The sequence below is a fragment of the Adiantum capillus-veneris genome, chromosome 5, assembly GCF_014529385.1.
Source record: "Adiantum capillus-veneris isolate H3 chromosome 5, ASM1452938v2, whole genome shotgun sequence".
Lineage (NCBI taxonomy): Eukaryota > Viridiplantae > Streptophyta > Polypodiopsida > Polypodiales > Pteridaceae > Adiantum > Adiantum capillus-veneris.
Window position 1 is genome coordinate 104,729,215 of NC_140935.1, and position 72,089 is coordinate 104,801,303.

Here is a 72,089-nt window from a genome sequence, read left to right on the forward strand (position 1 = left end):
ATAAACTTTGTTGAAATGCCATGCAACTAAATAAGTATTGCAGAGGATACATCCAATGAAACATAGGAAAAAACATCCCAAGTCCCAAGTACACCATTGATAGGAGCAATAGAGGATGAAGCAATCTTTGCTTTAAACTCTATGGAAAATCAGGTTCAAGAAGAGTACCTTAATGGAAATAACATTGGAACAACCACAACTAAACAAAACAAATGCCTAGAGCAATCAATTCATGGACTTGTTGCAAGGTGGAGGATATGATACAAAGGCTAGTATGCTTGATGAAGGTTCTTCGATGGATGGAAACATAGCCACGAATCAACAACATGGTCTACAACATGACCTGAATACAATAGCAGTATGCTGCATGATGAAGGTCTCCAATGGATGGTAACATAGACACTAATCAACAAGATTCTCGGCCAACAACCAAAACTCTTTTACAAAATGTCTACCTCACAAAGTATTCAAATGGTAAGAAATATAGGATGGATTTAATCAAACATTGTCCTAATTTTGGGAGTCATATTTTTATTTATTCCTTTACCCTAATTTAAGCCTCCCCTCCCTCCCTCATGTACACATTAAGAAAAATTGAAAAATGTTTGTCTTTTTTTTTTTGGCAAAACTCACAATCGTGAGTGGATTACATTAACAACACAAAAGAATTACAATTACTAGTCATGCTCGTGTCGAGCCATGACATCTTCCAACAATCATGAATACATCGACTAACAGGGGGGACCACCCCACGGAAATTTCCAAGAATGAGTACCATTTACATGCAAAATTATATCCCAAATGAGAAAGAGATTCAAATCAATGGAATTCAAGAATGCTTGCTTTGTTACATGCATGACCTTTTTGTTTTGGGGGGGGGGGGGGGGGGGATGGGTTTGTAATTAGAAGGTGGTGCAACGAGCAGGGAGGCCTGTGGATGGGTCAACGAGAACAAGCTCATTGAGCTTGCAAGGGAGCACATCTTGTTGTAGTTTAGCACCAGCCTCCTTCAACCCTTTGAGGGAAGCATGTTGATTGAAAAGGTTGATGACGGGCAGCTTGAATGTCAGTGGTAGCTTGCCTTGTGGAAGTAGACTCCAATAGTCTTGCTTCATCAATGGTACCACAAAGTCCTCCACCTTATGCTTTACCACATTGTCTGTCGCACTTATGTGTGCTCCGGGCTCCATATGATTGGTTGAAAAGCTCTGCTGATTTGGAAAATTTGGATACAATGCCACATACCCCCTCAAATACATCATGTCTATCAAGAACTTCTTCCATGATGCTTGCCATCCGTTTGTCCTCGACCTTGGTATTTGCACATCGTTTGCCTTTGCATCTACCGTGTATCGCATTGCCATGTATGCATAGAATTCCCTCCAGTGCTTTGGGAAGAAGAGAGCACCCCAACTACAAGGCAGTTGGTGCAAGTATGGTGTGTTTGGGTGTATGTCCTTGAAGAAATCAGTTGCGTTCCATCTTGGCCGTTCTTTGACTACCTCGACAAGCCTAGGTGAGTATAAAGCAATGGCACTAAGCTCAGGGAGAGACCCGAATGGACTGTAGTGATAATTCAATAGAGAAGACTTGAGCCAAATATAGTAATAAGGGGAGACCTCTATATCATCTTCTAGGAGAAGTCCGTAGTCATGATCATCTTTTGGGTACCAACTTTCACTCACAGCTCTAATTAAACCTCCTTGTACGATCCTTCTTCGTAGCATTTTTGGCCCATGTGGCCAATTGTAGCTCTCTACCAAGTTTAGAGTCTCCTTGTCCACCTTGGTATCCATATTGAAGGAGAGGGGAATCTCATCTCCCAAATAGTAAGCCTCACTTAAAGCGTTTAAAAGTCTCTTTAATGAGTAAGCTCTGTTTTGAGTAATTATGTTAACTGATATCCTCATGGTTCTCCAATCTGCAAAAAGAAGAAAAAGTGCTTCAATTGAAAGCATCTCTTGCTCCACAAGCAAATCAAAATTGCTCAAAATTCAATGGAAAGTGTAGCTACCCTGTGAAAATTATGTTACAAGCAGAAAGTAGAATATGTTTCCTATGTTGAGAAAAAGCATGATAAGATTTCTCTTGTTGCTATCAAAAGAAGCATGATAAGATTTCTTGTAATATTTGCTTCTTTAAAAAAAAGATTTTTTGTAATGCTTGTTCATTTTCTTTTAGATCAACAAAATGACTAAGAGTGAGTTGGCTATATGTGAATAATTTATTTCGTAAAAAGAAGCCATTAGAAGCTTGTAATATAATTTCTTTCGAAGCTTATATTTTAATTTCTTTTGGATAAAAACTTTTAGTTCTTTGCTTTTGCTCTCTGTGTGTGTTTGGTGTGTGTGTGTGTGTGTGTTTTTTGGGATGAGACAAAGCAAAAGAGGAGAGATTTTTTAAAATCTTTTGATATAAACTATAATTTTTCATAGCTTTTGTTCTAATTTTCTTTTTCTCTCTAAATGTAAAGGGTAGGCCATTTTGAGGTCTAATACTTGCTATTTCAAATGTGTCAGGTGGTAGTTACAAACAAGGGCCATCCATAGTATGGTAGGATAGCTCGATCACGCCCACTCACCCACATCGTCATGTCCCAAGGGAAGCGAAGCCAAGCTTCGAATGGCTTTATAAAAAAAAGGATAGCTCGATCAAACTATGAGGCCACACTTTGCACTCGTTCAAGGGGGAAGGAGCATGTTTTTAGGATTTGACTCACCTCCCAACTCTTTCACCTTCCTACTAGCAACAATGAAAATTAGCTCATGATGAAAACTTTCCAAATGGTAAAACATATTTGATCAATAGGTACATCGAACATCAACATGCAAGAGCGTCGATATGTATAGAGACCAATCCTAAATAGAGACGCACAAGAGGACGCACACCCGAGGCATTTCACACAAGGAATGTGAGAAGGGACATATGTATCGCAAAGTCTACATGGAGTGGACCAAAATGGCATGAAAGAAATAGAAATAATATTATGGATTGCCAACAAGATTATGTCTATTGTCACTTGTTCTTCTTGTAGCTGACATATGCAAAGAAGTAAGTCTTCTAATCACAAGGTCCTACCAAAGGGTCTACTCTTATGTGTTAAGTATGGAGCCTGATTTACCCTTGTAATTTTCTGTGGTAAAAGCGCACATTTGTAAGGCCCCCATTATGAGGAGAAGCCATTGTGCGTGAAGGAAAATCACTCACCGGAAACAAAAATTTTTACGGACAAGAATCAGGGGCAACTTTAGAGGCCTCGGGGGCGGAGGCCCCCCAGACTTTTTTTCGTCGGAATATTATGGCCGGAAGGTAGCCGGAAAGTGGTCGGAAAACAACCGGTCGGTTGGCCGGTGGACGGTAGTCAATGGCCGATGGCCGGTGGTCGGAAGTCAATGGCCGGTGGACGGTAGTCAATGGCCGATGGCCGGTGGTCGGAAGTCAATGGTCGGTGGCCTGTGGTCGGAAGTCAATGGCCGGTGGCTGGTGGCCAAATTCAAAAGCGGACTTGTCTTCTCAAGGGTGGCCACACATGGGCGGATTAAAGGGTCCGATTTGGACTTATTCGCACAAGGGCGGCTACACACGGCTACACATGGCTATCTCTCATTAGAGAGGGCAGCCCTTTTGGCCTATAAAAGGAGTCCATTTCTACACACATTTCATAGTGTGAAGTTGATGCAACAAGGTGAGTGTGAGGTGGTGAGAGTGAAGCAAGGCGGGAGCTCTATCAAGGGTTTAATCCCTTTGTAAACTACTTCTTCTTTTGAAGTGCTAAAGCCATTGAGTGGCTGCTTTCCCGTGGACGTAGCCCACATTGGGTGAACCACGTATATCGTGTGTACTCTCTCTCTCTCTACTCTATAATCTCTTGTGTGTGAAATCTATCTCTCTCCATTAAGTAATCTACTAAATAATCTATTTGGCTAAGTCTTATTTTCTAACAACTGGTATCAGAGCAAGGTTTGCTCGTAGCTAAATTATCTCAAGGAAAGGATTCCTTGAATTGAGTGGGAGTTATGGCGGAGGAAGGGAAGCTCAAGATTGAGAAGTTCAACGGCAAAAACTACCAACGTTGGAAGATGCAGATTGAAGACTATCTCTACCAGAAGGACCTCTATTTGCCACTAGGCGGTCTTGCGAAGAAGCCCGCAACAATGGCAGATGAAGCATGGATTGTCCTTGATCGAAAGGCACTGGGAACAATCCGGTTAAGCTTGGCGTCAACGGTGGCCTTCAATGTTTCGGAGATGAAGACCATGGAGGACTTGATGAAGTCACTTGACGACTTCTACGAGAAACCATCGGCATCCAATAAGGTATTTCTTATGAAGCGCTTGTTTAATCTAAAGATGGCAGAGAATGGTTCAGTTGCAGAACACCTAAATGACTTTAACACAAACATAAGTCAACTTCGATCAGTGAAAATCAATTTCGATGACGAAGTGCGAGCTCTCCTTATACTATCATCTCTACCGGATAGTTGGGACAGCCTTGTGATGGCTGTAAGTAATTCTATCTCTGGCACAAATACTCTTAAGTTTGATGATGTTGTGGGTATTCTCCTAAGCGAGGAAATGCGAAGGAGAAGCACAGGAGAATCATCAAGTGCTGCACTATCAGTGGAAACAAGAGGAAGGCCTAAGGAGAGGTTCAAAAACCAAAAGGGTCGTGATCGCTCAAGGCGGAGCAAGTCACGCACAAAGTCAGTTCTTGAATGTTGGAACTGCGGCAAAAAGGGCCACGTCAAGAAGGATTGCTGGTCCAAGAAGAAGAAGGAGACACAGTCTCAAGACAACAAGACAACATCGGAGGCCAATGTGGCAGGTAAAGTAGAGCAAGATGCTCTAATTCTCTCATTAGACAATGTGTCTAATTCCTGGATAGTAGATTCCGGGGCTTCATTCCATGCGACACCACACAAGCAACATTTCCAAGACTACACCAAAGGTAATTTTGGGTATGTATACTTGGGAGATGATGAAGCTTGTGAGATTGTCGGCAAAGGTACAGGTTCTGTCAAAACTGCTAACGGAAATGAATGGAAGCTTAAAGATGTTAGGCATGTTCCTTCTCTTCGCAAAAATTTGATCTCTACAGGACAATTGGACGATGAAGGTCATAACATTGCATTCGGAAACAAACGGTGGAAGATCTCAAAGGGATCTTTGGTGGTTGCCGAGGGAGAAAAAGTCGGTACACTTTACTTGTGTACTGTTAGGACGCAACCTTCAGCTTGTGCAGCAACTACAGAAGTTGACAGTGCGGTGTGGCACTACCGACTTGGGCATATGAGTGCCAAAGGAATGCAAATCCTTCAAACAAAGAAGCTTCTACCAGGTTTGAAAGAAGTGGACTTAGAGTTCTGTGAAGATTGTGTTTATGGTAAACAAAAGAGGGTAAAATTTCAAAAATCAGGAAATGAAAGAAAAAATAAAAAACTTGAGTTGGTTCATTCTAATGTTTGGGGTCCTACAAGTACACCATCACTTGGTGGCTCATTGTACTATGTAACATTCATAGACGATGCGAGTAGAAAAACATGGGTTTATGTCATGAAGAATAAATCCGATGTATTTTCCATATTTCAAAGGTGGAAAGCCTTTGTGGAAAATAAAACAGGTACCAAGGTTAAATGCCTCAGATCCCACAATGGAGGCGAATATTGCAGCCAAGCTTTTGAAAGATTTTGTGCTAGCAATGGCATTCGGAGGCAAAGGACAACCCTAAGGACACCTCAAGAAAATGGGATTTCGGAAAGGATGAACAGGACAATCATGGAACGAGCACGAAGCATGCGGCTACATGCAGGCCTACCGCTTGAGCTTTGGGCGGAATCTGTAAGTACGTCTGTGTACTTAATCAATCGGTCACCCTCAACGGCATTGGATGGGGGAGTTCCAGAAGAGGCATGGACAGGTAAACCGGTGAATTATGCATTTCTCAAAGTGTTTGGGTGTGAGGCTTTCATGCACATAGATAGAAGCCTAAGATCAAATCTAGATGCAAAGTCCAAAAAGTGTTGCTTCATTGGCTATGGAGAAGGAGACTTTGGGTATCGCCTATGGAATCTTGAAGATGGTAAAATCTTAAGGAGTAGGGATGTAATTTTTAACGAAAAAAATATGTACAAAGATTACTTGGAAAGAAAACAAACAAAAGAAACAGGTGATGAGTACATGGAGCTTGAGGACGGTGAAGACTCAAGGACTGCAAACGGTGACAATGTGCAACAACGTCAACCAAATGAGGAGCCTCAACCTATTCCCCGAAGATCTACAAGAGCAAGTAGACCTCCAGAAAGGTTTTTTCCTTCCTTCCACCATCTCTTGATCTCAGATTCTGGAGAGCCGGAATCATACGAAGAAGCTATGCAACATGAATCCAAAGAACAATGGACGAAGAGCATGCAAGTGGAGATGGACTCACTACATTGCAACCAAACATGGTAGTTGGTTGAGTTGCCTAAAGGTAAGCGGGCACTTCAAAACAAATGGGTGTACAAGCTGAAGGAAGAAGAAGGTGGGAAGAAAAGGTACAAGTCTAGGCTTGTGGTAAAAGTTTTTTCTCAAAAGAAAGGTATTGACTTCAATGAAATATTTTCTCCTGTTGTAAAAATGAACTCAATTAGGCTTGTCTTAAGCCTTGTGGCTGCTCATGATCTAAATCTCGAGCAAATGGATCTAAATACGGCATTCTCTCACGGTGACTTAGAGGAGGAAATCTACATGCTTCAACCAAAGGGGTATGAAGTAAAAGGTAAGGAGAAAATGGTTTGCAGATTAAAGAAGATCTTGTATGGTTTAAAGCAAGCATCAAGACAATGGTACTTGAAGTTTGATCGATGGATGTTGGATCATGGATTCACAAGATGCAACTCGGATCACTACGTCTACACGAAGAATTTGGGAGATGGGAAATTCATCATCCTAATGTTGTATGTTGATGACATGTTGATTGCAAGTGCTAACATGCAGGACATCAAAGACCTAAAAGAGGAGCTGTCCAAATCTTTTGCAACGAAAGATTTAGGTGCTGCAAAGAGGATACTTGGTATGAAAATATCAAGGGACAGGACGAAGAAGACAATAAAGCTATCTCAAGAAGATTACATCAAGAAGGTACTAGAAAGGTTTGCAATGCAAAATGCAAAACCAGTTTCTACACCTTTGGCTGGTCATTTTAAACTAACGAAGGATATGTGTCCGAAGACACAAGAGAAGATAGCCTATATGTCTAAAGTTCCATATGCTGCAGCGGTAGGTTCTCTAATGTATGCTATGGTCTGGACAAGGCCAGACATTGCACATGCAGTGGGAGTTGTGAGTAGGTTCATGGACAACCCAAGTAAAGAGCATTGGCAAGCTGTGAAGTGGATACTTAGGTATTTAAAAGGGACAACAACAAATGCTTTGTATTTTGGAGGAACTGATATTTTTCTAGAAGGGTATGCTGATGCAGATATGGCAGGTAACAAAGATACTCGAAGGAGCACTACTGGCTATGTGTTCACGGTTGGAGGCACAGCAGTAAGCTGGGCTTCAAAGCTGCAGAAAGTGGTTTCACTTTCTACCACGCAAGCAGAGTATGTAGCAATGACGGAGGCAAGTAAAGAAATTCTGTGGCTTCACAGATTCTTAGAAGAGCTTGGATTCAAACAAGACAATTGTGTCTTGTACAGTGATAGCCAAAGCGCTATCCATCTTGCGAAGAACTTAGCCTTTCATTCAAGGACAAAGCACATTGAGGTGAGATATCACTTCATACGCACTCTTTTGGAAGAGGGACAGCTAAAGCTAGCAAAGGTGCATACAAGTGAAAATCCTGCAGACATGTTTACAAAGGTGGTCAACAAGGAGAAGTTGAGCTTTTGCTCATCTTCAATCGGCATTCAAGGATAAAAAGCCAGAATGGAAAGCAGTCACAGGTTTGGTTTGGAGATCAGTCTCCAAGTGGGAGATTGTTAAGTATGGAGCCTGATTTACCCTTGTAATTTTCTATGGTAAAAGCGCACATTTGTAAGGCCCCCATTATGAGGAGAAGCCATCGTGCGTGAAGGAAAATCACTCACTGGAAACCAAAATTTTCACGGACAAGAATCAGGGGCAACTTTAGAGGCCTCGGGGACGGAGGCCCCCGAGACTTTTTTTCGCCGGGATATTATGGCCGGACGGCGGCCGGAAAGTGGTCGGAAAACAACCGGTCGGTTGGCCGGTGGCCGGTAGTCAATGGCCGATGGCCGGTGGTCGGAATTCAATGGCTGATGGCCTGTAGTCGGAAGTCAATGGCCGGTGGCTGGTGGCCGAATTCAATGGCCGGTGGCCGAATTCAAAAGCGGACTTGTCTTCTCAAGGGCGGCCACACATGGGCGGATTGGAGGGTCCGATTTGGACTTATTCGCACAAGGGCGGCTACACATGGCTGTCTCTCACTAGAGAGGGCAGCCCTTTTGGCCTATAAAAGGAGGCCATTTCTACACACATTTCATAGTGTGAAGTTGATGCAACAAGGTGAGTATGAGGTGGTGAGAGTGAAGCAAGGCGGGAGCTCTATCAAGGGTTTAATCCCTTTGTAAACTACTTCTTCTTTTGAAGTGCTAAAGCCATTGAGTGGCTGCTTTCCCGTGGACGTAGCCCACATTGGGTGAACCACGTATATCGTGTGTACTCTCTCTCTCTCTCTCTCTACTCTATAATCTCTTGTGTGTGAAATCTATCTCTCTCCATTAAGTAATCTACTCAAAAATCTATTTAGCTAAGTCTTATTTTCTAACATTATGATCTTCCAATCCATATATAGGATGAACTTTTGGCCCATTGTCATAACACTCCATTTTGTAATCAGCCAACTATGTATCCCACTCTAATATTTTTTCCTAGGCTTATCATGCTAAGCTCAAAAATTTAAGAAGAGAATATGTAAAAAATACAAAGGGTCCAATATCCATCTTAGAGACGCCCATAGTATATTATTAGAATCCCCTCTTATGCCTCCTTCCACCTGCACCACTAGATGAGAAATTTGAAAGCAAATTAACTCATATTCATGCTTTACAATCTGTTTATAAAAAATCTTAAGAACACGATGAGGCCAACGCCATATTAGGGTGACGCCAAACCACCATCCACGCATTTACATGCCTGCTTCTCAAAGGTAATGCCCTTGGAAATGGCCAACACTCACTGCAGTGTGTAATCTGTCTTATGGAGTGGTCATGCAAAGCACAATTCTCAGTTAGTTTTGTGGATAACTATGTTTCATGCATAGTCACATGGTGAATTAGTTATTTGGCATTTTGATTGCCAATTTTGGCATAGTTACACTTCTAATTGTATAAGAGAGAAGTATGCATTGTGTGACTACATCCTTCTTACACCAACATTGATCCTCTTTACGGAATAGTTGTGGTGGGCCTCTTCATCGATCTGTGGGTCGCCCTCGCTACAAAGGCTTAAGAGGACTCTCCCATAGGCCCTTTAAAGGCGCATGTAAGGGGCCCTCCAAAACTTTGAAAAGTGCCCCGTACTCCCTCTTTTTGTTGAAGGGTCCCCATCCTACAATTTTGTGGTGAGCACGGAGTGCTAACTTTTAGAGCTAGGGGTGCCTAAGGGCTAGGTCCACTGGGCATTGCTCTCCTGTGATCCAGCTAGAGTAGGCGGTTGCTGCTAGGTAAAGTCAATGGCAACTCGCCTCATGAATAGGCTCAAATCGCTAGTCAAGAGCTCAAAAAATTGGTGGACTAGAGGCGACAGCTTGAAAAGCCGGGCGGCAACTCTACGGAGGTAGAAGACGACAAAGGGATGCACAGCTTTTCATGCTGATTTGATAAGAAGAGAGAGAAGAGTCGGGTTGCAAGATAGCGGGTGTATGTGACCTAGATCTAAACCAACCCCCACAAAAATAAAACACCTTTTCAACCTACAATTTTAGGTATCCAAGTTGCCGACCTTTATTAAAATAGAAACTTTAGATCTTGATGAATAACTGGATGATGGATGGATTAAGGGGATGATGGATGGATTAAGGGGCAGTGACTAGCCTAAGCATTTGGGGGGCCCTCAAATGGAGAAAAGGCCCTTCAACGAAAAGCTCTTTTAAAGGGGTTATGGGAGCTCTAAGGTAAAGGGGTCGATATAAGGCCACTTAAAACATGGGGCCAATAGAAGGACATTCAATTTGAATGATTTGAAATATTTGCGAGGATCGACAATTTTCAATGAAATTGATACCAAAAGATAGGTCATATCAAGCTTTTGCCATTCTCAATGCCATCCCAATCATAATTCCCATATATTTTGATAATATTTTCCATTTACTTCTAAGGTGGCCTTGTTATGGACAGGTCCCTTATTGGCCTAAGCTACCCCATGTATCAGAATCACATGCAACCTTTTAGGCTTTTGGTGAGACGGCACATTGGCACTTGTTGAGGATGGCAAAGGCTCTATGATAGTAATTGTATAGCCGTTCGCCTCCCTCAAGATGATCAAGGACACATACACACAGAGATCTTTTCTTATGAATCGAAGGTTCAAACTTCACCCATTTCAAGACAAATTGTTACTCTTAAGGAAGAAGAGAGACATACCGCGCAGAGTGTCGAGCTTGAGATCTGCGATCCACAGGGCGTGAGGGATGGATTTTCGGGGCAGAAGCGCCAGCGAGGTATGCTTGCCTGTGTGGCGGGAAGTGGCGAGCGCCAGCGCCTCCGCCACGCTCTTTGGAGTATCCGCCAATGCGATCACAAGCGCCGGATTGTGAATAGCCAACAGCCCCTTCATGCTTGAGTAAATTTCCTGCAGCAGAGACACCTCCCCTTGATTCCCTTCCGCGGACACCGATCCCACCTCCAGGTCAAACACTCGAAACCGCCGCTCTTTGCAAGCGGCCACAGGCCACCCCACCTTCTTCACTGCCTCCTCACATGGACAGTGTACCCCTCCTGATACCACAAGAAACGCCTTTGTCGCTGGCGTCGAATAATACCTGGAGATTAGTGGTGCCAAGTCTGCTGCCTCCGCAACCGAGTGCGCATACATGAGTACATCACATTCTTGTGGGTGCATTGCTGCCCATTGTGTTATGTACCCCTTGCTTAATGCCCTCCACCATTGGTTATCCCTCACCTCCACCACATCCTTGAATATCACTGTAGTTTCGGCAATTTGCGCCAGCCGGTGCTCACCATCTCCCCACGAATCCTTGTCGATGGGATTAATCGGCATGACAAAAGATGAGGCCTCTCTGTACTTTTGTAGCTGGTAGCTGGACATTTACAAATTGCACATGCCAAAAGTCAATACAGAAGTAAGCTCCAACCACATAGAGAGAGAGAGAGAGAGAGAGAGAGAGAGACCTCAAATGGAGATCTTCGCCAGTCGCAAATGTGAACGGGGTCTCGATGAAGAGGGCCTTCACATGCTCAGCAGAAAGAAACCAAGAGCTGGAAAGAAAATCGACTTGCACAATACGGTGGACCATAATGTCATACGCAGGGTCCGGCATGTAAAGCCCAGCCTCTTTGACCCCATACTTTCTATAGCTAGGAAAGCTGAAGTCTTTCTGCCTGAAGGGAAGTACCCTGCCTATGCTCCCCAGCACTGCATTGCCATATTTCTTTGTGCCCGCCGTGTGTGTAAGTATCTTCAACATCTTCCTCCCGGGTATCATATCGTCATCCAATATATACACATAGTCTGCTCCCTCTGCTTGCAAAGCCACTTGGAACCGCCCATAGTACTTAAAATCATACGATGAGCTCATAAAGCTTATTCTAGAATCATTGTATTGCTCCACTATTGCCCTCAGTTTGGCCTCATTCGGACTTTTGAACGCTAGTATCCACACGCTGTGGAATGGTAGCGTCTGTTTACGCAAAGCTTCTAGTTGTGCACATAATGTTTTCCTTTTGAAATGGTTCAAAATGACAGTAACCTTCGGGGGCGGGCCTTTATCCCACTTGGAAGGCATGGCCATGAGCTCCTTGAGAGTCTCACATCCCCTGGTTCTGCTTTGAAAGGCCAATATTTCCTTGAAGAGCTCTTGCTTCAAGGTGAACATTTTGGTGTCAGAAGACTTCTTCTGATCAAAGCTGATGGTCTCAAATTCACATGCACTCTCACCGGCCTCTAGAACTTCAAGGTATCCATGTCTAGAGGAGTCTGAGCTGACTAAAGCAGTCCACTGCTTCACCACTTTAGAAGCCCAAGAGAAGTGAGGCTGTATTTTGGAGTCCATAGTTGGGCTCATGAAAAGGAAAAGCAAGATAGTTGCATAGATGGCAAAGCCGAATTGCAAGCAAGTCAAGCTTATTACTATTTTCTTGTCTGAGGCCGGTCGAGATCTGGTAGGTTTCCCCTTGGTGGTGCTTGCAGGAAGATGGGTATTATTATTAAGCAGTCTTTTGATGGCTTGCTCTGCACCCATGGCTTATAATGTCTACTAGCAAGAATCCCTCTAGGCGAGTAATGTCACTAGCAAGGATGCAAGCACAAGGATCATAATTGTTCAATTAATTGAGGAAGTAAAAGTAAGAATTTAAATATGAATGCAGCACTAAATTGAGTACTTTAGGGCAAATGTGGCAGAGAATATTATGGAATAATATAATTTATTGCAAAAAATGAAATCCAAGACTTAGTGAAGGTCAAGGAGATGCTGATGAGAAGTAGCATTACTGAATGGATGTATGTATGTGTAGAGAACTATTGGAGAGAGACTCATACAGAGCTCCAGAGAGCTTTGTCTCGAGCTCTCCCTTCCTGCTTGCCTGCATATATATGGCTTACACAGCCACATATATGATAGCATAAATTTTTGCGTCATGTGCATGCCAATCTATTGAAACCGCTTTGTCAGTAGCTTGCAAGCTTTTTTCTCCTGAACGTCCTTCCTGGCCGAGGCTGCAGCTGGTTCGTCGAGCACTATACTATATATATATTACTGCCAATGTATTGCACATGTGACACGCCACGATGCCCTTACGACCATGAAAGCTTGGATTGTATTTGCTCGCGCTAATTGTACACGACATAGGCATGCCGCATACGTTGTCCAAATTGGAGGGACTGCACTACTGAGTACTAGAGGGATGGAAAAAAGTGAGAGAGAAGCATCAAACAGAATCTCTCTCTCTCTCTCTCTCTCTCTCTCTCCCCCTTTTTTTTCAGTGTCCTCGCAGACTCACATGATCACAAATTACTGTATGGCTAGGTAAAGGAAGGTCTCAACAGGGTTGAGGGGTCCAAATGAGGAAATTCGGGGGCCTTAGGGTGTTGATCAGCAAGATGGTCAGATGCTCCTCTACATGTGAGGGTGGATTAATGGCTATCTAGTGAGAGTAGGTGGGTAAAATTATGCCTTGTAAAAAAACAGAGGGTTGAATGAAGAGATGCCCAATCCTCCATGACGTGTACAAACTACACCTTTTGTGGGTGTCATACAGGACCATTGGTGGGATGGGCACTTACTTCTAATGTTCCCCTAGGTGATGTGGCAAGTTCCACTCAATTTCTAATAGGCGTCGGATGCTATCCACTCTATTTGCCTCTTCATCTCGTATAAAATTGGTCACTAGGCCTATAATTTCATCTTCAGTTGGCAAGCTGGATTAGGGGAGACACCTATGTCAGGCATAGAGGCATAGGCTAGGCATGCCAAAGGTTGTTATCCTCCTCGGAGGGACCTAGGTTCAACGCTTGGGGCAATGACTACTTCTACCATCATGCAGGCTACTTCCAAATCTTGCATGAGAGGAGGCTTCACAATGCTGAGTGGTTCTCTGTAGGCTCCGCCGGGGGGGGGGGGTTCACTATATATAAAACCTATATATCACGCTATTTATAAAGCCCCTTAGTTGTGAATTTTTTTTCAAGATCATTTTTTCAACACCCTTTTGTATGTAAATCTGTGAGAACTTACAGAATAAAATAATCCCTACTACTGAACCCATGTGATAGGCATTGTTTAATCATAGTGACCCCCCCAAGTTTGCAGGCTCCTCTCTTCTTGCTTGGGGCATCAACATGCTCGGTGGCACGACATCACCACACCCATAGTGGTGACCCGAGTTGCCCATCGACTTTCTTGCGCTGGCCCCGACTGCTCTTGGTGCTCTTCATGCTTTTAGAGCCAGATAGTGGTGCTCAAGCCTTCTGGAAAGGAGATGCCTCTTTTCGAGAGTCGGTAGGTGGTGTTGAGGTTGCCTCAACAATGGTACAATTTACAAATTAGCATGAAAAGAGAGATGTTGTAAGAAATGTGAAAAACAATTTACCTATTGAGTAGGAGAAACAATATCCCTGAAGGAGTGGTAAATTACTAGCTATACCATATCAAAGTGAAAGATTACAAAATTTCAAAAGTTTCTCAAAACTTATGCATAGTTCACGGGTGGTCAATAGCCAAATTTGCTTGCAAAAATAAGTTGAAGCTGATGTATTTGTAGAGCATGGTGGAGTAAACTAGATTATTGAGAGATGGGCTATATGTTGTATAATGAGGGTCTTTTAACTGCAAGGTTAATCAAAATGTGTTATGTAATGAGGGGAAGCTTCTAACTGTGAGGTTAATCAAAATGTTTAAGTAGCTAGTGTGGTGGTTGGGACAAAAGTTGTTGCCGTTTTCTAGATTGTCCAATCTTTTCCAATCGATGCTTTTGCGCAAAAGCATGGTATGGTTGGTCCACATGCAATGCTAGTAGAAGCAAATCTTGGGTAGAGCCACCTTCCCATAAGATTGATCGTAATTGTTGCTCAAAATGTTGTTGTTGAACCTCCCAAGTTTGTCTTGAAATTCGTGCTTGTTGTGCCTTTGTTCGCCTTTGTCGAGCAGCATCCCTATCTGCTTGTGTTTGCTACCTTTTCTTCTCTTTTTCCAACCTTTTGTCTTCCTTTGCTTTAGCAATTTCCTCCTCCTTCATTGTTTTTCCTTCATGCTTCCAATATATTGGTGTGAAATGAGAATCAAACTATTAGTGTAGTCAACAAATGCCTCGCAATGTACCTGCCTAATGCAAACCTTTGTTGGAGGGACTTGAAGAAGATTTATAATGCGATCATGATCTTCGGTGGTTTTGTTTTGAGTTGAATAAGAGGGTGGGATGTTTTCATCAGCAAACAGTTGATTTTGAGCTTCAACGGCTGGTGAAGTTGAGGCATTTTGATGATGAAGACATTTGCTTTGCTGGTTAGCTACATGTGAAGTTGTAAAATGCCTTCTTGGTGGTTCTTCAAATTCTATGATGTCTTCTTGCTCTAGAAGTTGAGTGAAACTTAGCTCATGTCTGACATGCTCTTGTGCTGCAAACATGCTTACTTCGAATTGTGTTTCCATGTCGTTCAAAGCCATGATGGCCTCATCCTCTATCTCATCTTGCAGTGGTGTAGTTGGCACTTTAGAAACATTCTTTTCAATGGCATGCTCTAGAATGTCTCTTCAGTTGATGTAATAACATGGCATACCTTTGAAGTCTAGTGCAGATGGATTAAAGGGCTAGATGTTGGTCGCCTTGAACCCTACCTTGATGTTTGATTCAATGAAAGAGGTCTTGATAGTCTTTGTCACAATACTTGCCAATTTCACTTTTGAAGCTTGTCATGAGGTTGTTCTTTGTTGCCATATGTCTCTCTCTTTGCAAAACTCAACCTTCAATTACTTGAAGATAGAAACATCCAAGGGATGTAATTTGTGTGAGGTGTGTGCTGGTAATGTCACTATGTCAATCTCTACTGCTTGTGCTTGTTGAACAACCTCTAGTGATACATGGTTGCCATGGCCATCAAGTATCAATAGTTGTCTGCTACTCTTTACAATGCTTTTGGTGATTGCATTATCAAAATATTGAAGCCATGCTTTGAAAAGTTCTCCTGTCAACCAAGCCTTTGTTTGCATTGACATTGCCACTCCTTCTTCACAATCTTGAATGTGATTTCTTGTTATGTGGATGCCTTTGAAAATGTAGTACGACGGAATGGATTGTCTAGCAGAATTCACGTAGCACAATATGGTCATCCATTCTCTGGAATCACATGTGATTGGGTAAACAAATTTTAAACCTTTCTTCACCAAAACCTTCATCCCCTTGTCTCTAGAGCCTTGAAATCATGTTTTGTCCGCATTGCATATGTTGGTCAATGGGTAGCTGTGGTCACTGTAGAGCTTTTGTAGTTTTTCATGAAGAGACTTCACTATGTCAAGGAAAAATCGTGTGGCTCTTGATTGTTCCAGTCCCTCCGCGACTGTATAATCTAGTGAAGGGTGTCACTTTCAAAAGCTATCCCACCAACTTTTTCCTAGAATACCATTTAAAAATAAAGTGCGCCTTTGAGTCTCACATCCATAATTGATACGCCATGTCCTGATTCTCCCTTCATGTAGATCCATTGAACTAGATCTTTCTCTTCTTCTTTTGATAGTTGCATCGGTGGAGCTCGCTTTTAGTTTAAGCTCTTCCTTCCTCCCAATTTGAAATGCCAGTTCTGCTAATGCCAGATTCTAATGAGAAGTTGTGTAAGGACATGACATTCTCTCTTGCTCCAAGTGCTCTCGCCATGTCTTCTTCGGTCCATTCGAATTGTGTGAACTTTTTACTCCTTGGCGGCAAGTTCAGAGACTCTTGGATACCTTGACAAGCTAGATGAGTAGATTTTTAGAGAGGCACTTCTTGTTGTGGTGAATTCTTTGGCTTAGGGAACGTGGGCCTAGACATGAGATCAAGAGGAGGTGTTTTTGTTGGTTTGCGCTTTTGTGAAGAGGCTTTAGTTGATGGCTCGGTGACTCTTCTCGGCATTACTGTTAAGTTCTTTTAAAGAGGTTGTATTGTGCGATGCACATTTTAAATGCTTGATAGATGTATTTGTGCGTGTTGACCATGGCGGTATGGTTTGCTTTCCCTTTGCCATACTGCTCCTGCACATTGAAGTTTGAAATGGAATCAATACATGATTATGAATTAAAGGACTAGAGTGATTTGAATGAATTTATGAACCAGAAAACTTAAACTTGCGGTTAATTGGAGGTTGTGCTACTCGAGAGTGTCTTGGAGAAGGTGAACATACTCCTTTAATGAAAACTTGTGCTTGGGAGCTAGTTGGCAAAGGGCTTATTGATGGATTGGTCAGTGTTGGAGTAGGAGTCGGAGGTGGTGCTTGAGTTGGAGTGGATGAAGTTGTAGCCTTGCGGCAAATGAACAGAGCGTTCTTGCACAGCAGCTTGCAAAGGAAAACAGGCATTACATGCACTTGCCCACAACAGCAAACACGAGCTCCATTCTTACGAAGCAAGAGTGATGTACAAATAAAGCCTTCAAGTGTTGGATGTCGCTCAATTTAGACATGCCTTGCATTTGAAAGGTGAAGAGGTTGCCATGAATAGTTCTCTGGCATTGTCTATCGCAAAGCCACTTTGTAAGATTATTATGGATAGGTGGATTGATGCTCTATTTGGTTCACTGGTATGAGAAGTACGAGCTAGCTGGTGCTAGTGATCGGGGTTTTTTGTTTTCAGCTTGTGCTCGTTGTTCATGTAGTTAGGTCATTATGGATGGTTGCAGGTTTAGGATCATGGAGGGATAGACTGTTGTGAAGGTGGTAGTAAAGAGGACTGCTCAAGGAAGAACTGGGGTCTTATAAAGAGGGAAGATGGTTCTTCTGGTTATAGACAAGGAAAGTATTCTAATCAGTTGGCTTGTCTCATCAGAACGAGTGTAGTCCATGCGTGTGCTTGTTTGTGAGATGTGTTGCTTTCTATAGATAATCGAAGTTTTTAATTTTAATTGGAGTGGCCCATTTGCATTGTGATTGTTGAGAATATGCTTATTGCAGGTTGTGGCTTATGAGCGCGCACTGCTCGATATGATGAAGGTGGTCGCAATGTTGGATTTGGCATGGATCCTCATGAGTCTTGGGGCATTATGGAAGCGTTTGATGCGTGGCAGATCGTGAAACTAGTTTGGATTGTGAAATTTTCAGATGCAATCGATGCATGTAATTAAAACAAAGAGGCACGTTGTAAAGTCATACTTCTTTTGGGTCTTATTAATTTGTTTTTTCCCTATTGTACCCAATATCTGTCCCACTACTGGTACCCGAACACTTATTGGCCCCTTTACCCTACGATAGAAGGCCAGAAAAGTAATTAATAACACCCAAAAGTAGTACGCTTTTACAACGTGCCTCTTATTTTAATTACATGCATCGACTGAATCTGAAAACTTCACAATCCAAACTAGTTTCATATTCAACCGTCACGCATCAAAAACTTCCATAATGCCCCAAGACACATGAGGATCCATGCCAAATCCAACATTGCACCCACCTTTAGCATATCCAACATTGTGCATTCATAAGCCACAATCCGCAATAAGCACATTCTTAGCAATCACAATGCAAATGGGCCACTCGAATTAAAATAAAAGAACTTCGATTATCTACAGAGAGCAACACATCTCAGAAACAAGCACACGCATAGACTACACTTGGTTTCTTCAATACCACCTTCACAACAATGTATCCCTCCATCATCCCAAACTTGCAACCATCCACAATAACCTCTTGCATCCCACACTTGCAACCACATGAACAACTTGCACAAGCTGAAAATAGTAGAAACCCTAATTACATGCACTAGCTAGCCCATACTTCTCATACCAGTGAACCAAATAGAGCATCAATCGGCCACCTATGCACAATAATCTTACAAAGTGGCTTTGCAACAGACAATGCCACAGAAACATTCATGGAAACCTCCGAACCTTGCGAATGCAAGGCATGTCTAATTGAGCAACATCGAGCACTGGAAGGCTTGCTTTGTACATCACTCCTGCTTCAAAGAATGGAGCTCGTGTTTGCTGTTCTAGGAAAGTGCATGTAATGTCCGTTTTCCGTTGCAAGATGCCGTGCAAGACAGCTCCATTCATTTGTCCCAAGGCTACAACTTCATCCACTCCAACTCCAACTCCATCACCACCTCCAACTCCAACTCCAACACTGACCAATCCAACAATAAGCCCTTCTAAACTAGCTCCCAAGTGCAAGTTTTCATCAAAGGAGTATGCTCACCTTCTCCAAGACACTCCCAAGTAGCACAACCTCCAATTAACCTCAAGTGTAAGTATTTTGGTTCATAAATCCATTCAAATCACTCTAGTCCTTTAATTCATAATCATGTATTAATTTTGTTAAACTTCAATGTGCAGGAGCAGTATGGCAAAGGGAAATCAAACCATACCACCACGGTCAACGCGCACAAACACATCTAGCAAGCATTTAAAATCTGCATTGCACAACACAACCTCTTTAAAAGAACTTAACAGTAATTCCGAGAAGAGAGTGGTTGAACCATCAACTAAAGCCTCTTCACGAAAGCGCAAATTAGCAAAAACACCTCCTCTTGCTCTCATGGCCAGGCCAACATTCCCCAAGCCAAAGCATTCACCACAACCAAAAGTGTCTCTCAAAAAATCTAGTCATCTAGCTTCTCAAGGTAACCAACAGTCTTTGAACACGCCGCCAAGGAGTAAAAAGCGCACACAATTTCAATGGACTGAAGAAGACATGGCGAGAGCACTTGGAGCAAGAGAGAATTTCATGTCCTTACACAAATGCTCATTGCAATTTGGCAAGAAGAGAAAGCTCCAGTTCAATGAATCTACATGCAAGGAGAATCCGGACATGGCGTATACTTTATGGATATGAGACTCAAAGTGGAAGAAATTTTTCAAGCAAAACAAACTTTGGTTTCAAATAAGTTGGTGGGATAGCTTTCGAAAGCGACACCCTTCACTAGTTTTTAGAGTCGTGGAGGGATTGGACCAATCAAGAGCCACATGATTTTGACCTGACATAGTGAAGTCTCTTCATGACAGTCTACAAAATCTCTACAATGACCATAAGTACCCACCGACCAACATATGGAATGCAAAAGAAATAGGATTTCAAGGCTCTGGAGACAATGGGATGAAGGTTCCAACGTAGAAAGGTGTAAAATATGTCTACGCAATCACATGTGACTCCAGAGAATGAATGACTATATTGTGCTCCGTGAATGCTACTGGACAATCCATTTCATCGTACTACATTTTCAAAGGCAGCTGCATAACAAGCAATCACATTTAAGATTCTGAAGAAGGAGCGGCAATGGAAATGCAAAAGAAGGCTTGGATGACATGAGAACTTTTCAAAGCATGGCTTCAACATTTTGATAATGCAGTCACCAAAAGCATTGGAAAGAGTAGCAAACATCAAGATAATTGATGGCCATGGTAGCCATGTATCACTAGAGTTTATTCGACAAGCACAAGTAGCAAGGATTGACATAGTGACATTACCAGCACACACCTCACACAAATTATATCCTCAGACGTTTCCGTCTTCAAGTCATTGAAAGTTGTGTTTCACAAAGAGAGAGACATATGGCAACAAAGAACAACCTCATGAAAAGCTTCAAAAGCGGAATTGGCAAGTATTGTGGCAAAGACTGTCAAGACCTCTTTCACTGAATCAAACATCAAGATAGGCTTCGAGGCAACCGGCATCTGGCCCTTTAATCCATCTGCACTAGACTTCAAAGGTATGCCATGTTATTACATCAACTTAAGAGACAACCTAGAGCATGCCTTTCAAGAGAATGTTTCTCAGTGCCGACTACACCATTGCAAGATCAGATAGAGGATGAGGCAATCATGGCTTTGAACAACATGGCAACACAATTCGAAGTAAGCATGTTTGCAGCACAGGAGCATGTCAGACATGAGGTAAGTTTCACTCAACTTCTAGAGCAAGAAGAAATCACAGAATTCATCATCAAAGTGCCTTAGCTTTACCACCCATTGAAGCTCAAAATCAACCATTTGCTAATGAAAACATCCCACCCTCTTCTTCAACTCAAAACAAAACTACCAAAGATCATGATTGAATTATATATCTTCTTCAAGTCCCTCCAACAGAGGTTTGCATTAGGCAGGTACATCGCGAGGCATTTGTTGACTAGACTAATAGTTTGATTCTCACTTCGGACCAATATATTGGAAACATGAATGCAAAAACAACGAAGGAGGAGGAAATTGCTAAAGCAAAGGAAGACAAAAGGTTGGAAAAAGAGAAGAAAAGACAGCAACACAAGCAAATAGGGATGATGCTCGACAAAGGCGAAGAGAGGCACAACAAGCATGACTTTTAAGAAAGACTTGGGAGGTTCAACAACAACATTTTGAGCAACAATTACGATCAATCTTATGGGAAGGTGACTCTACCCAAGGTCTGCTTCTACGAGCATTGCATGTGTACCAACCATACCATACTTTTGGGTGAAAACATTGATTGGAAAAGATTTGACAATCTAGACAATGGCAACAACTTTTGTCCCAACCACCGCATTAGCTACAAGTTGGCCCAATCTACTTACACATTTTGATTAACCTCTCAGTTAGAAGCTTCCCCTCATTACATAGATTAACCACGAAGTTGAAAGCCCCTCATGAAACAACATCTAGTCCATCTCTCAATAATCTAGTTTACTCCACCATGCTCTACAAATACATCAACTTCAACCTATTTTTGCAACCGAATTTTGGCTATTGACCGCCCGCGAACTATGCATAAGTTTTGCGAAACTTTTGAAATTTTGTAATCTTTTACTTTGATATGGTATAGCTAGTAATTTACCACTCCTTCAGGGATATTGTTTCTCCTACTCAATAGGTGAATTGTTTTTCACATTTCTTTCAAGAATCTCTCTTTTCATGCTAATTGTAAATTGTACCATTGTTGAGGCAACCTGAACACCACCTACAGACTCTCAAAATGAGGCATCTCCTTTCCAGAAGGCTTGAGCACCACTATCTGGCTCTGAAAGCATGAAGAGAACCAAGAACTGTCAGGGCCAATGCAAGAAAGTCAATGGGAAACTCGGGCAGCCACTGTTGGGTGTGGTATGCCGTGCCAACCAACAGGTTGATGCCCCAAGCAAGAAAAGAGGAGCTTGCAGAGAACCACCCTACATTGTGAAGCCTCCTCTTATGCAGGATTTGAAAGTAGCCTGCATGATGGCAGGAGTAGTCACAAAGTAGTCAGTGCCCCAAGGGCTGAACCGAGGTCCCTTCGAGGAGGAAAACAAGCCCTGGCATGTGTAGCGTGCGCCCCTACATCTGATTGATGCGTCTTGCCTAATGCAGCTCACCAATTGAAGATAAAATTATAGGCCTAGTGACCAATTTTATACAAGATGAGGAGGAAAATAGAGTGGATAGCATGTGACACCTTATTAAAACTTGAGTGGAACTTGCCACATCGCATCCCACCACTGGTCCTTTATGCCACCCACAAAAGGTGTAGTTTGTACACGTCATGGGGGATTTGTAATCTCTCCATTCAACCCTCTCTTAGGCCCCTTTACCCTACATATATTGCCTTCAAAGAAAATTAATGTTGTTACTTGTTAGAATAATCAAGTGTTTGGGAAAAATGTGTCTCAGCTTATTATCGTGCCGTTTTTAATTTCAAAAATGCCGGTTGAGGGCAAGTGGGAAAGGAGAAATTTCGCCCCAAAATAGAGAAAAATAGTGTAAAAACTCGAAAATTAAACCTAAGTTTCTAAAATTTCCTCTTGGCTAATTTGAGGAAAGGAATTCTCTCTCTCTCTCTCTCTCTCTCTCTTTGGCCATAAAGGGCGAGAGAAAGTAGAGAACAGAATTACATTGCACCAATGTGCCTTCTGATGGTAACTCCGAGCTAATCAGACTTTTACAAAATCTTTCATAAAATTACACTGGCTATTGTCGAGGACAAGGCTACATACAACTTAAGGCTATGGTCACGCGAGGCTTAGTTTTCAGTAGGCTGAGCCGGCAACCACTGACGCAAATCAGCTTTTTGCAGGAGTGAACCGGCTTCGTAGGCTAACTATGCCTTTTTCAGCATAGTTGGAAAACTAAGCCCATCTCTTGCCGGTCAGCCCTTTGTTTCTCTCTCCTCACTGCATCCTCACACTCTCTCTCACTACACGCATTTGCCCGTCGCCTTCTGACCTGCCGTGCCTGCCATCGTCAGGGCTGTCGAGGCTTACAGATAACTAAGCCTCGCGTGACCATGCCCTAAGAGACAACTTAGAGCACCTCTCTCTTTCTCTTTCTTTGTCAATATAATAATATATTGCACCTACAGTATTTATACTGACAGTCCTGAATACTGCATTCAATTCTACTCCAGAAACTTCCTCGAAAGTGGCCGTGAGCCCAAATCTCTTTGCGCAAAAAGAGAAAAGCCTTGTGCTTGCCACAGCTACGAAGAAGCACAAGAAAACGAAGAAGGACGGTTGCGATAAAGGAGGTGCTGCTCAGAGTGTGGAGAGCATGGGATGATGGGTGAGTTCGAACTTCGGCGAAACGTTCCATGACCCTGAACGTGCTAACATGAGCGTTCGCCTTCAGCCTGAGCTGGCAGTGGCAGCTTTTGTATGGGGGCCACTTGATATTCTTCATCTTGAAGGGGGCACTAGCGCTCTAACAAAATAAGATGCCACCCTCTTTGGGCACCACAAAAGAGAGTGAGTGCTTGAGCCTTGCATTGTCGCACAATGCTTATGTAAGCGAAAGAAGAGAGAGACTTGGAGAGAGAGAGAGACACGAGTTGTTTTCGACGGTCCTTTCTTGTATAACATTATTGTTGCCGGTAGGTTGGGGGGGCTCAGTGCTCGAAAAAAACTTGTTTCCAAAAACTTGGCAAACCTACATATGTGAAACAACAGAGGTAAATTGACAAAATTTGAAGGTTTTTACACCAAATTACACTAATTTTTTCAAAATTTTGTAAGTTTTCTCACCTACAAATATAAAATTTAGAGGTAAATTTCAAAATTTGTAGGTGGGATTACACTAAACCTAGGTTTTTTTCGAGCACTGGGGGGGCTGTTGTAGACATTCTTAAATTAGAAGGCTTAAGGGTTTTAACTTTTACCCTTCCAGAACGGGCTAGGAAAATGGTATCCTTCATTAGTATGTCGGACCCACAACAGAAAAAAAAAAGTTTATTTTAAAGTAGATTCTCTCTGAAAAGGTCTTTAAGAAGGAGAGAGTGAGTGAGCGAGTTTAATGCCCAATACGGTAGCTGTTCCATCGCCATCATCCCTACACACTCTCCTCCGTGCTCATTTATCTTTGGTCTAACTGGGTGTCCTCTTCTCCTTCCCATTAGGGAAAGGGAGGGAGATTGAGCTGTGCAGGAAGCCTTGAGAAATGGCCTCATCTCAACATTCACCCATGAGAAGCCTAACCCTTTTGTCAGGACTCTATTGGCATCAACCCCTTTGCCTATGGTTCAAATCCCACTATGTAAAGTCGCCCCGGCATCATACTGTTTCAATAGCTTTTGTCACAGCTACCTTTCCTACTAACATACATTCAACATTAAAGGATAGTCTCAACAGACTCCTGAACAACCTCCTTATGCTTCGAAGGTGATGCAACGTCCGTTTAACTTACAAACAAGAGTCAATGATGTTCAAGTACTTCCTTGTCCATCTGAAATAGTAGGTAAGCCTCATCTGCTTCTTTCTTAGAGCTTACTTGAAAATAATCAAGACTCTCAAGATAATTTGATTTAAAATGGACACTTCAGGTGGCAGCCCTAAAACTAGGGCACCTAATGGACAGGAGATACCTCCTGAAGTCCAGCTAGAAGAGGAATACGAAACTCCTATCAGGAATGAAGTAGGAGACCCCTACCTAGATGAGGAAGAGGTCACAATCCCTACCTATGAACTTGAAATGTGGCATGCACAGTTACAGGACATGGTAATCATAGGTTTATGCCCTTGGGGGTTCACTCAAAAATATGTAGAATAACACGTGAGTTCAACAGAAGGGGTTAATTTTTCTTATGTACTTATAGAAAATATACATAGAAAAGGGCATTTGAAATCGAGAAAGTGAAAATTTTGGTACATAAGGGATCTTTTTATTGAGAAAAGTGGTACATAAGGGGTCTCTATATACCTCTAAAAATGTAGAATAGGGGATTTTATAAATACCTCTTGAATGCACGTGCTATACAAGATCTCTGTATAGTGACCCTCTCGAGTTTATGCCATGGAGTTAGGCCTTCCTTGGAGACTCTCAAATCTTGGATAGCACATCAACGGTCTAATAGGTACATAAAGGTTACCTAGGTGCAATATCTGTCGAACAATTACTATTTGACATGTTTCAATATCATAGTGGTTGTCTCTATATAGTCCACTTGTTTGCTCTTTCAGGTGGTATCAAAGAAGCCAATGTGAACAACTTAATTCATGGCTCTCAATTTCAATAAGACTCACGAATTCCCTTGAAAAAGATTCAATTTCCAATCTCATTTCAAAAAATGAGACAATTCCCATTTTTCCTAAATTGGTCTTTTGTTCTTTTTTGAAGACTCCAATGCTGCCTTACAAGTGGTGGGGCAAGGTCAATGGATCATATAGAAATACTCCTATGACTATTTTTAATTATTTTCAACCCTAAAGGTTTAAGACCCAATAAGGTACTTGATTGGATAGACTTCCTAGACCTCCGTATTGAGCTTTACCCATGGCTAAAAAATGTGGGCAGATGGGTGGGTAAAGTCCTATCAACCCTAAATGGGACCCCCAATTGCTAATTGAAGTTGATATTAGCAAGGACTTACCCTATTAGAGACTCTGTAGGAAACTTTATCCATCTTCTACCCCTAAGCAGATGAGCCCTTGCAGGTAAAAAATAAAGGCTTTCAACCAGTTCAAAAAAGAAATTCTACTAGAACGAGAAAGAAACCCAAAGCAAATTCTACCAATAATAAAGTTAACTTCAGTTCTCTTTTGCAAAATGTTTTTGATCCTTTTAGCTATGATATTGAAGACAAAGAAGACGATGATCAATCCTTGGAGCCAATTGTTGAGTAAGCAGCTCAAAATCAGCCTCCTAAGAAAAATTTATCTCTACAAGAAGAATGCCTAAAAGTCTCCTTAATGTTGACCCAGTCCTAGGGGCATGTCATCCTCTTCCTCCTTTGAAATTGAGGAGAAATATAATCCTTCCTTTGAAGTTCAACTAGAGGAACATGATGCTGCTTTCAAAGATAAGGTGGACATCTCCGCCATGCCTTCAATGGATATATTAATGACCCAAGTAGAGGAAGAAAGACGCCTTATACCCTCAATAAGCCAAGAGAAAGCAGGAGACCTCCAAAGACCCAACCAAGATTTCTCTTTCTTCAAAAAAAACCCCTTAATTAAAATAGCAAAAATTTATTGGGTTGCATTTATATGGCTGTATAATCAAAATTATATGTATTATCCAAATTATTCTTGAATAATAACAAATAAGTTGTGTAATCGAGGAAATACGTCAATCGAAGCGATCGAAGAAACCTTTGATTAATAAAATCTTCAATTGAAGACCTTAATATTACATATAGGCATTTTCGATCGAAAGACCGCATAGTACTTGGAGTTGACTTTGTGTGACTTCACAACAACCACAGCTTGCAAAGGAGGTAAAAATCACTTTGCAAACGTTTCTTTTGTAACTAACACTTTTATATTTACTAGTTTTTGTTTTGTTAGAGGCTTGCCTCGCACACAGAACTAGTTTGCAAGCACATAGACGGGTTTATGCAAGATAAGGTGTACCCACTTTCAACCGTCTTCCCCAGCAGAATTACAAAAAAAAGTATGTTCTTTAACACTATTATGTATATTTGACTTGCTTGCACGTACTTCAAATAGGCAAGATTTGGTGACCACACAAAACAACGCTATGGAAAGTTTCGATCTTTGATTTTCCAAACCAAAATGGAACTTTTAGTGTGCAAGGACTACTCTAGTTCAGTTTATCATGCCCGGTCACAACAATGTAACCTTGATGAAAAATTACCTGTATCTTTATGTGGACTTTTTTGCTTAACTTGTCCTTTTGCATATCAATTAGTCACTTAACAAGTAATTTAACTTGGTTTTCAATAATTTTTGGATCTTTATGTAATTATAATTTATTTTTCTTTGTTACAATCGCTATTTAGAAAAGCATTAATTTTTTACACCAAATCTCTAATGATGTATAGATTATTTGCAAGATCCAATGGTCATTTGATAGATTATGACCCAAGGAATGTGACTATGCAAAAAAGTGGAATCTTTAACGGTTCTTTTTTTTAAAGATCGAGCTCAAAAAATAACAAAGAGTGCATAGAGGATTTCTAGAGAGTTTTTTTTAAATCTAATAAATAATTCACATTTCCACTCAATTTGGTATTCATATATCTTATGACTTTTACCATAAGGTCCTCATGGAAAAACAATTGAGTTAGGGAAAGGCAATTTTTCACTGTCTTAATTTATTTCACTTGCACAAGTCACTTAAGGTGTGCCTCCTTAGGTTTGGTAAAGTGTCAAGTCTAAAATTTTTGACACTTGTTCATATTCCATGGTTTGGTCTCTCTCTCCCAATCCTACTTGTCTATTCCACCTCATACAAGGAGACTGCCACATCACCAAAAGTCCATGTCATCATCCCATGTCAGCTTCCACATCATCATAGTCAAAAGTTTGACATTACACTTGGCTTTCCATGTCACCCTAACCGCCACCTCATCCACCACCCTCAAGTGTCACCTTGCAGGGCACCTCACATTAGATGACATGTCATCCACCACCTCACGTGCCATTTTTCCATGGTGCTTGCATGGCATGCCACATCATTTGCCACCTTACAAGCCACGCCACATCACCAACTCTCCAACTCATGATCTATGTTTTTGCCACCTAAACATTCCATTTCACCATTTTGCCATGTCATTATATGACATGGCAGATGAGGAGGATCCTATCCACCATGTTAACTTGCCACCTTTGTATTCCATGTCATCAATCATCCACATCACCCCGCCACATAGACAACCATGTCATCCATGCATGGCCACCTCAACAGCCATGTCATTGGATGAGAACTTACAGACTATGATTTATAAAAAAAACTATGTTCACTTATCATAAGTCATCTAGCTCAAGAGATAATTGATATTTTATGTAAATTAATTTTCTATAATTTGATTGGTGTGATCTTATAAAAAAACTCGGCCCATTACTATCTCTATGATGGAGGATTTTAGGAACGTTCACATGCATGTATCACCACATGAGAGTGACACTTCTTCTCTCCCTTTATCGCCTAGAAATTTTCCTTCTTTCCCTTCCTCGGTCCCTGTACCATTTCTCTCAGCATCTACAGTCCCACTAGGAGAGGCGTCACCCGCTGGCGAGCTCACATTTCCCATAGTAGGTGCCTTTGGAGAGTCTCACATGGTATCGCCAATTGTGCAGTATTTCAACAATCCATCGATGCAGCATAGTCGCCTCATTTTTTTGAGTGGATCCCCCTCTCTTATTCTTGGAGTACCCTCTGGAGTTGGCATGGAGGCATGTGTGGACCCTATTTTAGCTTAAAGCCTGGTCCTTCGGTGATGGGATGCTCACTTAGCGCGTTTGGAGCTAGATATCGTGTAGGCATCATTGCAGAGACCTACTTCAGCAACATCGATCTTCCCTCATGTACTCAGGTGCTTGAGCATTTGTTACGACACCCTTGTGTCATTGAAGCCCACTTAGCTATCGAGATCCGTAGTCCGAGGACCCGTCAAGCTACGATGGCAGTTGTAGATAGTGTCAGATGCTCTTACATTACACTATCTCGACGGGGCTCTAGGGATGCACTTGCAGCTTGTCGAACACTCATTACAGTGGTGGTGGCAGCTACATCCGTCACATGTATTTCTCAGACCACTTTTCGTGTGTTATGTAATTTTCAGCCCACCTTGCGTATCGAACACCTCAGGAGATAACAACTTAATTTGAAACATAGTGTTGGGATATGGTGGATATACCATTGTGGCACTCATGGTTTGACCATAGAGAATGAGCTCAATACACAAGGAATAATGAAAATATCTTGCTTATCGATTGAAATTGCAGAGAGACTTTACAAGCTTTGGGTATTGGACATATATAGGCTCAATGTAGAGAAGTGCAAAGAAGAGTTGAATGGATAAGGGGAAATGACAATGGTAGTGTGAACTACCACAAGTGGCATGTGGCCATCAAGTTTGTAGCATGTGTGTATGGAATGACTAGCATGTGTGAGGCTTTGTAGGTTCCACTGGGAACATGTGACTGTGCACTTATATGGTGCATGCTTGGCTTTTAGGGAGTGTTCTCACTGTGAGTGTAAGCTAAGGATTACCCCAACAGACTCCCTCATAAGCTGAAGCTTACACAAAATAGCATGGATTTTGATGAAGGAGTCCAACATAGGTTACATTGGGTAGTTGAATGAGGCTCATAAAGATGGAATCTGATGCAAGAAATATTGTAGGTCTTACCTCCAAACTATATGGTTTGGGGTAGTTTCTAAATGTCAGTGAAAAATGCATCTCATCAATTTCTTTTTGGAACTTCATTTGTACCATAAAGGAAGATATGAGAATTTGATTCTTGACTTGTTTTGAATGCTTGTAACCTTCAATACTTGGATGTGATTTAAAGTGCCTTTTGCTACTACTCTATGATCGGGGTTGACGCACCGTCGTGGGAAATTCGTGCTTGACCAATTAGTAAGCCAAGGGAGTTTGAGAAGTTGGTGGACGGTGTGTGAAAAATAGGCCTTGGTCGAAGTGAAGGAGTGGGAAACTCAAGCAATGGAGTGAGGAAGACAGTGCCATGGGAATGAAAATTTTTAGTCTTGGGAACGAGCTCAGGGAGATAAGTCCAGGGTAGGTGCTTGCACAATATGGCTTGTCAGTGTGGACGTCGCCACCATCATCGTCAAGATCATGTCCCTCCCATCACTTCCTAGGCTAGTTTTTTCCCTTTGCCTTTTTGCCCCCCCCCCACCCCCCACCTGCACCCCCACCCCCTAGTGGGGAGGGTTGAGCTATGGTGCTTCATGACGCTCTAAAAAATGGCCTTGTCTTAGCCCTACCGAACCCAAACCCTAACCCTATCATTGGCACACAAGCAGGGCAAGTCTCTCCACAACATGGCTAGACTTTACTTCTACAATCCAGACCCTACCTGGAAATCTTTCCCTATGTTGTAGGTAATGCAGGCTTTGGTAATGTTCCTTAGCAACTCTCATATGCTACTGTGACCAGGATGCCTCAGAAAAACCATACTATGCATGAGCCTATCCACGCCTTTGATCCTCCAGGTAAGTTTCGAACTTTTTTTGGTGTTCCTATGGAGTTTACTGAGCATTCTGATAAACCAAATCCCCCCACAGTGAAATGCATAAAATCTTTCCTCTACATGAAGTCCAAGCAGGGATTCAATCAGGAAATGAACAACATGGCAATATTCCCAACCCCGCATCGGGTGATGAAACCCTTGAGTTAGGCGACCCTGATAATGTTGAAGCCTTTGTCACTATCCCTGCTAAAGACTTGGAAATGTGGCATGATCAACTGCACTAGAGAGTTGTTATTGGTATGTTCCATGGAGCTCTCCTTCTGTAGAAGCTCTAAAGGTTGGGTCTCCCAACAATGGACCAACAAAAAACTTAGAGTCACCCAAGTGCAGTATCTGCCCAATAACTATTACATATTTTTCTTTGCAGTCTCCAACTCTACTCTTCGAGCAATATGGAATGGCCAATGGCTCATAAGAAAAACTATCATGTCAGTCTTCAATTGGTATCCTGATTTTAACCCTAGAGGTCCCAAACCTACAAAAGTCCATGTATGAAGTGATTTTCTAGATCTGCCCATAGAAATGTACCCCCTGGCTTAAAGACATTGGAGGATGGATAGGAAAAGTCCTTGGTCAAAGGGCTAGAGGGATTATTAACCCCAAATGGGATCCTCACCTTCTCATTGAAGTAGACCTAAGAAAAGAATTGAAACATAAAATTCCAATTAGGGGTTCCCTTGGAAAATCTCTACATATTCAAAGGGCTACATATAGAAATTTTCCCAGTTCCTACGTTCACTATCTAAAGCAAGGCCATTTCATAAAGGACTTCCCTCACTTCAAACATGTTGCCCAAGACACTAACCCAAAGGAAAACGATGAAGTCTTTCAACCTGCTGCTGCAAAGAAAAACACAATTAGAGGGGGCAAAAATAATAGAGCTAACCAGTCAAGAAATAGAAAATCTTTTAGTCCTTTGTTGGTAAATGTTTTTGATCCTTTTAGTTACAATGGTGAAGAATCAGATGAAGAGAAAGAAGATGTAATGGAAATGGCCTATGAACATTGAGATTAGCGGAAACAAGAGAATTGTAGTGAGCATTTTTATGAGACTACTTTGAGAAGATAGAGGGTGAACTTAATTAGCGGTAGCAACATAACCATTATACTTAATTAACTTGGCATGAACAATGATTTGTAAGAGAGAGAATTAGAGACCTTGACAACAGTTGAGGACCGGATTTATGTGGAGACTGTCCCCCCTCCAAAAGGCTTTTTTATTATAATTTCTCCCATAAAGAGAGACTTGATACAATACAAGCTTTGTGTTCCTTAAGACCTTGATGGTGCAAATCTTCGTGCACCAAAATTATGCCCGTAACTTAGCTAATTGAAAGCATTGACTTGTCCCCGGCCTTAGTCCCAAGACCTCAAACACCTACAAAGGTGGAGAGAGCTAGAAGGGAATGAGGGTAGGGAAGAGGAAGAAGAAACATTCTTACGAGAAAGAAATAGTTCCTCACTTATCATCACTCTTGTTGCATAGCATATCATAATAGCATAACAATGACAATGAAGAAGATGGCAAGCTTAAGCATTGAAGCATGGATCTTGGTTGGATTTGCATTCCATAGCCAAGAGTGTTGGTGTAGGCTCTCAACTTCTCAACAAGCTTGGAGAAGGAGATGGAGTTCTTGAACTTAGCACCTCACACAATGAGAGAGAGAGAGTGTGTGTGTGGGGGGGAGAGAGAGTATATGTTGCAAGACATCCCTCTCCTTGCTTGGGTAGACCCCCTCTTCTAGCTCATGCATGAAGCTCATTGTCTCTCTTAAGCCTAGCCAATCATAAGCCTGGGTCAAGTCAAGCAGTAGAGGTAGCCTTTGGACAAGTGTCTTCCTTTCCCCTTTGAGAGAGAGGGCTTGATAAATGCCTAAAAAGTTAATTTAATGAGCTAAATCCTCATTGGACCTCCCTAAGGGTCAACCAATAGGCTGTAGACACATTATGGGGGTAACCTAGCTAAGGGCTTGACATGTGTCCCTTTTGCCTCTTTGAGCAAGGAGTGCCCTTTGGGCGAGGAAGTAGTCACTCAACCCCACCCCATACTCTCCTGGCTCGCCCCCTCCTCTATAGGCATGGGTTTGACTTTCAAGCCCTCAAGCACCTTGGCCCCCCAACTAGCTTGAGCACCTCAAGCACATTGGTCATCATGCATGGGTTTAGCAAGAGCATGGGCTTTCTCTCTCTTTCTCTCTCTCTCTCTCTCTCTCTCTCATACCCCTAGCTTCAAGGGCTCACCCCCTCCTTGTCGGGATTTGGGTTGACTTCAAGCAGAAGCCTAGCTTTAAGCATGCACCTTAGTTATCAAGAATCTCATGCACTTTAATTATCAAACACCTCAAGCATAGGCCTAGCTTAACCTAAGGTCTAAGGACTTTTACACTAACCTTTGGAGGTCTTTAATGAAGCTAACCCTAAGGTTCTTTTTTAGCTCCATTAGCTAGCTTTTCTCTTTGACATACCATCTCTCATTTGGACCCGTTGACTTTGGTCCCGTGTTGAGATAGACCCATAAACACATGTCCATATTCTAACTCTTGCTCCCGATATTTCTCCCACATTAAATGATCTGTTTGATATAAGAAAATCATTTGGGTTAGTTTGATATTAGATTTTATGACATTAACTTTCTCTTGAAATCATAGTCGTCCTCGACTATGAGGTAGAGGAGATAAAGCCTTAGTCATTAGTCTATGTTTCTTAGCGGGTAGAGGATCCCTTTTTACCCTACGACATCATTCCAAGATGGATGACTAATCCATTTGAGGCTTGGGAGACTTAGCTGTCGCAAGCACGTCTGCTCTTTAGTCCATATCATAGTTCCAAAGTAGAGTGACAAATTCTACTTGGTGTTTGAGAGACGTCCTCAACATAAACATGATTTTAAGCATGCATACTACCTAAATTTGTGCACAAGAAAAAGAGAATTAGTCTTATAAGATAAAAACATTGATAATTTAAAAGAAGCATTTACATTTTCTTATTCTAGTGTAGCATTGAAAGCATTGACAAGGTTCATACTATGATGAGGTCAGCAATAGTGAAGGCGGCATGCTAGGCGAGTGAGGCTCACAACTTGAGTCTTGATGAGCTTTTTAGCATGTTGGCAATGATGCAATACGGACAATGACTAAGCTCTCTAGATTCTTTCCTCTCAACTTCTTGAGCTTCTTTCAACTTTAGGGCTTCTGCTTCTGCATACATGCATTCAAGCTCCTTGTAGGGTTTTTGGTTTTGGGTCCCCTTATCTCTTTTGGAACCCATCTTTTTGGGTCCTCACCTGTAGCTTGGAGGCTCCTTTCATAAGTTTGTTTTTCTCTTTCAAACCTCGCCTTCTTTCAAACCTTGCCTCCTTTCATATGTTTGTTTTTCTCTTTCAAACCTCGCCTTTTTTTGCTGAGGTTCTTCTTGGTGTGTGGCTACATCTTTCTTCTTCATTTGTTCAATTCTGGCCCTTCTCTCCTCATTGTCCGAGCTCCCACTGCTATGAGCTTCATGAGAGCTTTTGGCAGATTCTTCGTCTGACTTATATACTCTCTTTGATGAATGTGTGGTTCTTGAGGAAGGTTGCACAGATACAATCCATATGTCTTGATCTGGGACTGGCGGAAAATTGTCGGCCATGCCAATAGCATGATATGCTATTCTTGTCAGCACTTCAGGGGTGCCCAGATAGGTGATTTTACCTTCTTTCTTTGTGCCTTTTAGTGTATTCAGCACATACTGTGCATGATTAATTGGCTGCCTGGTTGTCGACTTCAACACTTTAGTGAAGGTGGTTGCAACCACATGGTTTGGGGTGGTGTACCGTGGCGGTCTCCTTGATAAAAAATGGAAGTGTTGATGGTATAGGCATGTAGTTCTTCCACTTGCATTTGGATCAGGTCAAAAAAAGTTGCAGCAGTAGTCTCCTTGGTGAATGTGCTTGCTATCTTTCTGTCTCGGGCCCACATCGTCATACCTTTAGTCAACAGCTTCAGTGCCTCGGCCACAATCTCTTTTGTGATAACTACTTCGACTTTCTACCCTTGTTGGTCAGTGATTTGGGCTGACCCATCCTCTTTGATCGTAGACAATAACTCATAGGCCTTCTGGAAATCTACGCCGAATGATTCCTGTTCGTAGAAGTCCCTGAGGCCTAGCCTTCTGTTGGCTTCTTTGGTATCTGGCTTTGCAGCTACATCATATATTTCTTTTGGTAGCATTTGCAGCTCTGCTTGGTGTCCTTCTTCACTCTTGAACCTACCCATGAAAACCGTGGTATCATTTTCTTCAAGTTGTTCTCTTGACAAGTATGTTGTCTTGGCCGTCTTCACTGAACTTGGGTCTATTTGGTAGGGTGGAACTCTTGCAGCTTTTATTTTTGGGACACCCTTTTCTTGGCCTTCTTGGCATCTTGCATTGCTCATGTTAGGGAAATACAGTACCAAAGTTAGAAAATTCTGCAAATTCTGCTCTAAAATGCCCTGAGTCTGAATTACTGATGACAAATGATTGCTTCATATCAAATTTGGAGCATGCATAGATGCATAAAAACATGTAGAGATCAAAATCATACAGTTCATGCAAAAATTTGCAACAAAAGTAAATAATCTTGATTATCTACAGCTGGAGATTTTTTCCAACTTTTGACATTTTTGACATGATAGGCTTGAACTATATGGCATTTAGGTGCTCTGAGTGAAGTGTGGGCTCATTTAAGTGCACAGGGTGGAAAAGGTGTCAGATTTAGGCTTTTAGTCCCTGAAACTGTTGATATAATGAGCTTTTGAGATCCAAACTTGGTCAGTGGACTTGGGACATCACGTTCTTTGGTCCCATAAGGTCAAAATTGCAGATTTCATCCATTTTGGTAAGAAAGTAAATAATCGCGATTATTAACTTTTTCATCAAAATGTACATTTTTTGGTGCAACTTGGTTCTATGCATGATGTAGGCTCTGTGTATGAGGGCTGATTTGGATCAAAAAATGTAACAGATAACTCAAAATTAAATTGGAAAGATTCTTTGCGTTTTTTGACAATTTCCAAGTTTTTCTTGATCATTTTGGCTCATACTTGAAATGTGGCATGTAATAGATGTGTAAAAGTGATAGATGAAGTGAAGGGATCATTTTCAAGCCAAAAAACCACAAAAGTAAATAATCACGATGATTTACAGCAGTCAATTTGTTTGCTAAACTTGAAAATTTGATGACCTAGACATATTCAACACATCTAAAACAAGTCCTAAATTGAATTTGGTAAAGTTTTATCGTGTGGGCATCACTTCGTGCTTTGTCGACTCTGAAATCACCGACTTTTGTGACTAGATGGTGTTACCATATACATGTGGTAGTGATGTGTATGAACACACTATGACCACCGGGGCATTTTTTCCCTCTTTAGGAGGTTTTTTCTCCGAGCATTGTATATACGTCCATCACTCTAGGGCTATCTATTTTTCCATTGCATACTAAGTAACACACTCTCTATTGTGTGCCTTGAGCTTCCTTCCTCTTCTCCAAGTTGTGTGCGTTTCTCTGCAACCCTAATTCCAACAATTGGTATCAACGCAGGTTGCATCCTCCCGTGCTTAGTCCTCAGCTGCTCCAGAACACGCCTACTCACTTTCTTCGATTACAGTGAGGTTTGGCAAGCGTTCACAGGTCGACAAATATATCGGGCTTATTTCGGCCTCCGTCTCCACCGCAGGCAGTGCTGCACATGCTATTTCATCATTTTGTGTAGAGTTTCTATTAGTGTCATTTTAATAGGTGCCTTATAGTCTTCTACGGTTTGTGCTATATAGCACGTGTTGTTCTCGCTCCGTTTCTTCTATTTTCGGGCAGTTTTCAAATCAGGTGCAACATTTACCATGGCTGACAACAAAAACACAGATGTGTTCAAGATGTTTGCTGCTGAGGACAGGTTGGATGGGGACAATTACCCTATGTGGGCTTATATCATGCAACACGTTCTTGTGTCAAAGGGCGTCTGGAATATTGTGCAGGGCATTGATGTACGCCCTGGTTCTGAGGATGTAAGAGATGTTGAGGATGTTGCAGGTCTTGCTGCAAGGATTGCTGCTATTAGAGTTGTTTTGCCTACGGCAGAACAAACTCGTTAGGATGTAAAGGATGCACAGGTGCATGCATTGATTGCGTTGTCTGTGAAGCGCACCATTGTTCCTCACATCCGTTCAACAAAATCTGCAAAACAGGCTTGGTATATTTTGGCTAGTCTTTATGCAAGCGGCAATGAGCTAAAATTGCTTTGATGCGTAAAGAGTTGGAGTCGAAGATTATGCATGAGGAAGATGATATGGACACTTTCCTTGCTAGTGTCAAGGATATCAATGAGAAACTTATTTCTGCAGGTGGTCATTTCAGATAGTTCCCTTGTGCAGACTGTTCTTGATGCCTTACCAGACTTTTGCTAGTACTTGGAGACTTATGACCCAAGGAAATCCAGAACTTTTCAAGTTTGATGCATTATGCACATTGTTGTTGCAAGAGTCACTTTCCAGAAAAAATAGGACTAGACAGCATGTAGTTGAGCAGGCTTCTATTGCTTCTCAAAGAAAGGGTGGTAACAACAATGCAGCCACTTCTTATGGTTCTGCTGCGAGTGGAAAAACTTCTGTTCCTAATGCTTCTGCTGGCAACAATTCGTCTGGAAATTCTGGTGATAAGGGCAAAAAGAGGATGCGTTGCCATTATTGTAAAGCTAATGATCACTTGATCAAGTCGTGTCCTAAGTTGAAGGCCAAAGAGGCTACGAAGAAAGAGGGTGGTTCCACTGCAAATACTGGTTCCACTACAAATGCATCCATTGTTGAGTCTTCTGTAAAAGGAGACTGTGTTGCTAATGTTGATGCAAAATGGGCTTTTAGCGCAGAGTGCACTTACGATCTTGTTGTCCATGATACATGCTTGTCAGTTGCTGCAGATTCACATGTGTGGTATTTCGACAGTGGTGCTACAAAGCACATTACGATCTTGTTGTCCATGATGCATGCTTGTCAGTTGCTGCAGATTCACATGTGTGGTATTTCGACAGTGGTGCTACAAAGCACATTACCTCACATCGTGAATTGTTCACCTCTCTCGAGTCTATCCCTCATGGTAATTTAGTCACTTGTGCCAACAATGCCTCTTATCCAGTTCAGGAAGTTGGAAAGATTGTGCTTATTGCTGCAAATGGTAGTTCTTTCACACTTGTTGATGCACTTTATGTACCTGGAATCAAGAAGAATCTTTTGTTTGTATCTGCACTTGCTAAACTTGGACTTGTAGTCAAATTTGTGGATGATAGATGTACAGTTCATGATCTCAGTTTTGGTGATGAAATTGTTGCATTTGGTCTTTTGTGCTGTGGGTTGTATAAGCTTACTTTGTATGACAAGTGTGGCCACATTTATGCAAATGCAGTTGCAGATTCAAGGGCTATTTCAGATGCAAAACTTTGGCATGCATGTTTGCCGCCTCTTGAAGCAGCTATCAAACATGTTTGTGAAGGTTGTATTTTGGGTAAGATGCAGCGTTCTAAGTTTCCAAAGGATGGTTCAGTTAGGGCCACATGCAGGTTGCAGCTTGTGCATAGTGATGTTTGTGGGCCCATGCAAACTCCTTCCTTGGGCAATTACCTACACTTTGTGACTTTCATTGATGATTACTTCAGGCATGCATGGGTATTTCCGCTTAAAGCGAAGTCCAAAGTTTTTATGTGCTTCAAACAATTTCTGGCTATGGATGAAAATGTCTCGAAATGTACTATGGGCACCCTCCGTTCCAATCGAGGGGGGAGTATATGTCTCATGAATTCAATGCATTTTTGGCTAGTCGTGGGATAAAACACCAATGTACAGTGCCTTATACACCTCAGCAAAATGGTGTTGCTGAGAGAAAAAAGAGGTCACTTACAGAAATGGCACGATGTATGGTCAAAAGTCAAGCTTTTCTGCATTCTTTTTGGCTTGAGGCCATCATGTGTGCCACTTATGTACTAAACAGGTGTCCTACGAAAGCTTTGCAGTCTATTACTTCATATGAAGCATGTCATGATAGAAAGCCTTCTATTGAGCACATGCATGTTTTTGGCTATTTGGAATATGCTTTGGTGCCACAAACACAACGCAAAAAATTGGATGATAAGGCTATCAAATGTATTTTTGTTGGTTATAGTGCTGAAAGCAAAGGTTACAGGTTGAATCATCCGCAAAAAGAACATATTCTGGTTTCACGGGATGTAGTGTTTGTGGAAGATTCTGTTCAGCCCTTGCTGTCATGTACTAGAGACAGTAATGTAAGCTCACAAGACATTTATGATGTTGGGGTATAAATCCCAATGTGGTCGCCCAGGTAAGTGGGCGGGCCGCCAGGTATGTACACATATTCTTTTGTAAAAACCTAATAAGAACTCACTATGCTCTACACATTACAGTAGAGCGAGTTCACCATATCGTCGTGCTCTTCTTCTCGCACTCTCTCTCGCGTCGCACTTCCGCTCGTACTCCTTCAACTGGTATAAGAGCGCGTTGTCAGAATTTCATTCTGAGGTCATCTCGGCCACCGTTCGGCTTCGACAAAGGTCTGCGCAGGCCATTTTCGACTACGTGGTCTCGACGGGTGCAGATCCGACTCTGCAAATTTGGGGTTTTCGGCCTACGACTGCAGGTGCTGAGGATATCGACACTCCCAGAGTGTGGATTTGTGGCTGTCTACACATCGAAGGACGGCTCACAGTTCTTGGAGGCGTGTCACATACGACACGGGCGCATCTACACACAGACTGTAGGCGACATCCACTAGTTCATCAGGTAGCTTGTGTTTGCTTCTTGATATTCCAGATTTCATCCTGACAGTGCAGGTACTTCCACATGGGATGTATTGTCAGAGATGATGTATGTCTGTTGAGGGTTTGCTGGCTGTGAGTCACGCAGCAAACAACCGCCGCAGCGGTTACAACATACAGTGGGAAATTTGTGGATGTATGACTTTGTGGGAAGTCTATGTACTGTCAGATTTACTGCAGCCTTTGTTGAGGGTCGAGTGAGGTTTTATTGAGCCGGGGGATTCTCGAATGTTGAGATCCTTTCGGTGATACAGGTCTTGGAGCGATCCCTCGAGCACCCTTAGATAGGCAGCTAGGATGTATTGACTGTGAGTTAGACAGTTGGGATTGCATCTTTGCTTTACTGCCATTGAGGCATTGTCGCAGTCTATGCTTGCAGGACAGTGACAGGACAGTCAGAGACAGTACAGGTGCAGGACAGGTTTACCCACAGCTTACAGTGTCAGAGAGACAGTGTTTTTTGAGCTGTTTTTTGGTTTGTTTTTAGTACACCAGAGCCATTTTACAAAGGAGACTCTGCCAAAATTTCTGTAGAATCTGAAGCTTTCTTGGTTCATTTGACAGATTGATATTGGTTTAGAGGTCAGTTTACAGGGGGAACTCTGCCGAATTTTTCCCAGGAAAGTAAACTACTGTGAATCGTAGCTATGGATGGATCACAGGACACTGCTCTTTACAATATCAAGAAGCTGGATGGAACCAATTTCCCATTGTGGAAGAAGCAGATTTGGCACGTGTTGGTACAAAAGAAGCAGATAAAACCTATAAAGCTCAAGGGGATAAAACAAGAAGATATGGACGAAGATGAATGGAGCGAAATGGATGAATTGGCACTTTCTACCATTATGCTGACTTTGGCAGAAAGCGTTTACTTCAATGTAGCAGACGAGATGTCGGCTTATCAAGCATGGTTAAAGCTGAGTGATCTTTATGAGAAGCAGAGTGCAGCTTCACAGGTATACTGGCTTGAGAAGCTTGTTGACTTGAAGATGAAAGAAGGGACACCTATGTCCAATCATCTGAATGAATTCAACACAATCTATAGTCAGTTGTCAGCTCAAGGTGTCAAGTTTGATGAACCTGTTAGAGCTATGTTCCTGTTGATCACATTGTCGGAAAGTTGGGACACTTTTCGCACAGCTTTGAGTAATTTTGCACCTCCAGATGGTTTGAACATAGCAGGTGTAGAAGGAAGTCTGCTTACTGAAGAAACCAATAGAAAGACAATGGACAAAGGCAAAGGAACAGCCTTAGTTGTCAGGGGAAGGACCAAAGAAAAGTACAAAGGTGGAAAGAGGAATCAGTCTCGTAGCAAGTCCCGCAGTGCTAAAGGCAAGAGTGACATAGAATGCTACCATTGTGGCAAGAAGGGTCACATGAAAAGAGACTGCAGAGAATGGAAAGCAGAAAAAGGCAAAGAGAAAGCTGAAGACCATGGTGAGAAGAACAAGTCCTCAGCGAAGATTCAAGAAATAAATGTGACAAACACTGTTGCAAAGGATGACAGTCTAGTGTCAGGAGACATCTACTTCTTGAAGAATACAATGGACTCAGCTCTTCTTACAGCATCTGATGGAAATGCACTGAGTGACTGGATAATAGACTCAGGGGCATCACTTCATGTGTCTCCAAACAAGGAGTGGTTTACTTCTTATGTGACCACTAAAGATCATGTTCGGCTAGGCAATGGGCAGACATGTGAGATTTTAGGTGTTGGAGATGTTCAATTGAAGTTTCAGAATGGCTCTTCTTTCACGCTGAAGAATGTGAGACATGTTCCCGCAATTACAAAGAGCTTGATTAGCACAGGTTTACTTGATGATGCTGGCTACGTCACCATTTTTGGACAGAACATGTGGAAGATATCCAAGGGTTCTATGACAGTAGCACATGGAGTAAAGTCTGGAGGACTTTACATGATTTATGTATCAAATGTCTCTAAAAATGTAATCAATGTAACTGAGCAGCCGAACGTTTCTTTGTGGCATAGCCGGTTAGGACATATGTCCAAGAAGGGAATGGAAATCTTGTCTCGTTCTGGTTATTTTCCTGGCTTTTCATTTAATGATTTTGAATTCTGTGAACGTTGTCTGTATGGTAAGCAAACACAACAGCCACATAAGCATAGAAGCAGTAGAAGAGATACACAGTTGGCACTTGTTCATAGTGATTTGTGTGGACCTATGCCTAACCTATCTCTAGGGGGAGCTTCTTACTTTATGACATTTATAGATGATTACTCGAGGAAAGTATGGGTTTACTTTCTCAAGCACAAGGATGAAGCGTTTAGTGTTTTCAAAACGTTTGTGACACTTGTGGAGAATCAGAGTGGCAAGAAGCTTAAATGCTTACGCACTGACAATGGTGGAGAGTATGTTTCAAAGGCCTTTCAGGACTTTTGTGAGTCAAAAGGTATAAAACGTGAACTTACTGCTCCTTACAATCCTCCTCAAAATGGTGTTGCTGAGAGGATGAATAGGACCATACAAGAGAAGGTCAGAAGTATGTTGTCTAATGCACAGCTGCCAAATGGGTTTTGGGCTGAAGCTGTATCAACAGCTGTTCATCTTGTAAATAGATCTCCTAGCAAGGTTTTGCAGAAGGATTGAGTGCCAGAGATGGTATGGTCAGGCAAAATGCCCTCATACAAGTATCTCAGAGTCTTTGGCTGTGAGGCATATACTCACGTTCCAAAGGAATTTAGGAACAAACTTGAGCCAAAGAGTAGAAAGTGCATCTTTCTAGGCTATGGTAATTCTGGTGAGATGGGGTACAGACTTTGGGATCCCGAATCCAGAAAGGTTGTCCGCAACAATGATGTTCACTTTAATGAATCCAAATATCATTCTAAACCAGAGAGGTTTGAGGAGATTAGAAGAGTTGTCTTCCAAGAAGATGGACCTGCACGTGCAAGACAAAATGTCAGGGCTCAAGAGGAGCAAGGACAGGATAGAGTGGAACCACAGGTTGTGGCTGAGCCTGAGCCACCTATTGTGCGTAGATCTGGACGTGTCACGCGACCTCCTGATAGGTTTTTTCCATCTATGAACTATGTCATGTTGAATGATTCCAATGAGCCTTCATGTTACAAGGAAGCAGTGCAAATGAAGGACTCCGGGAATTGGCAATTGGCCATGCAGTCAGAGATGACAACTCTGCATAAAAACAAGACATGGAATCTAGTTAAATTACCACAGGGAAAAAAGGCTCTACCTTGTAAATGGGTTTACAGGTATAAGATCACCGCTCATGATAGTCAGCCAAAGTACAAAGCAAGGCTTGTTGCCAAGGGCTTTAAGCAAGAACAAGGCATTGACTTTGAGGAAGTCTTCTCTCCGGTGGTCAAGATGACTACATTGAGATGCTTTCTTGCATTGGTTGCCATATTAGATTTGGTGTTGCACCAAATGGATGTCAAGACAGCGTTCTTGCATGGTGATTTAGATGTGGAAATTTACATGCAGCAGCCAGAAGGGTTTGTTGAGAAAGGCAAGGAAGATTGGGCATGCCAGTTGTTAAAGAGTCTTTATGGCTTAAAACAATCACCGAGGGCATGGTACCATAAATTCCACAAGTTTATGCTTTCTCAAGGCTACAAACGTAGTGAGTTCGATCACTGTCTATATACAAAGAAGGCTAAGGATGGCAGTTGGCTGATCCTTATTTTGTATGTGGATGACATGTTGATTGTTGGCAAGCACTTGGAAAAAATTTCAGCTTTGAAGTCAAAGATGGCAAAATCGTTTGACATGAAAGACATGGGTGAGGCAAGTCATATACTTGGTATGCGCATTGAGAGAGACAGATCAAAGAAGTTGATTTGGTTATCTCAAACAGAGTATATTGACAAGGTTTTGCAACATTTCAATATGGAGAAGGGAAAGGCACTGAGTGTTCCATTGCCACCATATGTGAAACTTAGCAAACAAGATTGTCCTGTGTCTGAGGAAGAACAGGCTGAAATGGATAAGATTCCATATGCGTCTGCAGTGGGTAGTTTGATGTATGCAATGATTTCTACTCGCCCAGACATTGCATTTGCAGTGGGAGTAGTAAGTCGATACATGTCAAACCCAGGCAAGAAACATTGGGAGGCAGTGAAACGAATATTGAGATACCTGAAAGCTACAAAGAGTATGCATATATGCTATGGGAGTCAAGAGCTAAGCGTAAAGGGTTTTATAGACTCAGATTATGCAGGTGACTTAGACAACCGAAGGTCTACGTCAGGGTATGTCTTTACATTGGCTGGTGGAGCAGTATCATGGCGTTCTAGATTACAAGATTGTGTTACTCAGTCTACTACAGAGGATGAATATGTTGAAGCATCAAAGGCATGCAAAGAATCAATTTGGCTTAATCGACTAGTAACAGATTTGGGAATCAAAGAAGAGATGCCTGTGTTATATTGTGATAGTCAAAGTGCTATACAATTGGCTCGCAATCCAGTTTATCACTCAAAGACAAAGCATGTGGATGTGAAGTATCATTTCATCAGGGAAATGCTTGAGGATAAGCAACTTCAGCTTGTCAAAGTTCACACCACAGAAAATCCTGATGATCTACTTACAAAAGGACTTCCCTCAAAGAGCTTTGCGCATTTTCGCAAGCAGTTAGGTGTAGGGTAGTACATCACTTCTCTACATCTCTTGTATATTAGCTTGTATATTAGCTTCTCTCACACTTAAAGTACCACATTGGACTTTAAGTGGGAGGTTGTTGGGGTATAAAGCCCAATGTGGCCGCCCAGGTAAGTGGGCGGGCCGCCAGGTATCTACACATATTCTTTTGTAAAAACCTAATAAGAACTCACTATGCTCTACACATTACAGTAGAGCGAGTTCGCCATATCGTCGTGCTCTTCTTCTCACACTCTCTCTCACGTCGTACTTCCACTCGTACTCCTTCATATGACACTTTCTTGCCTCTTTTCAGTGGTGGAGTAATTTCCAATGAGGCAAATGTACAGCCTATGGGGGTTTTTGAAAATGTTACAGATCAGCCTATTACTAATGCAGATGTACATGATGTACTTGATGAGGAAAGGGCTGAAAATGAGCAGGCTAGAGGTATGCCAAAATGGTTGGTGCACACTTTTCGTGACAGTAAATTGGATGCACCTTTGTCTAGTCGTACTCATTCAAGATCTCGCCATGCATCTTATGCATCAAATTGTTATGCTTTGGTTGTGTCTAGCTTAGAAGCCTTTGTCTTTTGATGAAGCACAGAATTCAAAAACTTGGATGGCTGCCATGCAATCAGAATATGATGCACTTATAGAAAATGACACATAGACTTTATGTGATTTGCCTCCTGGAAAAAAGGCCATTGGTACGAAGTGGGTTTACAAGTTGAAACGCAAGCCGGATGGTGAGATCGATCGCCATAAGGCTCGACTTGTTGCAAAGGGTTATGCACAACAAAAAGGCATATATTATGAAGAGACCTTTGCTCCCACTTGTTGTATGACTACTGTGCATTTTCTATGTGCATTGGAAGCTCATTTTGGTTGGGATGTACATCAATTAGACATTGTTACTGCTTTCTTGAATGGTGACATATTTGAGGAAGTTTATGTAACGCAGCCTCGCGGTTTTGTCATAAAAGGACAAGAGGACAAAGTGTGAAGATGTAAGAAGGCTTTGTATGGGTTGAAGCAATCTCCTCGTGCTTGGTATGAGAAAGCTAACACTCATTTGGTCAAACGAGGCTTTCATAACAGTCCAACAAAAGGCACATTGTATGTAAAGCACGAGGGTGATGTACTTCTCATTATGGTTCTTTATGTCAAATGATTCGCTGATCACTGGACCAAATGAGAGACATATTGCTGAATTTAAGGCTGATTTGAATGCTACTTTCAAGATGAAAGATTTGGGGCTGTTGCATCATTACTTGGGTATACAGTTTAAGCAGTGTGATGGTGGTATTGCCTTGTGTCAGAAAAGTTACATAGAGACCTTGCTATGTAAGTTTGGACTTGGAGGATTGCAAACCTATTGCCACTCCCATGGAAACGGGTTTGAAGTTGAGTCTACATGATACTGGCGATCCTGCTGAGGTCACTCTTTACCAACCTACTATTGGCTGCCTCATTTATGTATGCAACACGAGGCCAGATATTCAGTTTGCAGTCTCACAGGTCAACAAATTTAAGCATAGCCCAGGGTCTAAGCATTGACAGGCTGTCAAGAGGAATTTTTGCTACCTTAGTGGCACTTTACATCTTGGCTTGTTTTATCCCAAGGGGGGATTATTGCCGCCAGACTTACATGTTTTTTCGTACTCAGATTGGGCTGGTTGTTTTGACACGCGAGTGTCCACAAGTGGTTTTTGTTTCATGCTTGGCAGTTCATGTATATCATGGTTGAGAAAGAAGCAACCTACTGTGGCCACTTCGAGTTGTGAGGCTGAGTACAGGGCAGTCTTCACAGCTATGCTTGAGTGTGTATGGCTCAGACGACTTACGGCTGATTTGGGTGTTGGACAGGACACTACCAACACTATCTACACTAACAGTCAGAGCGCATTGGCAGTTGTGAGGAACCCAGTTTTTCATGCTCGCACAAAGCACATTGAGGTGCATTACCACTATGTCAGGGAGAGGCTCTCAGTAGGAGAGGTGAGCTTGGCTTATGTGCCAACACACGACAACCTTGCAGATCTTTTCACAAAGGCATTGTCTCGTGAGAAGCTTGAAGCTTTCCGCAAAGCTTTGGGCTTACTCCCCTTTGTGGACTGATCATGTCCTCAAGGCATGGAACTTCCCATTTCACCGCATCACTCCAGGGGGGATTTGCTACCATATACATGTGGTAGTGATGTGTGTGGACACACTAGGACCACCGGGGCATTTTTTCCCTCTTTAGGAGATTTTTCCCCCCGAGCATTGTATATACGCCCATCACTCTAGGGCTATCTATCTTTCCATTGCATACTAAGTAACACACTCTCTATTGTGTGCCTTGAGCTTCCTTCATCTTCTCCAAGCTGTGTGCGTTTCTGTGAAACCCTAATTCCAACAGATGGAATATGGAGTTGGTTAGTCACTTTTGAAGCTATGAACTTGTCCACTACATAGTCATGAAGCTACCCATCCAGTTTTGGCCCATTTGGGGTCAATTTGACTTCATATGTCAAATTTGACACTTTGTAGCCTTCCTGCTATTTTCTGATGTTTGAGAGCTTGCCTTGATTTTTTTCATGAAACCATCTATGTACATTGTGTATAGACCCAATCTATAAGCTGTCTTTGGAGTCAAAATCCAATTCTGGCAAAAACCTAGATTTTCTACTTGGGACCCTCCTCGACCCCTGCCAAATGGTCATCTGGTGATATAGAAGTGTTCTATTATATAGTGGCATGCTACAGTTCAAGTCTCGTCCAATTTGGTTGAGCTGATAGGACGGTATGGTCAATTTTGGGTTGTAGGACTTTGTGCACTATTGGGTTTCTAGGGTTTTTTCTTGAGCCTAGACTTGCTACCCGGCCATATAGACTTGATCATTGATAAGCTTAGAACTTACCCCTCATGTCTTGTGTGAGACGGTGCTAAAGGGTGATTGTGGACTCTGAAAATGGTGCGTGAAGAAGGTTGAGAGTTCTCTTCTCCAAGAGCGACTAGTGGAAATGAGGTGGTTTTATGCTACCTGGATATCTTCACTCGGACTTCCCAAACTATTTTTCTCCAAATTCTCCTGTTAGTCCTACTAGGCCATGAAATCTATGTTAGACTCAAAAATTTCTTCAATCGGATTTCAATAGCTTCTGCAAGAATTTGCGAAAGTAGTCCTTGGCAGCCTAATTTAGGCTTCCCGCTTCCATCTATCGATTTGATTGAAATTTTTTGTGCCTGTCTGTCTTGTCCTTTTGATCAGCAGCGTATCTTCAGTTTCTCCATCTGAGCTCATTTGCTACTTATTATTAATTTTTGACATGTTTATTGAAAAAATCAAAGAAAATAATAAATTACGCTAAAAAGCAAAGTGAAAATTCAATAATTAGAAAAATCCATTGAGAAACACAGCCTTATTGTTTTTTTTTGTAGATTTCTCCATTTTTTAAGTCCTAATAATAAATAAAAAAAGATAAAAATAACCAAAAAAGATCATTATTTGATGATTTTTTATAGTATTTACACTCATCAAGGAGATGTTATCAGTTAAATTTTCCCTGTTGATGATTTTGTAAGGGCATTATTAGGTAATTTTGCAAAAAATCACACGTTAACATCAAAATTTTTTCTCCCTCTTCAAACATTGCCCTTAATTACTTAGTTCCCTTCCACCCCTCTTAGATGGCGTACTGTGGGACGACTGTGTGTATGGGTTGAACAATTTTGTCTATGCATAGCCTTGGTTGGCTCTACCATGCTTTGAAGATCAATCCATTGCAAACCATTATGCTATGCAAGAGTTGGGTCTTGAGTAATTAACTCAAGGGTGTCTGAGGTCGAGGTTTTCTTTTGCTGTCTTTTGATACCTAGATATGGATGACTTCTTGTAGGCTACCTGTAGCGTTTGCTTTTCAATAGGATGGAGAAGGTTGATTGCTTCGTGGTTTGTTCTGTTGGGCACCCCCTTTCCATTCCTCTTTGCTTAGTGCAATTGGAACAATGAATTGTCCGCCTTTAGGTGATAGCTTGAGCTGATTGGTATCCCAATCTGGTACTGCATTGTTCGTCCTCATCCATGAGATTCCAAGAATCATTGTTTCATTCATGTGTTCATCTGGTAAGCATACAAATTGATGAGGGCATTTAAGTTGACTACTCCCAATGTCAGTGTTGGGTTCTTGTTGAATCCTTTAATAGTTGATATTCCTGGTGTCAAGGACTGACTTGTTGCTTTCTTGTACATGGAATAACTGACTGCATTTACTCGAGCTCCTGTATCAAGCAATGCATTTGTGCTATGATTGCTTAGTTGTACTTTGATGAGAAGGTCCATTCCATCTAACCATTCATCATCTGTTGACACTGCTCTGTAATTCCCATAGTCGGTCATTTAGTTCCAGAGTGTTGATGGAAATAGGTATTTGTTGATTTTTGAGAGCAGGTTTCCTTTTGAGTACTCGAAGCCAAGCTTCCTCTTAGACTTTATCAATAACATGCTATCATTTTATCTTTCTTTGCTTTGCTACATGCATCTTTTCTAGCAATTCATTGGTTAGCAAAAAATTATACTTCTTTAAACGACATCAACTAATCTAATTAGCCATTGGTTCACCATATAGAGTGGACAACTTAACTGCTCCACTTGGAGATACGTCTTCAATGACAAATGGTCCATTTCCCTTTTTCTTAAACTTGGGAATATGTTGCTTAAGGGAATAGACTAAACCTAAGTCCCCTTTCTTGAAGATTTTTGTAACTAGATGGGAATCAAAAAATTGTTTTTGTTTTCGCTTTTGTGCATAGATGTGAGCTACAGCAGTTAGCCTTTGCTCATCAAGCTTTTCTAAATCTTCAAGCCTCTCTGACAGTTCATGTCCAGTCCACTCAAGATCCTTAGCTACCCTTAGTGTTGGCAATAGAAATTCTATCGGTAGTATGGCATCAAGACCACAAACAAGGTTAAACAGTGTAGCATTTAAAGTTGTCTTGAATAAAACTCTATAAGCCCATAGAGAGGCATGGAGATTCATTTCCCAATCTGTCCTGAACTAACCACTTTAGTCAATATTGAGCTAAGAATTTTATTCGTATGCTCAGCTTGTCCATTTGGTTGTGGGTGATATGGAGCCGATTTGTTATGGATGACCATAAATTCATTAAGCAGAAAATGAGTTCCCTTATCACTGACAATTTCTATTAGCAGTCCATATTTTGTGAACACATTCTCATACAAGAATACGGTTGTGGTTCTGGCATCATTCTTTTGGGTTTCTTTAGCCTCTGTCCACTTGGCCAAATAGTCCATAGCTACAATGATATATTGAGCTTAAGGAGGTGGTTGTATTGGTCCAAGAAAGTCTATACCATTTTGCAAAAGCTCTTGCCCCCATCATTGATCTTAAGGGCATGCTATCTACACGGGTTGTCATTTTGGCTCGTTGACATGCATCACACCTTCCAACATATTCTTTGGCATCTCTATGCTCTATGCTCTATATTGAGATCCTATGGCCTGAAGGCCACAAGGTGCCCTCATTGTTGCGAAAAAACGCTCATTGTTTTGGCACCCTATCCACATGTATAAAGCACTATTTGGTGTCTCTATGCTAGTAAGAACCGATCTATCCTCTATATGAATTGAAGGCCATAGGGTCCCCTGTATGCTAGTAAGTAACTCTCTATGCTCTACACATCCTATGACCCCAAGGCCACAAGTTGCCCTCTATGTTTTGAAGAAACCCTTTATGAGGGTTTTTTGGCAACCTATGGACCGAGGGCCATAGGATTCTCTCTATGCCATTGAGGAGACCTTGTGGGCTGAAGGCCATAGGGTCCTCTCTATGCTAATAAGAACCTCTATTTTCTCTACGTTGATACCCTATGGATTGAAGGCCATAGGGTTCCCTCTACGATAGTAAGAAGCTCTCTATGCTCTATATTGAGATCCTACAGCCCGAAGGCCACAAGGTGCCCTCATTGTTTCGAAAAAAACCCTAATTGTTTTGGCACCCTATGGCCTCATGTATAAAGCACTATTTGGTGTCTCTATGCTAGTAAGAACCGACCTATCCTCTATATTGACACTCTATGACTTGAAGGCCATAGGGTCCTCTGTATGCTAGTAAGTAACTCTCTATGCTACACATCCTATGACCCCAAGGCCACAAGTTGCCCTCTATGTTTTGAAGAAAACCTTCATGAGGGTTTTTTGGCAACCTATGGACCCAGGGCCATTGGATTCTCTCTTTGCCATTGAGAAGACCTTGTGGGCTAAAGGCCATAGGGTCCCCTCTATGCTAGTAAGAACCTCTATTTTCTCTATATTGACACCCTATGGCCTGAAGGACATAGGTTTCCCTCTATGATAGTAAGATTCTCTCTATGCTCTATGCTCTATATTGAGATCCTATGGCCCGAAGGCCACAAGGTGCCCTCATTGTTTTAAAAAAAACCTCATTGTTTTGGCACCCTATGGCCACATGTATAAAGTACTATTTAGTGTCTCTATGCTAGTAGGAACCGATCTATCCTCTATATTGGCACCCTATAATCTGAAGGCCATAGGGTCCCCTGTATGCTAGTAAGTAACTCTCTATGCTCTACACATCCTATGACCCCAAGGCCACAAGTTGCCCTCCATGTTTTGAAGAAACCCTTCATGAGGGTTTTTTGGCAACCTATGGACCCAGGGCCATAGGGTTCTCTCTATGCCATTGAGGAGACCTTGTGGGCTGAAGGCCATAGGGTCCCCTCTATGATAGTAAGAACCTCTGTTTTCTCTACGTTGACACCCTGTGGCCTGAAGGCCATAGGGTTCCCTCTATGATAGTAAGAAGCTCTCTATGCTCTATGCTCTATGCTCTATATTGAGATACTATGGCCCAAAAGCCACAAGGTGCCCTCATTGTTTTGAAAAAACCCTCATTATCTTTTCACCTTATGGCCCCAGGTATAAAGCAATATTTGGTCTCTCTATGCTAGTAAGAACCGATCTATGCTCTATATTGGGACCCTATGGCGTGAAGGTCGTAGGGTCCCCTGTATGCTAGTAATAACCTCTCTATGCTCTACACATCTTATGACCCTAAGGGCACAAGGTGCCCTGTATGTTTTAAAGAAACCCTTCATGAGGGTTTTTTGGCAACCTATGGACCCAGGGCCATAGGATGCTCTCCATGCCATTAAAAAACACTATTTGCTCTATATTGAGAAGACCTTGTGGGCTGGCAGCCAAAGGGTCCCCTCTATGCTAGTAAGAACCTTTGTTTTCTCTATAATACCAACCCTATGGCCTTTCGGCCATAGGGTTCCCTCTATGCTAGTAAGAATCTCTCTATGCTCTATGCTCTATATTGACATCCTTTGGCCCTAAGGCCACAAGGTGCCCTCATTGTTTCAAAATAACCCTCATTGTTTTGGCAACCTATGGCCCCAGGTCCATAGAGTGCTCTGTATGCCTCCCCCTCCCTCTCTCTCTCTCTCTCTCTCTCTCTCTCTCTCTCTCTCTCTCTCTCTCTCTCTCTCTCTCTCTCTCTCTCTCTCTCTCTCTCTCTCTCTCTCTCGGATTTAAATTGTTAATTTGGCCTTATTATCAGTCCTCCCTCTCTCTCAGCTTCCTCTCCTCTGTTTGTCTCTCTTACTCTCCTTTCTCTCTCACTCCAAATAACTATTTTTCTCCCTCTTCTCATCTCTCCCCATTCATATAGCAGGCAGTTCCTTGTGAATTTTGGGCCTCAATATCTACCGGTTTACCTGTGGCATCGTCATTTAGGCACCCCCTACCACATCTCCTCTTTCTAGGACCTCTCTCACACCAACAAAAAGCGTACAATACAAAGGTTAGTTCTTTTCTGTTTTTTTGTTTTACTGTTTTATTGTTTTTTTATAGAGAGAGGTAAATAAATTTTTTAAAAAAATGAACTTACTTGTGAGGCACTGTCGTGTTTGGGAGAGAGGTGCAGAGAGGGAGAGAGAAGGCAAAAGAGGTGGCACCACACGATGCTGCACATTTGAGAGAGAGGTGAAAGAGGCGGCACCACAGGATGCTGTCGTGAGATGTTGCACGCTTGACAAGCGCACGGAGGGCGGCAAAGGGTTCGTTGAAGGGCAGCGTGAGGTGTTGTTTGTTTGGGAGAAGAGATGCAGCAAGGGTGATAGAGGGGCGCTCTTTGTTCGAGGCGCTTCGAGACGTAGAGAGGGCACATAGCAGAGGCGGCACAAAAGAGGCATTTGGGAGAGGCGTAAGGAGTGCGCACTAAGGGCGTTAGGAGAGGAGTAGGGAGCGCACAGAGAGCTGTGTTCGAGAGAGCAGACTAGGGTTTCGAAAAGAAAGAGAGAGATAGAGATAAGGTTAAGGCAATCTTGTTAATTCAAAATTCAAAATTCAAAATTCAAAATTTGACTTTCAAATTTTAAACCTAAACTTCCCGCTCGCTTTTATCTTGAATTTTGAAGAGTTTAAATTCGTTTTCTTAGGGGGAGAGTCATACCAAAGGATTGGAAACTGAAAGAGCTTTCCGCCAAAAAAAAAAAAAAAAGTATAGAATTTTTTTGAAAAATTAACCTAAGACTTTGTGAGTGCCCGTGTCGTCTCGCTACGAGGGGAACGACACCCATGGTCGAAATCACCGTCCCGAGACCAAAAATCGCATGCTAAAAAATACACTAAAAAACATTCAAAATTAGAGATATAATCAATGGTTGTGGATACACCACATGGCATATGATCAATGAATGTGGATGCACACATGGCATATCGTGCGGCTCATACTTACCCCCTTATGTCCTGGTAGGCTCTACCTTTCTGAGATCACTATGTATAGCACTCTATGGCCCAAAGTCCATAGGATGCATATATAGCTAACCACAAAACAAGAATAGAGGAGACCTTGTGGTCATAAATCCATAAGATCTCTACACTGGCAGTAATTACAAAAGTTACTACAATAACTTTGTAAGCCTACAAATAGAAGCCGCTACATTGTATCCGGGGCTTTTTGGACTTTTGGCTTACGGGCTTTTGCTTCTAGACTTTTAGCTTCATAAGATTTTGGCTTTCAACTCTGTAATCACTTACTCCTATAATTTATCCTCAGACTTCATCTGAGCTTAAGCCTGTTGTACACTGTACTACTGATCTGAATCTATAATACCATTCCCAATCTTCCAGTTTGTGTCTTCCATTTCAGTACATTGTTCCAGTTCAGTTCTCTGTTTCAGTCCAATACTTAATTCTAGTCCTCACTAACTGAACTGCCTAGATAATCAGTAACTATGAACTCTAACATTGGAATAGTTGGCTGAAGAGGCCACCTCTCATTCCATTTTGGCGATCACGGTGGCTAGAGCTGATTTCTCTTAGACCAACGAGCTCTACCTCCCAGTTAGAATTCTTAGCTACAAACATGCCACCCAGAGTCAGTCGTGGTCAAAAATCATCAACTCGGTTTCGCACTAATTCCACATGAGTCGACCCTATTCTAGAAGTGTCAGCAAAAGAGTCTAATAATGAGAGGGACTCCGAGAGTGAGACTGAGGCTCAGGAGGAGTAGAGTAATGCTCAAAGAGGCCAGAGACTCTCAGCATTTCATTCACTCAAGGAGGAGGTGGGCTGAGCGTGAGGAACACAGAACCAAGACTCAAGGTTCTAGGTCCACACACAAGACAACTGAGGCCAAGGGTAGAAAATTCAGTCATCATAGTACAATCAGGAAGGCCAAGGTAGAGACTGAGACTAAAACTAAAAACGAAGGTCACTAGGATGCCGACACTGATCATTACAGGAAGTCATCCAGACGCAGTCTGGGTACCAAGACCAAAGGAACCACAGATGATAAAAACATGCATGATTACACTGCTTCTTTAAAGATCTCATTTCTAGTTTTCGAAGGGGGGAAAAAAGACGATCCTCATGTCCACATTCAAGCCTTTGAGCAATATGCTGAATTAAAGCATATTGATGAAGATAACTAGGGAGAGTATTTTCCTCAAACACTGAAGGATGCGGCAAGAAAATGGTATTACCACTATCCAGCTTGCCAGCTTAGGTCTTACAATAAACTGATCAAGGCTTTTAGGCTTGAGTACTCAGACAACAGAGGTGATGAAGACATTCTTTGTGAGCTGGACAAGATCAGGCAAGGAAAATTGTCTGTAAGAAGCTATGTGGAAAAGATCAAAGAGTTGACCAGGCAGCTGCAAGAACCACATAAAAAAAAAAAGAGTACGTGCATGGTTTCTGAATGGATTTTGCAGCAAGAAGCTCAGCGAGCAAGAGGTACCTGCACCCACGAAGAAATTTAATGACTTGGTGCAGAGAGCTTTGAAGCTCGAGCAGCAAGCTAAGAAGGAGCAAAGCCATAAGAAGTGGAGGTCTAGCAATAACAGCTCTTCTAGGAGAATTCCAACTCGAGTGAGACTTCTAGCAGTTTGATAGTAGTTCAGACGAAAAGAGTTGTTACCATATACATGTGGTAGTGATGTGTGTGAACACACTAGGATCTCCGGGGCATTTTTTCCCTCTTTAGGAGGTTTTTTCCCCCGTGCACTGTATATACGCCCATCACTCTAGAGCTATCTATCTTTTCATTGCACACTAAGTTATACACTCTCTATTGTGTGCCTTGAGCTTCCTTCGTCTTCTCCAAGCTGTGTGTGTTTCTCTGCAACCCTAATTCCAACAATTGGTATCAGAGCAGGTTGCGTCCTCCCGAGCTTAGTCGCCAACTGCTCCAATACACGCCTGCTCACTTTCTCCAATTTCAGTGAGCTTTGGTGAGCATTCGCAGGTTGACAAATACTTCGGGTAAGCTCGAAGAGCTTGATCTGCTCAGATTTTCGATTTGGGCTCATTTCGGCCTTCGTTTCCACTACATGCAGTGCTGCACAGGCTATTTCGTCATTTTGTGCAGAGTTTCTCTCAGTGCCATTTTCTGCATAACAGGTGCCTTATAGTCTTCTACGGTTTGTGCTACATAGCACAGGTTGTTCCCGCTCCGTTTCTCCTATTTTTGGGCAGTTTTCACATCAGGTGCAACACTTACCATGGCTGACAACAACAACACAGATGTGTTCAAGATGTTTGCTGCTGAGGATAGGTTGGATGGGGACAATTACCCTATGTGGGCTTATATGATGCAACACGTTCTTGTGTCCAAGGGAGTCTAGAATATTGTGCAGGGCATTGATGTATGTCCTAGTTCATAGGATGTATGCGATGTTGAGGATGTTGCAGGTCTTGCTGCTGTTAGAGTTGTTTTGCCTACGGTAGAACAAGCTCGTTGGGATGTTAAGGATGCGCAGGCTCATGCATTGATTGTGTTGTCTGTGAAGCGCACCATTGTTCCTCACATCCATTCAGCAAAATCTACAAAACAAGCTTGGGATATTTTGGCTGGTCTTTATGCAAGTTGCAATGAGGCTAAAATTGCTTTGTTGCGTAAAGAGCTGGAGTCGAAGATTATGCATGAGGAAGATGATATGGACACTTTCCTTGCTAGTGTCAATGATATCAATGAGCAACTTATTTCTGCAGGTGAAGTCATTTCAGACAGTTCCCTTGTGTAGACTGTACCAGATTCTTACCAGACTTTTGCTAGTACTTGGAGCCTTATGACCCAAGGAAATCCTGAAGTTGTCAAGTTTGATGCATTATGCACATTGCTGTTGCAGGAGTCACTTTCCAAAAAAAACAGCACCAGGCAGCGTGCAGTGGAACAGGCTTTTATTTCTTCTCAAAGAAAGGGTGGTAACAGCAATGCAGCCACTTCTTATGGTTCTGCTATGAGCGACAAAAATAATGTTCCTAATGCTTCTGCTGGCAACACTTCGTCTGGCAATTCTGGTGATAAGGTCAAAAAGAAGATGCGTTGCCATTATTGTAAAGCTAATGATCACCTGATCAAGTAGTGTCCTAAGTTGAAGGCAAAAGAGGCTAAGAAGAAAGAGGGTGGTTCCACTATAAATGCTAGTTCCACTACAAATGCAGCCATTGTTGAGTCTTCTCTGAAAGGAGACTGTATTGCTGATGCTGATGCAGAATGGGCTTTTAGCATAGAGTGCACTTACAATCCTACTGTCCTAATGCATGCTTGTCAGTTGCTACATATTCACATGTGTGGTATTTCAACAGTGGTGCTACAAAGCACATTACCTCACATCGTGAATTGTTTAGCTCTCTCGAGTTTGTCACTCATGGGAATTCGGTCACTTGTGCCAACAATGCCTCTTATCCAGTTCAGATAGTTGGAAAGATTGTGTTTACTACTGCTAATTGCAGTTCTTTCACAATTGTTGATGCACTTTATGTACCTGGGATCAAGAAGAATCTTTTGTCTGTATCCGCACTTGCTAGACTTGGACTTGTAGTCAAATTTGTGGATGACAGACGTACAGTTCATGATCTCAGTTTTGGTGATGAAATTGTTGCATCTGGCCTTTTGTGTCGTGGGCTGTATAAGCTCACTTTGTATGACAAGTGTGGACAAAATTTTGCAAATGCTGTTGCATATTCAAGGGCTATTTCAGATGCAAAAGTTTGGCATGCACATTTTGGTCATTTGAATTTTGCCAGTTTGCTGCGTTTGCAAAAATCTGATATGGTTGCTTCTTTTGCACCTCTTGAAGCACCTGTCAAACATGTTTGTGATGGCTATATTTTGGGTAAGATGCAGTGTTCTAAGTTTCCAAAGGATGGTTCAGTTCGGGCCACATGCAGGTTACAGCTTGTGCATAGTGATGTTTGTGGGCCCATTCAAACTCTGTCCTTGGGCAATTACCTGTACTTCGTGACCAAATGAGAGACATATTGCTGAATTTAAGGCTGATTTGAATGCTACTTTCAAGATGAAAGATTTGGGGCTGTTGCATCATTACTTGGGTATACAGTTTAAGCAGTGTGATAGTGGTATTGCCTTGTGTTAGAAAATCTACATAGAGACATTGCTATGTAAGTTTGGACTTGAGGATTGCAAACCTATTGCCACTCCCATGGAAACAGGTTTGAAATTGAGTCTACATGATGCTGGCGCTCCTGCTGATGTCACTCTTTACCAAACTGCTGTTGGATGCCTCATTTATGTATGCAACACAAGGCCAGATATTCAGTTTGTAGTCTCACAGGTCAGCAGATTTATGCATAGCCCAGGGTCTAAGCATTGGCAGGTTGTCAAGAGAATTTTCTGCTACCTTAGTGGCACTTTACATCTTGGCTTGTTTTATCCCAAGGGGGGATCATTGCCGCCAGACTTACATGCTTTTTCGGACTCAGATTGGGCTGGTTGTTTTGACACGCGAGTGTCCACAAGTGGTTTTTGTTTCATGCTTGGCAGTTCATGTATATCATGGTTGAGCAAGAAGCAACCTACTGTGGCCACTTCGAGTTGTGAGGCTGAGTACATGGCAGTCTTCACAGCTACGGTTGAGTGTGTATGGCTTAGACGCCTTATGGCTGATTTGGGTGTTGGACAGGACACTGCCAACACTATCTACTGACAGTCAAAGCGCATTGGCAGTTGCGAGGAACCCAGTTTTTCATGCTTGCACAAAGCACATTGAGGTGCATTACCACTATGTCAGGGAGAGACTCTCAGCAAGAGAGATCAGCTTGGCTTATGTGCCAACACAGGACAACCTTGCATATCTTTTCACAAAGGCATTGTCTCGTGAGAAGCTTGAAGCTTTCCGCAAAGATTTGGGCTTACTCCCCTTTGTGGACTGATCATGTCCTTAGGGCATGGCACTTCCCTTTACTCATGTGCCAGCTCTCGTTCACCGCATCACTCCAGGGGGGATTTGTTACCATATACATGTGGTAGTGATGTGTGTGAACACACTAGGACCGTCGGGGCATTTTTTCCCTCTTTAGGAGGTTTTTTCCCCCCTGCATTGTATATACGCCCATCACTCTAGGGCTATCTATCTTTCCATTGCACACTAAGTTATACACTCTCTATTGTGTGCCTTGAGCTTCCTTCGTCTTCTCCAAGATGTGTGTGTTTCTCTGCAACCCTAATTTCAACAAGAGCAAAGATAAGGCTAAGAAAGGGTCATGTTTCGAACTCCAAATACAAATCAAGAGAACATGTTTCCAACGAATGCCCATAGTGCACGTACTGCAAAGCATATGGCCATTTGTGGAATAATTGTGGCATTCGAATCCATCATTTCAAGAAAGGTAAGGATCTGTCTCTAGTTACATTTACAAATGCCAAATCAGCTCAGGTAGAGACGACCAGTGGACCTAAAGAGGAAAACTCAGGTACTAGCGGAACTGGTAATGGGCGCGGCAGATACCAAGGGGGTATTGGCCGAGGCCGAGGTCGTGGCAATTTCCAGAAGCGGTATTAATTGCTATACTTATGGGAAATATGGGCACTTTGCAGCTACGTGTCCAGATGTACCCAGTACTGAGGCTACTAAGGCAAAAGCGCCAGAACCAGTTCTAGTACAGGTAGTCACTCGCAGTAAAGGGGTGATTATTGAAGAACTTTCAGACGAGCCTCTGAAACCAGTCATTCCTGAAACCAATAAATGGACTCAACAGAGAGAAGTCTGGAAGGCTAAGATCAAGGAGAAGGTAGTTGGTGAATGGAAAGAGCAACAAGAACTGGCAGCTAAGATCACAGAGGATCTAGATAAGAAGCTACCAGAACAATGAGAGTTTTGATGCTCGTGTTATTCAGAAGATACCAGCCCCGTCTTCTGAGAAAAGGCAGCCATATCAGTCAGGATCTAGAATCTCTGAGACCATGTTTGTTGCAGTGCAAGGACTGGTGGATGATCTAGTGCAGGTCAAATCAGATTTGACTGCAATAGAAAACACTGAACTAGGGAAATCACAATGTCTTTCTCAGTGTCAGTCAAGGCTCAGTACAGACACTAGAACAGAGGATTGGCAATGTGAAGATAGTCCTGATTCCTTGAGTTTTGATGATGATTTTGACCAGGAGAGAGAAGAAATTATTAGCAGCAAGCTAACTCGGATAACATTTTTTGGAGGTTTCATTGTAAAAACATTTATTATTTTGATGAATCGGAAATATTGTAACTCCTACTTTTCGGATAAAGATTGTAATTGATGAGCCGGGGCTACAAGCTTCCAGATTGTATCAATCTGTCTTTAGTTAGAGCTCCCAAATTATTAGTTTTGACCACAAAAACCTTGGCTAAGATATAAAAGTCAATTTTTGTAAGTTTTGGATAATAAAAACACAACGTGAGCTAACGACGCTCACTTCTCTTCTTCTCGCACTTCCTACTCTCTTCCCGGTTGTCGCATTGCAATGCAGTCGATTGCGTTGCAACCGCAGGTAAGAGCTCTACACATTGACGTAAGCATTTCAGGGTAATCCGTAGCTTTTGGCGTCACCAACCCGCAGCCTAATTTCATCATAAGTAGGAATTTAAGCTTCAAAATAAAAAAACTAAGTATAGGCGGGGTATTGGGGTACCATTGCTAAGCATTTAGATGCATTCTAAGTCGAAAACGATAGGTCAAAAACTCACTCTGTTGTTAATAATCACGAGTTTTTCACTTGAACTAAAGTGAGATTTGAGACCATAAGCATGTGGGCTTAGGTCTTATAAACATGTCCTAGAAGTTTCGTGATGTTTGGATGCCGTTTGATGTTGTAACGGATATGATTTGTTTGCCGATGAGCGATTAGCTTTCGGTGATTTCTGTCATTTGAGTGTAGCCTGAGTTAGATGCGAGTTGTTTGTTTTTTTCCAAGAGATTGACAACCTCTTGTATCCTCTATGCACTAGTCGAGTCAACTTCGTCCCATGGATTGACAATTATAATCGTGGTTCTCACTATGTCTGCAATAAGATAGGAGTGAGGTTAGACACCCGTCCCACATTTGGCGCCGTTGCCAGGGATTGAAGAGACCTAAACTAGGGAAAAACACGAGCGTCTTGTGAAATTATCCTTTAACATCCTGCTAGGATTTCCTAGAGTCAAAAACTTTCTTGTAAAACCGCATAGCTTAAGATTGTCATCTTTTGCAGAGTAGAGGTAGCTTGGAAGTAGGTTGTGCTTGCTAAGTACCTTTTAGGATTGTAGGATTAAATTAGGATTTTGAGAATGATTGATGGACGAGACAAGTCTTAAGATAAAGGCTCAAGAAACCATAAAAAACAAAAAAACGAGTGTTTGTGGACACTTTCCACAACCCTTTTGCAATAGAAACTAGGAGTAGGGTAAGTAGAATCCAAGGTGGAAATTCAGAACATTGCTCTATCCAAAAGAATCAATTGTGAGTTGTTTATATGAAGTTGCATAATTCCAGGTCTATGGCTAGAAATAGCACCAAAAGGCTGTCAACCACTGAATCCGGCATGGGAGTATGCTTTAAAAGTTGTATGAACAAGTGGGTAAGCTCAAGGACGCATTGAGGTAAAAATTTCAAGAGTTTGCAAAAAATCAGATTATTTACTTTTTCTTGACATTTTAGGCCAAATTAAGTTTTGACTTGACTCAGAGGCTTAAAATAGCTCATGAAAAGACTATCCATTGAAAAAGTTCAAAAAAGTGCTCATTTTAGACCTAACGTAAATAATCACGATTATTTACTTTCAGCTCAAAAGTGACCAAGGTTGATACCTGAGACTCTATGCATGTGTACAAACAACTTTTGTAAAGGTCCATAGAATTTGGATCACCAAACTGACCAAAAACTTGGTAAAAACTGATTATCGAGAACTTGAGTGTAAATTGGAAAACTTTTGTTCAAACTCAATGAAACTTGACTCATAGGCTTATATTGATGTGATATACAAGTGTACATGCTCAGCTGATCAAGAAGATGCAAAAATTTGTCTGAAGTAAATAATCACGATTATTTACTTTTATCCCATTTTTCAACTTTTTTGACCAAACCAGCATACCACCAGTTTTAGCATCTTATATTAAGCCCACAAATCAAATTTGGCAAGATTTGGATCATTGGAGTGAAATTTGTGGCCAAATTTGCAAAGTCAGTCTGCGGACACAAAACTGTTGACCATTTGAACAGAAATTATCCAAACTTGATGAAAGTTGGCTAGGGAGCTTAAGTTAGTCTGCTTAACAAATCTGTGTAGACATTGTTGCAAAAACTTGCAAAAAAATAGCAGTAGTAAATAATCGCGATTATTTACATATGCAATTTGATATTTTTGCACATTTGAGTATACCACAAGGTCAAACATATCAAGTAGACCACACAAATCAATTTTGGTGAAATTTGGATCACAAAACTTAAAAAGCTAAGGGTGCACCTAAAGCTCTTTTGTTCTTGAGGTCAAAATTCAAATATTTTCAGGTTCACACTAAACTTTGTAAAACTTTGCCGATTTACTTGAAGGAAAGCATGGAATCTAACTAATGTTTTGCTATTTTAGCTAGTTTCAATAACAATGGTGAAATTTTACTAGCTTCTAATTTTCATGCGACAACAATCAATGGTTTAAAAACTTACTGACATATACAGACCACCTCACCGATATATGATACCCATATGTATGAATTGAGCTTTATGGCATCTATACTTTGGTTTGTTCTATCTTGCATGACATTACTCAAATGATGAATTTTTCTATTGCCCTTTATTTTCAAGAACTTGTCTAGCATTTGACGATTTGGATACTAGTCACTTCTTCAAACCGCCTCTAGGTACATAATTTTATGTTGTCATGAAGCTCACTAATCACATAGTAAATCCCCTTCTTTTATTTTTACAGTCTTACTTATCACATTCAGGTCATATTCCACTAACACTATTCTAATATATTCCCAGATGGCATTCTTTGTGTACCGATCCACTATCTAACCTAATCTATTACTCAGTACTTCATTTGTTAAGTATGCTAACTCTCTTGTCTACAACTCTGGATGTGTCTACTGCTCCCATTCCGAAAGAGAACGTGTTACAACCCTCTCCGGCTTGTACGAGCATTCTATTTTTGTGCAACCCCCTAATCCAAATGGTCATTCTTTCAATTAAAGGCTCTTTATGCACACACACATTGCTTCGGCTTTGGTTTCTCATTAATTTAAAGAATTTTTCATTATGATCATTTGTCATTAAGCTATAGAGCTACTCATGTGAGCTAAGGTGCTATGGAATAGTGAACAACAGTTTATAAGTATCCTCCTACTCAAACATGCTCCAAATTGGTCTCACACATGTGACAAATGTTATATTTTTATGCCTAGCCTAGTCCATTGGTCACGGACACACAGATTCGCTGATCTAGGAAATGTGTAGATACTCATCTCGATGCAGATACACCGATTTAGCCAACACATTGATAAGTTGCAGATTTATGATTTTTAAAACAATATCAAATGTAGATTTGTCAATTTAGGCAGCACGTCTTATTGGTATAGATTCGCCGATTTACGCAACACCAATCACAAAATCATGCTACAGTGGCTGGCCACCACTGTCACTGGTGTGATTTTGTTATCCAGGTATACAAAATGAAGGATATTTGGATTTGGATTTGAAATGGGTATATGTTGGCAGGTATTTGAATTTGGAGCTATATTGGAAATTGGATTTGGACTTAGTATATGATGCCATCCTGTCACGATAGTGTTTATCAAATTGGACTTGTGATTTATGAGATTGATGATGAGTGTGACCAATGATATCGTGATTCATCAACGTATGATATATACTGCTTATTCTAGTGGTATGGGACACTAGAATAGATAGTATGTAGATGACGACAGGCATAAGCAATGTTGTCTAATTTTATGGATTTTTCTCTTACTATGTGATAGTTTTGATATAGATTTCTAATCATTGTTTTTTGACAAGTATTATTTGCAGATTTTTATCTTCGCAATTGAGGACATTTGCTTTCCAACGGAGAGGTATGTTATGGAATTGATATTTTACTATTTTTGTAGCTAACAGGTGCAAAAAGCTGGACCAAGCTAGGCCTATAGGGATGGATATATATTTTGTGTGCATTTTATTATTCAAGTGCTCTTTTATGAGCTTTGGCCATTTATGACCGGTCGGCTAGTTTGTACTCAATTTGACAATTCAAGAAATCTATAAATGAAATACGTGCAAGAGGAAAATGGTCCCTCTTGCACGGGGGGAGATTGCACCCAGTGTTTGCATTTTCTCCTCTCTTCTCTCCCACTGTGCCGGCGTAGCACCCCGCTCTAGGAGGTGCACCTACATGTGCTCTCACGCTCTACGTGCTCTCATGCTCTATCCCGCTCACTATCTCCCTCTATTCGTATATAGCTTCGATTATGTGCTTTTGCGAGTCGTCAGGTATGCAAATTCGCTCGTTTATTTATTGTAGCATGTTATTTTTGTATTTTGCAGGGCAACCATGCCTTCCGTTTGCAGCATTTACAAAACCCCTCTTTTTGGCAAGATGGAGTGTGTGTGTGTGTGTGTGTGTGTGTGTGTGTGTGTGTGTGAGAGAGAGAGAGAGAGAGAGAGAGAGAGAGAGAGAGAGAGAGAGAGAGAGAGAAATACTATAGTGCGTTCTCTAGGAAAATTTCATGTGTACGGAGATCCTACTCCTATGCATAGTGACCCTTGGACTCAATGTATGCATGAATTCTCCTTCAAGTGTTGACTCTCCCGATAGTGACCTCTCAATGCTCTTTTATAGGTGCAGATTGCTTAGCTTAGTACAAACTAATTAGGTTTAGGGCCCTAAGCTGGACAAACAAAGTAGGCAGTCGGGTCTCAGATCGTTGACTGGTGCTTTGTTTTGGGAGAAATAAGAAAATTATATTCTTCTAGGTGGGCCTTTGTGACCATCACCTAGAGAGAGGTGGAATATACAAATGATTTTTTACAAAGTTTGGCTTGAAAAACAAAAAATGAATTACCCTACGGATGTTTACTGAGGAAGTGCATCGTGGATGAGATGCTGGCAAATCGCAGGCTTCACTGGTGTGTTGGTGTAGCGCATTCGTCGATTTCGGTGCCGGCTAGGGCATGCGTTTGGCGTCTTTCTTTGAATTGTTGTTGCCATCGCATGTTTTTGGTGACGTTTATCGATGCATCAATGTCCATTTTCTTTGTTTTTTCTACTTCTTGTGCATGCCATGTGTGTGCGTTGTTGATGCGTATGTGATTGTGTGCATGTGCGTATGCGTGTAGTGTATGTATGTGTGTGTACAGTATGTGTTTGTGAGTGAGTGTGTGTGCGTATAGTAAGAGAGAAAGAGAGAATTCCTATATGCTGCCTACAAAGAACGAGAGAGAGAGAGAGAGAGAGAGAGAGAGAGAGAGAGAGAGAGAGAGAGAGAGAGAGAGAGAGATGGTGACAGAGGTGTGTGAGGGTGAGAGTGTGTGTGTGTGTGTGTGTGTAAGTGTTTGTATGTGTGTATGTATGTATGGAAAGAGATATATATATATATATATATATATATATATATATATATATATATATATATATATTATGCGCTCTTGCTGACACACACACACACATACACACACGGAGAGAGAGAGAGAGAGAGAGAGATTATGTGCTCTTGCTGACACACACACACACACACAGAGGGAGAATGGTTGCCAATCGAGAGAGAGAGAGAGAGAGAGAGAGAGAGAGAGAGAGAGAGAGAGAGAGAGAGAGAGAGAGAGAGAGAGAGAGAGAGAGAGGGGGGGGGGGGGGGGGGGGGGGGGGGGGGGGGGGGGGGGGGGGGGGGGTGGCAAGCTGCAACAAAAAAAACGATTTTTTTAATTGTATTATAAAGCTCCTCCTCTTGGGGTTAGTTCCCACGGCCGAGGCTTTCGAAAGCCAATCATCAGCAGATTTGAGATCCCTGCTACTCCTTTGTCATCAATGCCGCCCATTTCCCATCCCTGCTACTCTTTCGACAGCGTCAAGGAGTTGTTTTTGACAGCCATTTGTGTCATTTTTGCCCTCGAGCATAGGTATGTCTACAAAACATATGTAAACATGTTATTTCAAATTTGCATAATTAGGTTTTTTTGTGTAAGTTAACAAGTATTTTCTATTGTGTAAAGAAGGTTTTCCATGTAAAGAGCTTTTTGTTTTTGTGAAACAGGTTATTTTGCTTTTGTATAAACCACTTTCTCATGTAAACATATTTTTGTTATGTGTAATTAGGTTTCTCTCTGTAAACAGGTTTTTGTTTCGACCTAGTTTAGTCTTTCTCTAATTCAAACCTACTCTAGTTATTTCATGAAATGAAAACAAACAAAACAAAATAATGGCCTACATATGTATTGTTGTTGGTGTGAGAGAAGTTGAGGAAGGGGATGTTGTTGTAGTAAGAGGTGGTATAAGAGAGGTCGAGCAAGGAGGGGATGTAGAAGTAAGGTATGACAGATAGGTGATGTCATGGGAGGACAGATACGCGACCAAAAACCTATCAATCGACATGCAAAATGAATGGAAAGAAAAACCTCATCATCAAAATACTTATTCTATGTATACCCATGGGAGCACATGGTATGACATGGGTCATTCGGTGGCATAGGTCCTTATGTAGAGTGTCTTTGTTAATAATAAGTTACATCCTTAAAATGCACCTTGGTGACCTTGTGGACTTAGATTCACTTAAAGTGCACCTTGACAACCCTATGGCCTTAGGGCTATTGGGATTATAATTTAAAAAAAGAGCACTTTTTGGCCTTAGGGCCACAAGGTTTCCAATTAACAAAAAAAGCACCATGCGGCCTTAGAGCCATAGGCTTTATAGGTAACAAACAGAGTACACTCTAGCCTTTGGGCCATAGGGGTTTCTATCTAACAAAAAGAGTAACGTGTGGCCTTAGGGCCATAGGGTTTCTTGATAGAAAAAAGAACATCTTGTGGCCTTAGGGCTATAGGTTTCTAGCCAACAAAAACAACACCCTATGGCCGTAGGGCATAGGGTTTCTAGCTAACAAAAACAACACCCTCTGGCCTTAGGGCCATAGGGTTTTTAGCTAGAAAAAACAGCACCTTAGGGCCATAGGGTTTCTATCTTGTAAGGCTTCAAAAACTTTGAAATTCAAATTTATGTCGTTTACTCAAAGTTTTAGAGTTTAGTTCTTATCTCTTTCTTTCTCTCTCTACCACACACACACATGTGCACTCTCTATCTTTGTTTGTGTATGCACTCCATCTCCACTCTCTCTCTCTGCCATCGTTGTCGCTCTCTCTCCCACTTGTTGCCGCCGGTCACTCAACCTACACACTACCTCTCTTTCCCTTGCACACTCCCTCTTAGCCACCACTCTCTTTTGGCTTGCACACTCCCTCTGAGCTGCCACCCTTTCTTGGCATGCACACTTATCTCCGTTGTCACCTACTGTCTGTCCTCTGCACACTCCCTCGCTATCGCCTGCCCCTCTTCCTCTTCGCAAATTTGAGGTATGCGATGCTTCTTTGTTGTTGGTGTTGCCCCTTCCCCATCTGTTCTACTCTTTCAAAAACATCAAGGCACTGTTTTCATTGCCATTTGTGTCATTTTTGCCCTCAAGTGTAGCTATGTTTTCAAACATATGTAATAAGATTATTTCAAATTTGTGTAATTAGATTTATTGTGTAAGTAAAGAGGTTTTTTGCTTTTGGGTAAAGAAGGTTTTCTATGTAAATAGGTTCTTGTTTCTATGTAAAGAGGTTTTTGCTTTTGTGTAAAGAAGGTTTTCTATGTAAATAGGTTCTTGTTTCTGTGTAAACAGGTTTTTGCCTTTTTGTAAACAATTGTCTCATGTATAAAGGTTTTTGTTTATGTGTAAATAGGTTTCCGTGGGTAAACTGGTTTTTTTTCAATCTAGTTTAGTCTTTCTCTAATTTAAATATACTCTAGTTATTCCATGAAATGAAAACAAACAAAATCAAATAAAGGCCTACCTATGTATTGTTGTCGGTGTGAAAGAAGTTGAGGGAGGGGATATCATTGTAGGAAGAGGTGGTATGAGAGAGGTCGAGCAAGAGGGCGATGTAGCAGTAAGGTATGACATTGTAGGCGATGTCATGGGAGGAAAGATATGCGACCAAAGAGCTCTCAAACCGCATGAAAAATGAAAGGAAAGAGAAATCTCATCATCAAAATACATTTTATATGTATACCCATGGAAGCGTAGGGTATGACATGGGTCGTTGGGTGGCATAGGTCCTTATGTAGAGCGTGTTTGTTGATAATAAGTTATACCCTTCAAATCCACCTTGATGACCCTATGGCCTTAGCTTCACTTAAAGCGCGCCCCGACGACCCTATGGCCATATGGCCATTAGGATTCTAAATAAGAAAAAAAACACCATGTGGCCCTAAGGCCACATGGTTTCCAACTAACAAAAAGAGCACCTTGTGGCCTTAGGGTCATAGGGTTTATAGCTAACAAACAGATCACCTTGTGGCCTTAGGGCCACATGGTTTCTAGCTAACAAAAAGAATAGTGTGTGGCATTAGGACCACTGGGTTTCTAGCTAACAAACTGAGCACCATCTGGTTCCCTCCAGCTATTTATTTATTTTATTAAGGATCGTGTGGCTTTAGGGTCATAGGGTTTCTAGCTAACAAAAATAGCACCGTGTGGCCTTCGGGCCACAAGGTTTCTAGCTAACAAAAAGAGCACTCTGTGGCGGTTAGGGGCTCACAACCCTAACATGTATTAAGTGCAAGAAACATGCAGTATAAAGGAAAATGACTACAGGAGACTGCACATTACACCATGAAAACTGCAAACTGTGTTAACACAAGAGACCATGGCTACTCAAGAGAAAGTATTGCGCTACCCTGTATTTATCATCAACGTCCAGTACATTCCCAAAAACAGTAGTACAACTGCAGGAAGACTGCAAATTGCAAATTTCCTATTGGTTACATTTCCAAAAACTACCTTACACCATAAGACATTTCGAGTATTCAAAACTACCTAAGCATTAGGCACTTGTGTAAACATGCCCTTAAGGTTTTAAAGCTAAGACCTTAGTTAAAAGTCCAAAAAAAGTATCCTGACACATCAGGACCCAACACTTGGCACATCTAGTGGGCAATGTTTCTCAAACATTGTGAGGACCCATAGTTCCTTGATTAAAATCAACCTGATCTTCAGGTTCAGCCTACTGCTCCTTTGCATCTTCATCCTGGTTAGTAGTTGTGTTGTCCTGTCCATTAATTCTTGCATCCACCTCATCTTTAGGTGCTTTCATTGGAACCTCAACATCTTCTCCAATGAGTATCTCATCCACAATAAACAATATTGTATCTTTAAATTGTTGTTGTCCACCTGCAACATCTGCTTCTTCATCTGCAACTGCAATTGGAATTGTGACTGCATCTGCTGTTAACTATTCTTGAACTTTAGTTTCAGTTTTATCCAACATTACAACATTATTCTGAGTATGCAGTTGTTCAGGTTGATGATGTTTCTACTGCTCCAACTGCTTTTGCAATTCCTCATATTGTTGTTTCAATTCATCGTACTGCTTTTGCAATAACACATTCTCTTCCTTTGCTTCTTCCTCTGCATCAATACTTCTTTCCATTTCAACTGCAACCTCATCCATTGTATATTCTCCAATGTTCTTAACCAACACTTCCTCGACAGTGTTCAAGAATTCCTCCCCAACATGAAAATGCTCTCCCTTAGTTTAGGTCTTATATGTTTCTTCCTCTCTCCAACACACACACATACACACATGTACTCTTTGTCTCTGTCTATGTCTCCTTACATGCACCCTATAGCCACTATCTCTCAGTCCTCGTCCTCGTCGTTGTCGCCGCGCTTTCTCCCATTAATTTTTTTTTTCTGAAATCGTTTTGCAATTTTGGAGACTATGAGACAGGTCTCGTCGTGTGAAACTACTTGAGTGTCTCATAAACTCAACTTGAAATACAAATTTATGTCTTTTTTTTTTTGAATTTAGGTCATATCTCTATCTTTCTCTCTCTACCCCACACACACACACACTCTCCATCTTTGTCTATGTCTTGTTACATGCACTCCATTACCACACTCTCTCTGACGCCGCCTCCTTAGGCCTCTCTCCCACTAACTATTTTTAATCTTAAACACGATTTCAGAGGCGATGAGATAGGTCTCTTCGTGTGAAACCACTTGAGAGGCTCAGAAACTCAATTTGAAATTCAAATTTATGTTCTTTCAATTAAAGTTTTAGAGTTTAGGTCTTATCTCTTTTTTTCTCTGTCTACCACACGCACAAACACACACACACACTCTTGGTCTCAGTATGTATCTTGTAACCTGTACTCCATCGCCACTTTCTCTCTGCTGTCATCATTGTCATCCACCGCTGTGGTCTTTTCCACCTTTTTTTTTTTGAAATCGTCTCGCGATTTCAGAGGTGATGAGATAGGTCTCGCTGAGTGAAACCGCTTTAGTGCCTCAAAAACTCATTTTGAAATTCAAATTTATGTTCTTTTAATTAAAGTTTTAGAGTTTAGGTCTTGTCTCTTTCTTTCTCTCTCTCTCTCTCTCTCTCTCTCTCTCTCTCTCTCACACACACACACACACACACACACACACACACACACACACGCGCGCGCGCACGCTCTCTGTCTCTATCAGTGTCTTGTCACCTACAATCCATCGCCACTCTCTCTCTACCGTCGTCGTTGCCGTCGTCGCCGTGCTCTCTTCTAATAATTTTTTTTCCCTGAATAGTCTCACGATTTCAAAGATGATGAGACAGATGTCGTCATGTGAAACTGCTTGAGCACCTCTAAAATTCAATTAAAGTTTAAAAGTTCACGTCTTATCTCTTTGTTTCTCTCTCTAGGTCTCACCGTGTGAAATTGCTTGAGCGCCTCAGGAACTCAATTTGAAAATCAATTTTTTTGAAATTCAAATTAAAGTTTTAGAGTTTAGGTCCTATCTCTTTCTCTCTCTGTACAGCACACACACACACACACACACATGCTCTCTCTCTCTCTCTCTCTCTCTCTCTCTCTCTCTCTCTCTCTCTCTCTCTCTCTCTCTCTCTCTCTCTCTCTCTCTCTCTCTCTCTCTCTCTCTCTTTACCTGCACTCCGTTGCCACTTTCTCTTTGCCGCCACCGCCACTGCGCTCGCTCTCACTAATTTTTTTTCATCCAAAATCGTCTCGCTGCGCTTGCTAGAAGATAGGTCTCGGTGTGTGAAACCACTTGAGCACCTCAGAAACTCAATTTAAAATTCAAATTTTGAATTCAAATTTATGTTCTTTTAATTAAATTTTGAGGGTGTAGATCTTATCTCTCTCTCTCTCTCTCTCTCTCTCTCTCTCTCTCTCTCTCTCTCTCTGTCTCTCTGGATGGGTGTCTAACCTCACTATCCTATCTTATTGTAGTTTTAGCTAGAACCACGATTAAATTGTCAATCCATGGGACGAAGCTGACTTGACTAGTGCGTAGAGGCTACAAGAGGTCGTCAATGTCTCAGAAAACAACTAACAACTCGCATCTAACTCAAGCTACACTCAAGTTACTGAAATCACCAAAAGCCAATCTCTCATCGGCAAACAAATCACATCCGTTACAACATCAAATGACATCCAAACGTAACAAAACTTCTAGGACACGTTTTTAAGATCTAAGCACACATGCTTATGGTCTCAAGTCAAAATCTCGATTATTCACATCAGTGGATTTTTAACCTAGTCATTTTCGACCCAGAATGCATCTAAATGCTTAGCAATGCTGCCCCAATACCCTGCCTATGCTTAGTTTTTTGTTTTGAAGTGTAAATTCCTACTTATGATTAAATTAGGCTGCGGGTCGGCGATGCCAAAAGCTACAAAATACTGTGATGAGTTTACGTCAATGCATAGAGCTCTTACCTGCGATTGCAATACAACAAACACGACTACAATGCAACAAACACGACTGTAATGTGACAATCGGGGAGGGAGTAGGAAGTGCAAGAAGGAGAGAAGTGAGCACCATTAGCTCACACTGTGTATTTCATTATCCAAAACTTACCAATAGCTTACAAAAATTGTCTTTTATACCTTAGCCAAGGTTTTTGGTGGTCAAAACCATTTATCTGAGAGCTCTAACTAAAGATAGGCAATGACAGGTGATACAATCTGGAAGCTTGTAGCCCCGACTCATCAATTACAAGGTTTATCCAAAAAATAGGACTTACAATATTCCCGATTTATCAAAATAATAAGCGTTTTTACAATGAGAGCTCCAAAAAATGGTATTCGTGGTGTCTGTGTTAGCTTTCTGCTAAAATTCCCCCCCTCCTCGCCTTTGTCGTCCCTTGACACAACTTTATGGGCTGAAGTAGTCTTCAGGTTGACAGCTGGCGAGGGTGTCTTTAGGCGCATTGAGTTCCTTTTGGTATCTGATCTTTCTCTCTTTATCGGGCACTTGCAAAAACTGCATGGTGACTTTGTTCTTTAGCTCCACTTCTGAGTAGCCTACAAAGCGTGATGTCAGGTTGTTAATCACTGGACCAAATATTTTTGTTCGCCAAGTGAAAAACCCTGTGTATAACGCTTCCTCGAATACCAGCATATTGTGAGAAGGTAGAAACATACACCTGGCATAGAATCCATAGAGGACTTCTTTGGAAGGTTGGCCACTGAGATCATAGCACAACCCTTTGTTACCCTCGAGGAATGACATCCAAGGGGAGCCTGCTTGCTCTGGCTCATGGAACACTTCGATGCAGGCGAGCAGCATTCGATATTTTGTATAACATTGCACATGACAAATCTGGTAGACTTTTAAAGAATGACATGGCGCCCTTTAGGGTTTTCACCATGTATTCTTCAATCGGTGGTCCCTTTTCTAGAGCAGGCAATCTGGGGTAATTCAGCCAAGTTGGCCACGTCTTTAGTAGTGCCTCATGTGCTATCCAGGTCCTTACTCCAAGTACAAGATAGAAAGTTGGATCCTTTTGCAGGACCGCAAGTGCTCTTGTGAACAGAATCAAGTACCTTAGATTCTTGTTCAACCAACTCAGCCTCAACTTCAGGTGGTCTTGATCTGTGCCCTCGACTTTCATGTCGGTGTAAAGCCTTTCTTTTACATGTAGCAACTCCACTTTAACCAGAGGATAGGGCAGGGATTGTTGGTACCATTGCGCATTGATCTGATTGGGAGTGAGTTGTGTGACATTGACGGAATGAAGTACTCTCAGCTCCCAATCCATTGCTGCCTTGCACTGCTCATCTACTTCTTGTGTAATTTTTTCCTTCAGTGCATCTTCCTCAGCCTTTGAGAGATGGACCATTGGCACTATGTCTGCTTCAATAATGGGTACTTGAAACTCCTCCTCGCCACTTAGCTCTACTACTAACTGTGTCTCCATCTCAGCGAATGAAACTGAGGGGATTTGTATTTAAGGTTGCTCTGAAGTGCCTGCCTCTTCTTGTGTTTCCGGCTGTCCCTCTCTCAGTAGCTGGTTGACTCTTTTGAGTTCAGCTATTTCCTTCAACGGCTCGTCTTCTCTTTGGACA

General features: G+C 41.8%; 1 protein-coding gene and 1 pseudogene across 1 annotated transcript; both read right to left on the reverse strand.

Annotated features, from left to right (window-relative positions):
* Positions 1-758: 758 nt before the first annotated feature.
* On the reverse strand, positions 759-12,799 carry LOC147457860 (uncharacterized). The gene is made up of 3 exons (XM_086512641.1): positions 11,354-12,799; positions 10,586-11,262; positions 759-1,921 (listed from the first exon to the last, which is right to left on the reverse strand). Exons 1-3 carry the CDS (start codon positions 12,421-12,423, stop codon positions 903-905), a joined length of 2,766 nt encoding a protein of 921 aa, XP_086368767.1. The 5' UTR covers positions 12,424-12,799; the 3' UTR covers positions 759-902.
* Positions 12,800-15,041: 2,242 nt separating this feature from the next.
* On the reverse strand, positions 15,042-16,074 carry LOC147457861 (MFS-type transporter clz9-like; annotated as a pseudogene).
* Positions 16,075-72,089: the final 56,015 nt, after the last annotated feature.

Coding starts and splice junctions, on each gene's coding strand:
- LOC147457860 (XM_086512641.1), bottom strand. CDS start 12,423: ATGGGTGCAGAGCAAGCCATCAAAAGACTGCTTAATAATAATACCCAT. Junction 11,263..11,353: donor GGCGAAGATCTCCATTTGAG/GTCTCTCTCTCT, acceptor GTAAATGTCCAG/CTACCAGCTACAAAAGTACA. Junction 1,922..10,585: donor CAAGCTCGACACTCTGCGCG/GTATGTCTCTCT, acceptor TTCTTTTTGCAG/ATTGGAGAACCATGAGGATA.